Source organism: Arachis ipaensis, chromosome B9 (assembly GCF_059453495.1).
Source record: "Arachis ipaensis isolate K30076 ecotype BB chromosome B9, ASM5945349v1, whole genome shotgun sequence".
Taxonomy (NCBI): domain Eukaryota; kingdom Viridiplantae; phylum Streptophyta; class Magnoliopsida; order Fabales; family Fabaceae; genus Arachis; species Arachis ipaensis.
This window is the reverse complement of record NC_142444.1, coordinates 141,632,576-141,704,664: the sequence shown is the minus strand read 5'-3', so window position 1 is coordinate 141,704,664 and position 72,089 is coordinate 141,632,576. Positions and strand designations below refer to the sequence as shown.

At 36.3% G+C, this 72,089-nt stretch overlaps 1 protein-coding gene, 1 non-coding gene and 2 pseudogenes across 2 annotated transcripts; all 4 read right to left on the bottom strand.

The window, feature by feature from the left end:
* Nucleotides 1–2,622: 2,622 nt before the first annotated feature.
* Nucleotides 2,623–6,120, bottom strand: LOC107615983 (putative bark agglutinin LECRPA3; annotated as a pseudogene).
* Nucleotides 5,936–7,242, bottom strand: LOC107615984 (mannose/glucose-specific lectin). The gene has a single exon (XM_021110389.2). The coding sequence runs from the start codon at nucleotides 7,160–7,162 to the stop codon at nucleotides 6,305–6,307; it is 858 nt and encodes a 285-aa protein (XP_020966048.2). The 5' UTR covers nucleotides 7,163–7,242; the 3' UTR covers nucleotides 5,936–6,304.
* A 14,224-nt stretch (nucleotides 7,243–21,466) lies between these two features.
* On the bottom strand, nucleotides 21,467–32,287 carry LOC107615985 (cellulose synthase A catalytic subunit 8 [UDP-forming]-like; annotated as a pseudogene).
* Nucleotides 32,288–50,795: 18,508 nt separating this feature from the next.
* Nucleotides 50,796–50,903, bottom strand: LOC148546600 (small nucleolar RNA R71). Its single transcript, XR_015900316.1, has one exon. It is a non-coding gene; the product is annotated as a small nucleolar RNA R71 (small nucleolar RNA).
* Between the last annotated feature and the right edge of the window lie 21,186 nt (nucleotides 50,904–72,089).

Sequence of the window (72,089 nt, the reverse complement as noted above, 5' to 3'; positions counted from 1 at the left end):
TTTCGAGTTACATGATGAAACATTTAAAAAAGCTCAACCATCTTCATTCGTTCAAATAATTATATTATAGGGTCCACAAAATTTGACAAAACATACAACTATGAATAATGTAAGCTATGCAACAGACACAGTGAAAATTCTAAAATAAAATTAGAGCAGAGGTATATAATAAAATTTTGGCAACATTACCATACTTAAATCTAACACCGTATCACTAATATAGAGAAACAAAACTTTTGGCAGCCTCGAGTAATGCCGAGAAACTTCTCTAACAACCAGCATAAAACAATTTCCCCTGCTAAGAAAAAATGAAGAACCAACTTATAGGATCAGAATAAATGTATGTGCAAGGGAAAACTAACTAGTGATGAAATTTTGGCTTGTCAGCATTCAACAGCTACAAGAGCTTGCATGTAATGAAATCTAATGTATGTATAAAATAAAATTAACTACAGAAGTAACTTTGGCATGACAACAGTCAACAGCTACAGAAGCATGCAATGAAATCTAAGGTTTGTGGAGACTTAGTAGACTTAGTAAAGCAAGATGCATAAAGAATAAGACGTAAAGGCAAAAAACATTACCTTTTTCAGCGCCTATCGGTTTTTCCAGTGGAGCGCTTTCCAGAAAACAAGTGCTTTGGCTTAAGAGTTGGTATGACTCTATCAACTTCTCCTCATCGAGCTTGCTTGTTTCTCTTCTTGACAGATTTCGTTGCAAGTTTAATCGCCTTGATCTTTTGTGCAGAGTCCTTTAAGCCCTCTCCAGGCACAACTTCATGTGGTGGGCGAGGTACAGACCTGGATCGTGAACGTGACCTACTCAGATGCTGCTTCTTGCCGGGTGTATCACCATCAACATCTATACTCTCTCTACCATCAGGTGATCTGTCCCTCTTCCAACCTCTCCTAGAGACAGACCTACTTCGCATTCTCTGGATTGCCAGACTGGGATCAAGCCCCAGAGAAGACAACTGCCTTCCCATTCTCTCAAATGTGAATTTCTTGTCTTTGTCAAATTTCCTAGGAACAGTTGGCCGGCTCTCTGCATTGCTCTTCTTAATCCTATGCTGTTGGATGAGCAAGCTTTTCTTTTTTCTAATCTCAGCTAAAGCTGCTTGCTGTTCTGGAGTCAACTCAGCTCCATCAGTCTCAAACTTGCCTTTTCCTCTTCTGCCTGTCTTATGCCCTTTCTCTTTCTAACTCTTCAACCCTTTGGAGAATATCAGGATCAATGAAGTCATACACATTGTGACCATCCAAAATTTCTGGCAGTATATCTTCTTTCCATTCATCATTAGCCAAAATGTAATGCTTCCTCAAGTTCATTGAGTATACACCTGCTCCACCATTCGCATTCCCCAGATCCTTCTCGGTTTTTCTCTTTTCCTTTTCAGCTGCTTCTTTCGCTTTAGCTTCCAAAACAGCCTGAGGAATGCATGGTGGCCTTTACCTCCTGGTAAAGCACCCCCAATTGCAAGATACTCAGAACCCACACTTTTCTTGTTCCGGCATCGTATAGTTGCTTCATCATATAATCATCAATTAACCAACAATAACATTATATAACGGTAAAGATGCATGTTAGAATTGATGACAAATTAATTACCTTAGCTACGGAGCTTCCCAGCGGAAGAGAGTTCCGTGATGACAACGAAGTGGGGCTGCGGGAGCTGCGGTGACTGCGGGGGCTCCGGTAGTTGCGGTGGCTGCGGGGGGCTGGGGTGCTAGATTTCTTTGTTCTCTTTTCACTTTTTAGTTTTCGAGAGGAGAGGAGTCAGGAGTGGGATTGGACTGCATTGGGGATTTAGGATTTTAGGGTTCATGATAAACAAAGTAATTTTTTAGTGTATATGAATAATGAAATGTATTTTGGTTTTAATTTTTAAATTGATTTAGATTTAAAATTATAAAAGTAAAATTAATTGAATTTTAATTAAATTAAAGAATTAGGGTTATTTTTGTTCAATACAAAAAAAGATATTTAAGTTTTTTTGTAAAAATTAAATAAAATTTATTTTTATTAAGGTATAAGGGTGATTTAGTAAAATAATTGATATGATATGTATTTAATAAAAAAAATAGTTATTGACGCGGAAAACATATCCATATGTCATGTTTTAATTTGTTTATATTTTTATTGTATTAGTACGTATAAATTTATCGTCGTACCGAAGCAAACACTAAACATAAATATATTATTTTATTATCATATTCAATCTAACCCTTGTTAAAATCCTATTAAACCTATAAATTTTTGAAGATCTAATTATACGAGTTCGGTGAACCTTATTACTATATATAGTGCTATATGAAAAATGTTAGAACCAAATTTTTAGTGAAAAAATGAAAAATTGACTAGTCAGAACACAAATATAAAATAAATGTAAAAAAAAATAATTACCTAAAAAAAATAATTACCTAATATTTTCTCGTCTATATCAACATAAGCTCATTTTATTTAAATTTTCAACCATCATAGCCATCTATATAAGTTGTTCATAGTGATAAAAATACTTATATATGACATTTATATCCATCAAGATCCACACGCCATAATATGACATGATCTTTAATTATTTGAAAACATATACTAGCTAGGACTAGGATTAATTGGACCAAATCATGCATATCTTGCAATATTCATTGTGCTGCTTGTAGTTGTCTCCAAATTGGAAGTGAAAGACCATAAGTAAATATCATGCGCCTCTACACCACCGCCTGTTGTGGTGGCGGATAACCCAACCCTAACCTTCTCCGGCAGCACAGCTTTCAAATCAACCACTTGGGAAACAGTAGTAATCCTACCGTTTTTGTTAGTAACGAAAATACTCAAGGTCTTAAACAAAGAATCATATATTATACTCACTCTAACTAACGATCCACTAACGCGATTCCATTTGACAGTCTTCAACGAAATCAAAGAGTTGACATCATCAATTCCAACATGTGCTGAATCTGGATCCCATTCGTTGGTGTAAGTGTCAAACTCTACACCAACGAATTGGTTAAAAGCGTTGCTGCCATTAACAACACCGAGGAATCTACCACTCGAGTCTCGAGTTGTTGGGAAGTTCGGTGTCTCGTGGCGCAAGAAAGAACGTTGGAATATATTAGGACCAATTGATATTTATTAGACTTATTTAGCATATCTGGATATTTATTATAGGATATTACATTTTTATTTTTTCGATTCCTTTAACATCTATAAATACTCTTTTATATTGTATCAATTTACACAACTTGAATATACACAATCATTTTCTCTACTGCTCTTTTACCCTTTCTAAGATAGTATCAGAGCCATGATATTCTTCTTGAAAAGGATATGTTGTTTTTCTTTTGGTGAAATCACCGTATTTTTTTCACTTTTTCTCTATTCCATTTTCCTTGTATTTTGTCATTTCTTTGATACTTTTTCACTTTACCAACTAGCTTATTCTCTTCGTCTTGTGTCTTTCCGAGTCGAATGATCAAATATTATTGTCATCCGCTACTTATCTATTCTCGTGGAGAAATCATATAGTTTTTGCTCTCTTTCGGCAATTCCGTCTGTGTTTCTTCGTGGCAGTTCCATCTGCGTTCCATCGTGGCAGTTTCGTTTGCGTTTCGTCTACGTTTTTTGTGGCAGTTCTGTTTACATTTCCTTGTGGCAGTTCTGTCTGTATTTTTTTGTGGCAGTTCTGTCTACGCTTCCTTCCAGTAGTTCTGTTTGTGCTTCTTTTCGACAGTTCCGTTTGCACCTGTTCCGTCAGTTTATGCAGTTTTCTTTCTCTCTTTATTTCGTTGTTTTAAATAAGTTTCAAACTTAAATTATCACTTGAGTTTGAGAAAGATGTTAGAATATATTAAGATCAATTAACATTCATTAGAATTATTTAGCATATCTGAATATTTATTATTATAAGATAATATATTATGTCTTTATTATTTCGATTCTTTTATTCCCTATAAATACCATTTTATATTATATTATTTTACACAACTTAAATATACATAATCTTTTTCTCTACCGCTCTCTTACCCTTTCTAACAAAGAAGATGATCTCATCAGCCGGGTTGTAATCACCTTCGGCATCTTCAACAACAAAGGAAAAAGAAGTGACAAAACTAGCATTGTTGCCAATGGCTTTCTCCCAAATAGTCACCGGCGTAGCATACAAAACACGACCGGTGTTTGAAACAGGGTTTTCACTACTTGTTAAAGCCAAAACCCCGTCTCCTAGAATCTTGGAATTGCCTTGGAGAGTTATGCTAGGGCTGTTTTTGGAGAACTTGGTGAAGTTGAAGGAAATTACTTTTGCTGCGTTCACCTTGTTATTACTTGCAAAGGAAGAGAAAGCAAATTACTAGAACAACACAAAATGGTTTTGGGTTTGGATGATTTGAGCAAGAGATAGCCATGGCCTAGGAGATTTTTTTTTTCCTTATTAAATACTTTCAATGAATGATGATAATAACACTAGCTATCACATTGTTATACAGTAACTGGGGAGTGGCATTGTGGGGTTCTGAATTTTGTTTTGAGTTGATGTTTTGGTGCAAAAATAATTGAATGGTGCAATGAAAGAAAGCATGTGTTAATAAGAAATAAATAAAGTTGAAAGAAAGGACGAACAGCTGGCTATATTAATATTCGTAGTACATTACTACATTTTATTTTAGGGCAGTACCTATGCTTATTTTTTTTTAGCACGTGCTGAAGAGACGTGGCTACATGATTAAGTATCCGCACCTTAGCACTGCCCTTTTCTTTATGCTACAGACATTCTGATCATAAAACTATACAATTAGTGTTCATTGTATGTCTAAATTATTATTATTATTATTATTATTATTATTATTTGCAAACTAATTAATGATAAATCAACGAGTTATAATTCAAATGACATAATCTTTCTATATCCACTTAAGAAATCACAAATTTAAATCTTCTTTTTTTTTTTACTTGTTATCTTTTCTCTTTTTTTTCTTTGTGCTCACTGGATGTTCAGCCTGAGATTTCCGTCTAACATGAGTTTGCCATTTATTATCTTGTACACTGTCTCCTTAGGTTATTTTAGCAAATTCGAATCTTCTTTTTTCTCTCGTTATCTTTTCTCTTTTTTTCCTTTGTGTTCACTGAATGTTCAGTCTGGGATTTTCGTCCAACATGAGCTCGTTGTTTATTATCTTGTATGTTGCCTCTTTAGGTTATTTTAGTAGGTATGTAAATAATTATTTTAATTCCTATGAGTCAGGTGATCATTTTAGTAGGTACGTGAATGATTATTTTAATTCTTATGTGGATGATTATTTGATTGGAATGTATTTAGTTAGATGTAATTAAAATATATTGGATGTTCAATTTATTATGTATGCGGATGATTATTTTTATCCTTAAGTAATAATGAGGGTCCTTGTTGACGAACCAGCGGTAGTGAAGAGGATCCGATGGCGACGATGGGACTGGTTGGCGACCAAGCGACAATGTGAAGAAGCAAGAAGGCGACGATGATGTCCGGTGAAAGAGAGAGAGAGTGATGCTGACGAAAGGAGCGTGAAGAAGTTAGGAGACGACAATGATGTCCGGTGAGGGAGAGAGTGATACTAACAAAAAGGAGTTGCTGGTTGATGAAGTTACAGAAGATTTGGAAAAAATCTGATGCTTTAATAAATTAGGATATAATGAATAATTAAATTTTTTGAATTATTAAATAAAATTTTTTGGTTAAGTAATTTGAGTGAAGTATTTTTTTTTTATTTTATTGAACCAAAATTTCAACCCGTTTACTTGTTTCTACTTAGCGGAGCAGGTAAAAATATTATATTCACTAGTGACTCACTCCTCTCGCAGTGCGGGGTTTGTTATTTCGTTTCTTCAATTCACGACCTCATCACCGGGAGATTTATTAGCATTTTAGTATGTAAAATAAATAAATAAAAAAGTGCTAAAATTTCCAGAAACGATATTGATTAAAGTTCAGATTCACATATCATAATAAGGGTAATGCTAGGTAGACAAAAAAATACAGCCAGAATTTGTCTTATTTAGCATTCATTAATTGTCGCAACAATTAATAAATGCTAAATAAGGTAAGTTATCGCTGTTTTTGGCTAATTTTCTTTGGTTACCAAACATTTCCGTCGTAATAATATAAGGCAAGTCCGGAGACAACATAAACGCACAATAGTAAAAATTCACGTGAAGATATAGCCAGAGTTATTTTAAGGCGAATGCAATTCTGGCCATCTTCATGGAAAGTTTCACCGTACGTATATCGATCTATGCATGCGTACGTGGCAAACACGGATCAAGGTCAAAACTACACGACGCTTGCAATATACCCTTCCCTGGCACTCACACCACTGTCAACGGTTACCAATTTCGCGTGCAAGAACCAAGACTGGATGCTGTTTGTTTGCGTATAGTCTCCGGTGGCGCCTGAGAAGCCAACCTTAACCCATTCCGGAAGAACAGTGGTCAAGTCAATTGAATGAGACAATTTAATGATCTCTCCAGAAGTATAGTAAGCAGAAACCGTCAGTTTCTTGGTGTAAGGATTATACTCAACCCTCACCTTCTCCGTCACTCCGTTTCTCCAGTATTTCCACTCCGTCGTTGCCTCCGAAACAATGGAGTTAACGTCGATTCCGATGTGTTTGTAATCTGGATCCTGGTAGCCGTGGTTGGTGAAGGTGTCGAATTCAACGGCAACGATGTTGTTAGTGCGGATCTCGCCGGGGGGGCCGGGGAAGAGGCCGAGGAGGGAGCCGTGGGAGTCGGGAGGGAGGGTAGCGTCATGAGGAGCAATGAAGAAGGCGAGGCCGTCGGCCGGAGGTGTGTTGTAGGGGGCTTTGATTAGGAACTTGAAAACGGTGGTGAGGTTGGCAACCTCGCCGGTGGTTTTGTCCCAGAGGCGGATGGGGGTGGCGTAGGAGAGGCGGCCGACGCTTTGAGGAAGGGGGTTGCCGTTAGCGGGGTTGATCTTGGTGAGTTGGACCTCTTTGTTGCTTGAGAGGCTGGCATCACCTTCGAGCTCGATCTCGTAATCATTCTCGAAATTCTCGAAGGTGACGGCGATCTCGTTTGTTGAGTTAACGGTTTGGATCATGATGATGATGATGATGAGTGGTATGGTTAAGATAGCAAGAAGTGGAATGGGTTTGTTTGGGATACCCATGGCGATGGTGTTGATAAGTGACCGAGTGATATTATTGTTATCAACTTATGATGCTATGGTGTATATCTACTACCATCTTAGGGGTTTATATAGGCGGAACCTAATACTAAAAACGCCAGTTCTCTGGTGGCTTGCTCTTTCGGTGACTAAGGGTCACTTGACCAACCAGTATCTTCTTGATTAGGCAAGAGAACCGACACTAATCAAAGTTGTTGTTAGTTCAAAAAAAAAATATAGGCAGACAATAAAAATACTAAATAATGTGAACAATGGATATATCGGATGTTCATTTTACTAGGTGTGCAGATAGTTATTCTAATATTAAGATTTAGGTGTATAATTTGGAGATGTAGTGTGTTTTGATTTGATTCGTGGTTGTTTATATTGTTCAAGAAAGTTATTGGTTACCTAATATTTTCAAAAAAAAAAAATGATTTTGCTAGACACAATGAATTTTGTAAGGGGAGTGCTAGGGGAACAATGAAATTTTTGAACAACATGAATAACCACCAATCAAATGAAAATATATTACACCTTAATTTAATGCTAATAATCAAATTTACTCTTTTAACCTTATTAATTCACATTGTTTACACATTGTTCAAAAATCTTGTTAGTTACCTATACTTTTCCATTTTGTAAACAATAGATTCTAGAATTATCTCAATAAAATAAAAAAATACTTCATTCTCAAATTACTTTCTAAATCCTAACATTAGGATAATTATCCGCACACATAATGAATTGAACATATAACTATAATTAACTATGCATAAGTAAATCAAATAAAAAAGAATAATCATCCAATTAAGAATAATCAATATAATTGTTACGGATCCGACCCACGGATCTTACGCCTGGAATGGTCTCCGAACCCGGTTACCCAGGTCCGACCCGCTTCGTCCTTCTAGAAGGCCCGGAATAGGCCCTCTAGAGCTCCTAATCAACTTTCGAATTCAAACGTCTCACTTATCTTAGCCAAACAAGATAAGATAAGATAGCTACCATCACCTATAAATAGAGGACCCAGGTCCCTCCAAGTATTCATTCATTCCTCACACCTTATACCTCTTAGATCCATTCTGACTTGAGCGTCGGAGTGTCTTTGCAGGTACCCACCCCATTGCTCCAGTCAGATAATCTGGCATCCGCCTCGACCCGCAAGTTCCCGATCTATCTCTCAACCCCTACCGGAGACATCCAGTAAATTGGCGCCGTCTGTGGGGACTTTGTAACGTTGTGGTGGCATGGCGGATAACCCAAAAGAGCAATCCTCAAACTTACTCACTTGATTTCTTGTTGTAACTGAGAGCAAAAAGGAATAATGTTTTCTTAACTTGCATCACCTTTGCAGTGATAACACACCTTCGCCCTACTCCAACGGCGAAATCCCAAAGGAACAATGTTTCTTCGACTTGCAATCACCTTCTTAGTGATAACACTCTTTATGCACCTTTGCCCTACTCCAACGGTGAAATTTCAAATCTTCCGAGCCCAAAGTCTCGCCTCCCTTTAGTGGGACACCTCCACCTCATGGACCCTATCATTCACCACTCCCTCATCCGTCTCTCCATGGCCCCATCTTCTCCCTCTACTTCGGCTCCATGCCCACCGAGGTTGCTTCTTCTTTTGAACTCTTCAAGCTCTTCCTCCAAACCTACGAGGTCACCTCCTTCAACACTAGGTTCCAAACCTCTGCCATCCGCCGCCTCACCTATGACAACTCTGTCGCCATGATCCCCCTTCGAACCTTACTGAAAATTCATAAGGAAGCTCATCATGAACGACCTCTTTAAATGCTACCACCGTGGCCAAGCTCAGACATCTCAGGAGCCAAAAGATTAAGAAAGTTCTCAAGATTCTTGCACAGATGCGGAGGACAGCCAAATCGTGGCGGCATGACGGAGAACCTCGAGGAGCAATCCTCCACCCAACACCCCAACTCAAACCCACAAAGCCCAACTCCCAAACTCCAAGATAACACTCTTCCCACCCACGGGAGGATAATAAGCGCGGCACATCGCCAACCATCCCCAACCCAGCAACAACCAAGAGAGGACAACCGTCCTCCCACTGAAGCCCGGCCATCCGACGGCCTGGGAGAGAAGGCGGTCCAGATAATCCAAGAGCTGTGCCTCAAGGTGCAAAACCTCAAAGGCCGAGTTACACCCAAAGAACGGTACCACCCGGAGCATACAAGCCAAGCGACCTCCAGGACCTGATCTCATCGCGATACCAGGAACACCAGGCCCCCTGAGCAACGACACTGCAAATAGAACGATCGCAGCGTTTCCCTAGACCCGAAACACCGACGCGGAGAAGACGACCGACGACACCATCGGGAGGCCAAACGAGCAGAAAACTTTCACGTGATAATGAAAGCCATCCCGTTCACAGAAAAATCCTTGAAAGCCAAACTCCTGAAGGACTTCAACAAGCCTACTGACATGAAATACGACGGGACTAACGATCCCCGGGAACACCTAACGGCCTTCAAGGCCAGGATGAACCTGGAAGGAGCCGCCGACATGATCCGGTGTAAGGCCTTCTCGATAACTTTAGCCGGCCCTGCGATCAAATGGTTCAACGCCCTCCCAAACGGGTCCATAGTCAGCTTCCACGATATCACCAGAAAGTTCATAGCCCAGAATCACCCAAAGGCAAGATGAATCTACGAAAAAATACCTAGACAGATTCAACGACGAATGAATGACAGTCGACGGACTTAAGGACTCAGTCGCGAGCCTCTGCCTGACCAATGGGCTTATGAATGAGGACTTCTGAAAGTATCTCACCGCGAAGCCAGTCTGGACTATGCACGAGATTCAGAGTGTCGCTAAGAATTACATAAACGACGAAGAAGTGAGCCAAGTCGTGGCGGCCAATAAACGGCAGAAAGGCAGTACGGCACCTCGCCAAAACCCCCCACCAAGAGAAAACCAAAAGGAACATTCCAAACCGACAAATTCTCAAATTACACCCTCTTGTTAGCTCCCATCACCGAGATCTACCACCAAATAGCTGACCGAGGCGTCCTTCCGAAGGCCCGGCCACTTAAAGAAAGAACGGGCGGCAACAAGAGTTTATATTGCGACTACCACCGAGGATACGGGCACAGAACACAGCACTGCATCGACTTAAAAGACGCTCTGGAGCAAGCCATACGAGACGGCAAGCTCTCCGAGTTCGCCAAGATCATTAGGGAGTCGAAGCACACAAAAAGAGACAGATCACCAAAGAGGGAAGGACGCAACCCAAGGACACAAAGACAAGCCCCCTGGGAAAGTCCGGAAACAGACCCGACCATAGTCGTCAACGTCATAACAAGCAAGGATAAGCCGGAAAAGTCGAAATCGGCATTAAAAAGGGACCTCAAGGTCCTGGCAGTCAGAAACCAAACCCCGACAATCATCACCAATAATGCGATAACATTCTCCCCCGAGGACTGCCAATACGGCACCTCGACGAAAGATGCCCCCTTCGTTATCTCTGCAAAGATAGGAATCGGGCTGGTCAGAAGAATACTGCTCGACACAGGAGCAGATTCCAACATCCTCTTCAAAGGAGCTTTCGACAAACTCGGGCTCCAAAACGAAAACCTACAAACCCACCATAATGGGGTAACCGGGCTCGGGGATAACTTCCTTCACCCGGACAGCACCATCACTCTTCCCCTCACCATCGGAGCCGGGAACCAAAGAAAGACCATCCTCTCCGAATTTGTCATCCTCAAGAACTCCACCACCTACAAACATCATCCTCGGGAAAAAGACCATTAACAACCTCTCGGCGGTCATCTTCACCAAATTCTTACTCATGAAGTTCGAAGTCGATGACGGCACTATCGGCACAATACACGGAGACTGGGAAGTCGCGGTAGAGTGTGAGAACACCAGCTCGACCCTCCGCAAGAGATCCCGAGATGCGGCAGGCATCTTCCTCGCCGACCTTGATGCACGCCAAGACCAAAGTCTGCGCAGAACCGTGCGAGGAAACGACAAAGAAGCAGAGTGGGACCTTGCAGACAAGGTCAGGAGCATAGCACACCTACGGGAGCTAGCCCTAAAACAAAGAATAAGTCTTAGGTACAATGGTAGTACGGTACGATGAGACTTTGGACCAGGAGACCTCGTCTTACGAAAAAATGATATCGGTCCACACACTCCCGGAGAAGGGATGCTCACGCCCAACTGGGAGGGTCCCTACCAAATCAAGACGGTAATCGAAAAAAGAGCCTACAGGCTCGAAAGACTAGACGGTACCAAGCTTCCAAGATCCTGAAATTCCACCAACTTACGGTGCTACTATATGTAGAAACATCCTTCCAAAGCAACAAGATCGAGGTCGTTTAAGACTATCTCTTTACCCTTTATATTTTGCCTTTTTTACTTGCATTTATTGCTTAAGTCATTTAATCGTATATTTTCTTACTGGGCACTCTTTCCTACCCACATTGAGAGGTTTTAACGAGGCCCAAACCATAAATGGAATTCGTTTTTTCAAAAGCATTGCCCCGTTCGACGGCTTGAACCAAACACGACTACCCGGGAATCGATCACCTCGAAGTCAATAAAACGGATATCCAAATAACAAAATGGATATCCAAATAAGTAAACGGCTACACTGGAATCGATCACCCTGAGGCCAATAAAACGGATATTCAAATAACAAAACGGATATCCAAATAAGTAAATGGATACATGGGAATCAATTATCCCGAGGCCAACAAAACGGATATCCAAATAATAAAACGGATATCCAAATAAGTGAAAAGGCTACCTGGGAATCGATCACCCAAAAGCCAACAGAACGGATATCCGAATAACAAAACGGATATCCAAATAAGTAAACGGCTACACGGGAATCGATTACCCCAAGGCCAACAAAACGGATATCCAAATAATAAAACGGATATCCAAATAAGTAAACGGCTACACGGGAATCGATTACCCCGAGGCCAACAAAACGAATACCCAAATAATAAAACGGATATCCAAATAAGTGAATGGCTACCTGGGAATCGATCACCCAGAAGCCAACAGAACGAATATCCGAATAATAAAACGGATATCCAAATAAGTAAACGGCTACACGGGAATCGATTACCCCGAGGCCAACAAAATGGATATCCAAATAATAAAACGGATATCCAAATAAGTAAGCGACTACACGGGAATCGATTACCCCGAGGCCAACAAAACGGATATCCAAATAAGTAAACGGCTACACGGGAATCAATTATCCCGAGGCCAACAAAACGGATATCCAAATAATAAAACGGAAACGGCTACACGGGAATCGATTACCCCGAGGCCAATAAAACGGATATCCAAATAATAAAACGGATATCCAAATAAGTGAAAAGGCTACCCGGGAATCGATCACCCAGAAGCCAACAGAACGGATATCCAAATAAGCAAACGGCTACACGGGAATCGATTACCCCGAGGCCAACAAAATGGATACCCAAATAATAAAACGGATATCCAAATAAGTGAACGGCTACCCGGGAATCGATCACCCAGAAGCCAACAGAACGGATATCCGAATAACAAAACGGATATCCAAATAAGTAAATGGCTACACGGGAATCGATTACCCCGAGGCCAACAAAACGGATACCCAAATAATAAAACGGATATCCAAATAAGTGAACAGCTACTCGGGAATCGATCACCCAGAAGCCAACAGAACGGATATCCGAATAACAAAATGGATATCCAAATAAGTAAACGGCTACACGAGAATCGATTACCCCGAGGCCAACGAAACGGATATCCAAATAAGTGAACGGCTACTCGGGAATCGATCACCCCGAAGCCAATAAAACGGATATCCGAATAACAAAACGGATATCCATATAACAAAAATAGTGACTCGTGAATCGATCACCCGCAAAGCCAACAAAACGGAAATCCAAATAAGCTAAATAAACAAAGTCTTGAAATCGGCCCACCAAGAGGCCTAAAATAAGTTCACAATAACGGCCCAAAAAAGGCCACACAAAATAAGCATGAGCTGACGGTCTTCCAACTTGCGGAAAGCCAAACTGACTAACATCCTACCAATAAATGCAGGATGATGTCACGCCCTTTCCAGGCCCCTCACAGTCTCCCAAACTACAGAGAATCAGACTCTCCAATGACTTAGCATTGAGACCAAGAAAGCATACTCTCATGCTCCAGGGGCAACTGTTCCAGACCTGATCTACGACCCTTCTTCGGAATGGTCATCAAACCCGGCATGTGATGAGACGCCCAAACAACGTGCTCCTCGCTTGACCATGAAACGGCGAGGAAAAGGTTCCTCTAGCGATGAGATCGAGCACACTCACTCTCTCGCTCCGGGGACAACTGTTACGGATCCGACCCACGGATATTACGCCCAGAATGGTCCCCGAACCCGGTTACCCGGGTCCGACCCGCTTCGCCCTTCTAGAAGGCCCGGAACCGGCCCTTTAGAGCTCCTAATCAACTTTTGAATTCAAACGTCTCCCTTATCTTAGCCAAACAAGATAAGATAAGATATCTACTATCACCTATAAATAGAGGACCCAAGTCCCTCCAGGTATTCATTCATTCCTCACACCTTATACCTCTTAAATCCATTCTGACTTGAGCGTCGGAGTGTCTTTGCAAGTACCCACCCCTATTGCTCCAGTCAGATAATCCGGCATCCGCCTCGATCCGCAAGTTCCTGATCCATCTCTCAACCCGTACCGGAGACATCCAGTACAATAATCATCTGCATACCTATTGAATTGAATATTCGACATATCTATTATTCACATTATTATTTAATATTTTTATTATCTTTCTATATTTTTCTTAAAAAAAATAAAAATAAAAGGGGCGCTGCTGACCACTTTTTTATTTTTAATATTGGATTAACAATGGTATTTTTTTAAATTGTGATCTACTGTGATATTTTTTTAAAATGTGAGATGATTTAATGTACGGAGTACAAATCGGACCGTCCGATTTCTGTACTCGAACAGTGCGATTTGTGTTGAAAAAATCGGACTGTCCGATTTGTGTACTCCAAATTTTTTTAATTTTTTCAACACAAATCGGTGGGTCCGATTTGTGTACTTCAAACTTTTAAAATTTTTTAAACACAAATCGGACCCGATCCGATTTGTGTACCTCCCATAATTTTAAAAATACCAAAAATTACTACGTTAAGGTATAACACACATTCTACTTTCATATACAAATTTTTTAGCCGCCGCTGACATACGAACGCCAAAAAATATTTTGTGATAAAGATAATATTTTTTCAATAATTATCAAATGTGTGTTCTAAATTTTAATTTAGCAAGTATCACTGTATTGAATTAATAGGTTTAAACCTCATTAATTTATAAAAATATTAGTTTAACAATTTATTATCTCATTAATTTTATATTGTTATTCAGTTTTTTATTTTATTTTTGTAAATTGAATAAAAAATAATTTTTTATAAAATCAAAATATTATAAAATTTTAAAATATATTCATTATTTTTTGAAATTATATTTTGTATTAAAATTAATATAAAAAATATTCTTTTATTAAAATAAAATGATAAATTCTTAAAACATACTCACTATTTTTTCAAAATTATATTTTGTACTAAATTTTACAGCACAAAAATGATAAATTTCTAAAACATTCTTTTCACTCCTCTAAAATTATATTGTGGTAAATTCTATCAAAAAAATTTTAAAGTAAAATATTATAAATTTTAAAAATATATTAATTATACTCCTGAAATTATATTTTGTATTAAATAAATTTCTAAAAATACACATAAGATTATATTTTGTCCTAAGTCTACAAAAAATATTTTTTTTTGTCAAAGTAAAAAGTTACGGATTTTTAAAATACATTCATCACTTTTCTAAAATTATATTTTACACTACAATCAATACTAAAAATATTTTTTTTATTAAAATAAAGTTATATATTTCTAAAAATACTATTATTCTATTAAAATTATATTTTGTATCAGTCTACAAAATAATTGTAAAAGTAAAAATTTATAAATTTCTAAAATATAACCATCACTTTTTCTAAAAATATATTTTAGGTCAAAATTAATTAATATAAATGGCATTTTTTTTATTTTACATCTAATTTTAAAAAGAAAAAAAGAAGAAGACCAACGAACATTGTGAACCGTTTTATTCCTATTCCATGTAATGAAAACAATAATTAATGAATTATTCTTCACATACAAGCATTTTTTCATATAAGTTATATAAGTCATTTATATTCACGCATTTTTCATGTTTTTCTCTGTGCCTTTTTTTCTTCTTCTTCTTTCTCCGTGCTTCCTCCTTTTCTTCTCCTTCTTCTTCTTTTTCGTAATTTTTCTCTCTTGTTATCGTCGTCATCAACACCACCTCTTCCTCCTCTTTTTCTTTCTCCTTCTTTTTTCATTGAAATTTCTTTTTCTCTTTTCGTTTTCTCTTTTTCCTTCATCATCAGTTATCTCGTTTGTTGAAAATAACAAATAATTCAGGTTCAGATTGTCAATTGAACCAGAACGAAATTGATTATCATTTTGAATCTAAGGATAAGGTGTAGTTCAATTTAGAAGAAAAAATATAGCATTAGAGGAAAGATTTTTCTGCAGCAAATTTGGGTGTAGTACGAAGATATTTGGGTATAACACGAAGATATTTGGGTGTATTTTAAAAATTTTTTGGTGTATTTTTATTCTGATAGGTTTTGTATAGTTCAAAACTCTTCCTCTTTCTCCTTCTCATCTTCTACTGTTTCTTCTTTTTTTTTTTTATCATCATTATCACCATCTTCTTCTTCTTCTTTTTTCTTATTCATTTTTTTATATTACCTTCTCAAGTTTCTTCTTATTTTACTCTCTTAACAAGAATAAAAACAAAAAATCAAACAAAGAAGAAGAAGAAACACAATGCTGCAAAGTTACTTGAAAGTGGTGAACTTACATTTTCATTTAACTAAAAAAAAAGAAAGAAATAAGGAAAAAAGAAAAAAAATTGCAGCATTAGAGAAAATATTTTTCTGTATTTGCAACAACTTTGGGTGTAGCACGAAGATATTTGGGTGTAATACGAAGATATTTGGGTATATTTTAAGAATTTTTTGGTGTATTTTTATTCTGATAAATTCTGCATAATTCAAAACTCTTCCTCTTCCTCCTTCTCATCTTCTACTGTTTCTTCTTTTTTTTTATCATCATCACAATCTTTTTCTTCTTTTTTTTTCTTATTTATCTTTTCTTTTTTATTTTACCTTCTCAAGTTTCTTCTTGTTTTACTCTCTTAATAAGAATAAAAACAAAAAAATCAAACAAAGAAGAAGAAGAAACACATAATGCTGCAAAATTACTTGAAAGAGGATGAACTTACATTCATTTAACTAAAAGAAAGAAATAAATAAGGAAAAAAAGAAGAAGAAAAAAACGCAGCATTAGAGAAAATATTTTTCTGTATTTGCAGCAAATTTGAGTGTAACACGAAGATATTTAGGTGTAATACAAAGATATTTGGGTGTATTTTAAGAATTTTTGGGTGTATTTTTATTCTGATAAGTTTTACATAATTCAAAACTCTTCCTCATCCTCCTCTTTATCTTCTATTGCCTCTTCATCTTCTACTGCTTCTTCTTCCTCATCTTCTTATTTTGTTTTCTTATAATTTTTCTTGGGAGAAAAAATAAACAAAAAAAAATAATATTACAAAATCAATAGAAAGAGGAGGAGGAAAAAAATGCAGCAACAACAACGGTAATAAAAAAACAACAATGAAGATGAAACACGCAAAAAAAAAAAGGAGGAGAAACGTAAAGAAAAAAGAGAAGAAGAAGGAGGAGGAAGAGGAAGAGGAGAAAGAGGAACAAGAAGAAATGTCTTCCATAATGGTGAGTGAGAGCGTGCTTTGGAAATAGTTGAGTGATGCGCGTGTTATCACGCTCCAGTGGATGAATGTAGTTTTTGTTAGATTTAACCCAATTTGTAAAACTTTTAAGTCAAAAAGACTTGTATATATAGCAAAACTCATAATTAATATTATATACTTAACTCTTTTAGTTAGTCTCTTCTTGTTAGAATCAAATAAAATTTTAAAACTAAATACTTATTTTGAACGAAAGATAGTATTTTTCATCCTTTTAAATTTTATAACAGATTGAATGTGATCACATACACATTATTTTTAGTATAATTTATGCAAAATTTAATTTTAAAAAAGTGATGAGTATACTTTAAAAATTTACAACGTTTTACTTTGACAAAAAAATATTTTTTGTAAAATTTAGACAAAATATAATCTTAAGAGAATAATGAATATTTAAAAAATTTATTTGGTACAAAATATAATTTCAGAAGAATAATTAGTAAATTTTTTTAATTTATAAAATTCTACTTTGACAATTTTTTTTTATAATTTGTGTGCTTTGACAATTTTTTTTTTTGTAAAATTTAATAAAAAATATAATTTCAAAAGAGTGGTGAGCATGTTTTAAAATTTTATAATTTTATTTCAATAAAAAATATTTTTTATATTAATTTTAATACAAAATATAATTTCAAAAAATATATTTTAAAATTTTATAATATTTTGGTTATATAAAAAATATTTTTTATTGAACTTTAAAAAATAAAATAAAAAATTGAATAACAATATAAAATTAATGAGCATAATGAATCGCTAAACTAATCATTTTATAAATTAATGAGGCTTGAACCAATTAGTTTAATACAATGATACTTGCTTAATTGGAATTTAAGACACGCGTTTGATAATTATTGAAAGAATATCATTATCTTTACTACAAGATGTTTTTGGCGTCCACACCAAAATAAAAATCTCTTTTAAAAATATCTGTTAACAAAAACAAGTAGCCAAAAATAAATTCTGTAATTAATAAATATTAAATAAAATAAATTTAAATTATTTATTTTATCTTCTAACATTATCAATAAATTATTTACGGGGACGAATGGATCATTAAGAGAACTGTATCATAATTATCACGTACGCATAGCAACTAGCATTGAGGAAGACATTAGCAACATGAAGACTGTCCCAAAGAGACCGGACAGGCCCAAGAGGTGAGACTGAGCTGGTAATGAGCCCTCGTAAGACGGTGACTCTCTGTCCGAGACAACAAATAAATTACCTAGGAGTTCTTTCATAGGAAGGAATATAATAAGACAGTCTCAGGTAGACAGTTTCTATGGGGCGTAGGCCTCAAATCAAATACTGGGAAACAAGATCGAAGAGTCTTGAAAACTGGCTCACATGGAAGCCCGAAAAAGGTAAGGGTCAGGGGCTAGCTCATCTCCCGGTGTTCGAGTGCTTGAATTTACTTCCTAAACCTCTTCCTGCTCATTGACTATTGGCCCTGGCTCCCGTGCCCATATTGAGATAGGTTGCGTTTATTTTTAGAGACAGGACAGAACATGACACTGAAATGGAGACAATAGGATGGAAATATTAAAAATTATCTTTTGTGTATTGTGTTTGGATACGATGGACAAGACACAAATGTAATGTCTATATTATGTTTGGATACACATGGACAAGACTAAAATATTATATGAAATGACTAAAATAGCCCTGTGATTCCAAATTTTCTACATCAATACAAATTAATTTAATAAAAAATGAGAGTACGTAGGAGTACAGATGGAACTTGAAAAAAATATTTGAAGAGGCAAAAAATTTTAATAAAAAAATATATTAGTATTTATATTAAAATAAAATTTACAAATATAATTATTTTATTTTAAAATTTATTATTAATATGTAGGAATACATATGGTTAAGATTAACAAAAAAAAATAAATTTGAGTTTGATTAATAAAAAAATTTGTTTAAGTTAATAAGCCAAATTAATTTTAAATAAAAATTAATTTTAAAAAAATCCATTTTTACATGAAAAAACAATTAGTTTTTGCATATAAAAATATTTTTTATTTAAAAAAAACTAATTTTTTTTTATTTAAAAACTGATTTTTCTTTATAAAAAACTGTTTTTTCTTTAAATTATATAAAATCAATTACAATTTATAAATTATTTTTTAGCATTTTAAAAGATTAATTTTACTTTTGCTAATATTTATCTTTCAAAAATTTTAAGATTAATTATTTTTGTTATTATTTTTATTACAAATCAAATAATATAATATAAGGTTAAAATGGTATTGAAGTAAAACGATAAAAAGAAAAGAATTATCTACCCCCAATAAAAAATTCTACAAAAAGGAGAGAGTACCTGGAAAAGAAAGAGATAGAGGAAGAACAGGAAGAAAAAAAGTATCTCTGAACAAAGCAATAGGAAAAATAAGAAGGGGTAATAGTGAAAAAAAAAGGAAAACAAAATTTATAAAATTGTCCGTGTCCACTCTTCTAAATCCCGTGTCCATCATTGTCCTTCGTGAAAGAGTGGACACAAAAGTATAAAAAAGTATCTCGGAGACAATATGTCCACTATCCATGTCTCTGCTTCCAAACAAGTGTTGTCCATGTTTTCGTGTCCTGCCCCCGAAGCTACCGAAGCTACCGAAGTTCCAATTTATAAACAGGGATCACAAATGCACTAAACAACAAATATACAAAAACGGAGCTTACTCAGAAATGGAACTCGTTCGAGACAGACGTCTCAGGATCGCACCATCCGACACCGTTGGAGACCTTCGACGTCACTGACTGGAACATTTCCGGTGGCGACGACAACCTTGCTCCTAACCAGAGCGAATTCGGGAAAATCTTGAGTCAAATCTTGCTTCTTCTTACTTCAAAACATGTTACACGTCAATTTTCTATTTGTCGCTGTAACATGGTCACCTAATCACCTTATTAGCGATTGACCGAAGACAGCCACAGAAAATGTATTTACTTAAAAATTGTTAAATAATTTTTTTAAATATATTTTTTCTTAATTTAAATTTAAAAAATAATTTTATAACATAATATTAAATTTTTTATTATTAAAAATTTAGTATTGGATTTTTGTTTAATTCTAAAAAATTAGAAAAAACATAAGATAAAAAATTTATACAAAATTCATAAAAAATACTCTTATGTTAAAGAATATATATTAGAGATGTAATTATTTGTATATTTTGTTTATTAATTTAAGTATTTAAAAAATATTTTTTAATAAATTAATAGAATAAATAGTCATTTTTTATCATCAAAGATTTAAATGCTGATAAAATTAACTATAATAAATTAAAAATCATTTAATACCCACAAAAGATATCATCTGTTCGACAAAACTAACAAAATGTTAACTACATGTCAATTTTATTTTAAAATACTATTATTACCCTCTCTTTTTTACCAACAAATCACGACAAATACGGAGCAAAAAGGGGAAGGAAAAAAGCAAATATCAACAATAGTAATGACATCCTCTCTTTATTTTATCTCTCTATCCCTATCTGTCGTTGCTTGCCGTAGAAACAGCGACAACATTCTCTTTTATCGTCTCCATCTTCACACTTTTTTCTTCTTCTTCTTCCTTCCTCTCCCTCTCTCCCTCTCTCTCTCTCTCTCTCTCTCTCTCTCTCTCTATATATATATATATATATATGCCTTTCCACCTCTCTCTCGCCTGCCACTACAAGAAAACACCTTTATTGCCACGCTTTTAAAACGTGACGAAAAGCGAAAAAAAGTGTGGTGATAGATTTTGCCATGCTTTTTGAGCTACCGCCACACTTTTAAAAGGGTCACATTTGCAAGCGTGACGGTTGCTCTATCGCCACGCTTTTAGTGACCTATCGCCATGCTTTTTTTTGCCACATTTTTTACAGATTACCACGCTTTATAGCGTAGTATGTGAGATATGGCCACCCTTTCAAAATGTGGCAATAAAGAGAGAAATGACCACGCTTTTAAAGTGTGGCAATAGCGAGAGATACGGCCACGCTTTTAAACAGTGGCAATAGCGAGATACGACCACGCTTTTAAACCGTGGCAATAGCCTTATCAAATTTAAAAAAGAAAAACTTTTTCTGACTTTAACTTTATTGCTGCATAATATAAATTTTTAGTCCTTTTTTCATTACCAAACCTATAAATATAGTACGCAATTGTTATTATAAGACAAATCAAACAATAATTAGTGACATATATAATTTTTGCTATAATTGTTTTATACATTAAAAAACTAATACTCAAATACAAAATAAATCTCTCTCTCTCTCTCTCCCTCTCTCAATTCAATTCAATTCTATGCTTTCAGGTTTCAGTAAAACAAGGTATTTAATGAGTCAGAGTAACAGAGCCACTACACTATATTAAATAATTAAAGTCAATTAATTAATTTTTTAAGGAAATGGCAACATCAAGTTCTTCACTCTTCCCCCAATCTCCCTCATATAAAAAATAGCAACATTAAGTTCTTCCCTCTTTGCATCTTTATAAATCTCAGAGACATCTTTTTTGGCCTTCTTTGAGGAGAAGCAACAGCAGCATGATGAAGGAGATGTTGGTAAGTTGGGTATGGAAGGCAAACTACAACCATAAAGAGCTTGTCTATTGAAAACACATCCAGTTCTCATATACATAGGTCATTAAATTCCATCAAGTCCTTTCATGTTAACCTGAAATGGATCAAGGTTAAAAAGTGCTGTGAATACTTATTTCATTGTTATATAATTCTACCACACACAATACAAAATTTCTGTTGAAACAGTTTGTTTTGATTTAAACTCACATCGAAGAAAATTGTGTTGCGATTTGCATATCGATCACTGCGATCAATACCGTTGAATCTCTGGGGGAACTGCACATAACAGACATCTCTACCAACTTTTGAATCCATAAGAAAACATATTGCTTTCCGGACAGCCTTGCTATTGTTAACATAATAATCACAATCAAGATTGAGAATGAAGGGAGCATTTGTGAGAACTACTGAGACCCTCACCCATATAAATCCAAACAAGAATTAACAGGCCTAATAAAATTTCAATGATCTTAATAAGGATATGAAACACTAATCCAGATAAAGTTTTAAGCATTCTTACCAATGCATTTTTAGCACCAGCCTTTTTGTGATGATGGTAACCTGGCCTTTTCTTTCTGGAAACATACACTAGCCTAGGAAGTTCATTCCCTTCTATGTCATGTGCACCAATGTGTCCAAGGAAAACCTACAAATAGCAAATAAGAGAAAAAATCATTTGAATATAGGACACTTTAAATTGGCAAAAATAATTTAGTCCTTGAAGTTAGGCATTTAACTCTGCCAATAGATTTGATTCAACAAATGGTGAATGGATATACCTGAATCATGCCAGGGTGATCGTGCGAGTTATTCCCGAGCCAAGGGGTTCCATCTTGCATAGTCCGATCCATCCTTCTTCTGGTGTTTTCTGTGCCTTGGCTACCAAAGCATTGATTCTTACTTTATACTCATCATAGTCTCTCTGGAAGATAATCATGATTCATGAGATACTCCATTTGGATTTGGAAAAAGAACAATGTAATGTAATGTAATGAATACCTTCATAGCTCTACGTTCCTTCACAAAAAAGGTTGAATTTTGTCTTTGAGGTTGCCAATCTTCTGAGAGAAGTAGAACTCAGGCGCTCGCGGCTAAATCGAGTACTGCTTGCAAAATGGAACCCACTTTCTTGCAAAATCAGTTGTCTCCACATGGGATTCAAATGTAAGCATTGCAGCACCATCATCAAATACATAACATGATACTTTATCCACAAGGTAGTCCACAACAAGAATAGAAAGCACTGTGTTAACTGTGATAAGCGGATGTTCCTTCAATGGATCCACTGTACTGACAAAGAAATCCACAGCAACAAGCTGAGATGGTTCACCCTCTCTTTCAAACCTGACATTCCAACATAGATCACATATGAGTTTTCACAATTAACACATCTCAATCAATTCATCAAACAACAAAATTTATATTTCAATTCCAATTGAGACTTTTATGAAGCTATAGAAATTAGGAACACCATTGCAATTATATACTTAAAAGAAAAAGAAATTAGTGAGATGCAGTCATACAACATGATTTTTAAGACACAAGTTATGATACTCATTGAATTTTTGTTTTATTCTCTAATTAAGTAAAAGGGTGTAACAATTATTATGAGATGTGCTAAAATTAGTAATTAGATGGTATGTTTTTATATGCAGAATATCAAGCTAGCCTTTTAAAGATTTTGGACAAAAAATGATTATTTATTTTAAGAAATAAGAATTAAATTGATATCAACAAAGAACATTAGATAAATAACTAAACTATGTCAATTTTGAAAGCATCAACTTTGAAAGATATGTATATATCTTTGAAAGACTAACTTAGATGTTCTTCTTTCTTTCTTATGCAAAAATGCTAAAATTAGTACTTTAAGGATTGTTGACATAAATTTAGTCCTTTTTATACTAAATTATGTCAATTTTTAGACTGATCAAATTATTCAACAAAATTTTGATAGAACTAACTTGAAGTGAATTACATAGGAAGTAGAGGAGAGGGAGAAAGTGGTGCGACGGATGTGGGAGGTTTACACCCACAGCACCACTGCAAAGGTTCTGCAATTTTGGTCAAATGCATTCATGCTTCCTACGAACATTTGGTGAGTGATGTACCTTCAATCAGAGATGCTGCCATCTTAGAAATTGCTAAGATGTCTATCCAATTTCTCAGTTTGCAACAATAGCTTCCAATTCAACTTCAATCTGAATCTGTAAGCTAACTTATTATGCAGAGTTGCTATGAAAATCTTTTTAGCATGCTAGATTCATATGCAATCAAAATCTATAATATGATTAAAGTTGAAAATTTGCACAATGAAAATCTGTAAGCTGAATACCATACACAATGAAGAAATACCATTCCAAATCCCTAGTATTCAGCTTCGACAATACTAAAAAATCACATACAACATGATTTTTAAGATTCTAACAAAATTACAAAAGACAAAACAAAATAGTAAATGACTAATCAAGACACATACACAAACACAATTTTACCCATTCTGAAGAGTAATGTAAACTTTGAAGAAGTTTTGTCATCCATCAACAATTGTTATACTAAAAACAGTATATGTAACAACAACCATGGAAAAAAAAGTCCTAAAAAAAAAGGAACAAGCCATTTCAATGGATAGATTATTACCTTACCACAACCTTCATGAGGACATACAAAATCCCTCTCCCCTATGTGAATGAGAAAATGCCTTTTCAACTTTGAGCTATCAAGAAATTTCTAAAACACAAACAACTTATCAATAGAACAATATATAGATACAAGAGATGCATGTGTGTGTTCCAAGTAACAAAATCATTACCCTTTCGCACCCCTCATAGTTACAAACAAATTGTCTCTCTCCATGACTGTGAGAATGTTTCCTCAATGCACCAACATCAATGAACGTCTTTCCACATCCTTCATAGCTGCAAAGAAAAAACACTTCAGTAGTTGGCTCTGGTTTTGGTTCAGGTACAACCGGTTCTTTTTCCTTTTCCTGCAATGCCTTCAAGGCATCCTCTAAGCAAAGTAAAACAAGAGAAATGTTAGGCAATAGTAACATCTATACAAAGGTTGAATACTAGTTCTAGAAGCTACTACACAAAAAATGGAAAAGCAACATAAGTTACAATACTAACCTCTAACCCATCTTAAGAGCATGCATTTCCCTCCAGTGGCTACAACATCTTAGGGAACCCTGGCAGGAACATTGCGCCAACAAATTCTACTTCCAGCAACAAAAAAATTTACTCTGTGATATGTTCAGCATCAAATTCTATATATAGCAGCAAATTTTACTTCTAGCAACAAATTCAGCTCATTGATAATTTTTAACAACAAATTCAAGTATAATAACTTTCAGAAACAAAAACTTAAACTCCAATTCTCCAAATATGATTTCTAGCAAAACAAAATTAGCTAAATAAATATTTCAGCAACAACCTCAACTTTCTGCAACAAATTCAAGATATAATGATGATTTATAGCAATGAAATTAAAAAAGAAATAATATGGCCGAAGGAAGATGAAAGTCACCTATCCAGGGACCAACTCACGGCGACGGAATCGTTGATAGCCGAAGTAAGAAGATGAGCTTGCGACGGTGACAGAGCGCGACAGAGCTTACGACGGTGACAGAGCGCGACGAGCTTGAGTCTAAAATGGCCGCGAGAAAAGCGATATACCAGAGAGAGAGGTCGACGGCGAGATTAAGTGAGCTTGTGGGAGAGTGGTGAGAGAAGTGAGAAGAAACTCAAAGGAGGGTTAGGGGTGCCAGAAGAGGGATTGCCAACGAAGGCATTGCGAGCGCCAGCGACGTTCTTCCCGGAGTGCTTTTAGGGGTTCTTCGTCGCGGTTAGGGGTTTTTCGTGAGGGACAGTGAAGAGAGGATGTCTGGTAGGTAGTTCTTTCATGGCGAATCCCTGTATAATGAAGACAGAGTTAGGGTTAGGGTTAATCGTCGCTTCATGGAGCGCTTAGGGTTATCTGAACTAGTTAGGGTAATTGTAAGAAAGAGAAAGATAAAGTTTGGAAGAGTAGATAGATGGTGTTGTGCAAATTGTAACTTAGAATTTTGAAGGGACTTCATTGAATTTTTTTTCCGGAACCTTTTGGCCACGCTTTTGAAGCGTGCCAAAAGAGTAGTAGGAAATGACCACGCTTTTAAAACGTCCTTATAACAAAACCCTATCGCCACGCTTTGAAAGCGTGCCTATTTTTCTCTATGGTTACGTTTTTTTAAGCGTGACAAAAAAAGCGTGGCCAAATATCGGATCAGTTGCTACCCTCAAAAAAGCGTGGCCGTTGACTCCTTTCACCACGCTTTTAAAGAATAGCAAAAAAAACGTGGCCAAATCTCTATTCAATCGCCACCCTCACAAAAGTATAGTCATTGACCACTTTTAACCATGCTTTTAAAGTATGGCAAAAAAAAAATATGACCATAAACCTTTGTTCTTGTAGTGCACATGCCCTCAATTTCTCTCTTTTACACCTCAGCGACAACCACAACAGTAACTCCACTGTCATTGTCCTCGTCCACCACACAACTCAAATCCATAGTCATCCTTAATTAGCATTTATGGGTGATTTGACTTCTTTTTATATTTTTTAATGTGAGTAAAATTTGATTAAAATGCTAATAAATTGAAGATGATTATTTAATAGGGGTGGTAAAATGGGTCGAATCTGTCGGGCCGATCCGCTAAAAAGACGGGTCGAGCTAGATTTTGGAACCCGCCAAATTAAAAAAATTCGCCAAATTTGCACCGCTAAATTTGCGGGCCTCGCCCCGTCAGGCAAAGGATTTTTATTTTGTCTTTTTTTTATTAAATAAAAGAGTGATTACTACTACAAAATTAATAATTATATAATTTTCAAACACTTTTTTTTTCATTTTTAGTTTTATTCTTCTTTTAATTATTAACTTTATTTATTTTATTTTACAATTTCGTATATATGCTTAAATTATGTGACTTATTTTTTAAAATAAAAATGGTTCTATTGATAAATATTATTTTGAACAATTTTATTGAAGTTAAAAGTTAAAAAAAAGATAGCAAAAAAATTTATATTATAATTTGACTACTTTTTATTTGTATTAATTTTTTAATTATTATTTTTTTATTAATTTTAATGAATTTTATTTTTTTAAAAAAAGAGTCAAGTAGGCTAGCCTGTCGGCCCGTCAATCTGCCATAAAGCAGGGCGGACTAGCATTTTGAACCCATTTTAGTTAGCGGGGCGGACTGGTCCACCCTGTTTATAGTACGGGTCTATGCGGGACAGGTTGGGGCGGACCGACCCGCTTTGCCACTCCTATTATTTAAGTAGAAATTTTTTTTCTAAAGGAGATTACGAAGAAGGTGAAAAGAGATGGTGGTGATAGTAGTAATTACAATAATAGTAAAATTAAAAAAAAAAAATAACAAAAAATAGAAATTAAAATAGACATTAATAAAATTTATTAATCGTGTTAACTCAAAGTTAATATACTGTTAGTTTTGTCAAATATATAATATTTTTTTGTGAATATTAAATTAATTTTAATTTGTTACGATTCATTTTGTCAATATTTAAATTTTTTATGATAAAAATTAATTATTTATTCTAAATTAATATATTTAGTAATTTGTAATCATTAAAATTTACATAACTTCTATGTACGTAGACTGAGGAGTGGGCTCTCCTCATTAACATGCATCTTGCTGCGTGGAAAACGTGGCACCGACACCGATTATTGTACGAATGATTTGTCACGGGCCGTATAATTTGATTAATAAAAATATTATTTTTATATTAAAAATATTATTAAATTTATTTTTAATATATATTTTATATTATATATATTTTATATTAATAATTAATTTTATTAACTAATGTCAGAAATTAATTTAATAATAGAATAAAAAATAGTATAATTTAAATATATTAGTACATAGTGTATTATGCAAAAATGTAAACCTGTAAATTAGCAGTTTTGCAAAATACAAGTCACGTTTGACAAAAAAAAAAAAAGTAAACTAATTGATTGCTGCAAAAATGCAATCTGTATTTTGCAGGAAGGTGTAACCACATTGTAAAATGTGTCTCGTGTATACATACAAGACTTATAATTTTGACCGCTTTTTTGCCTTAACAGGCGTGAAACGCGACTTGGGTTTTGCATGTTCTTAGAGCATAGTGCAAGGTGCGTTTTGCAGGAAGCAAGTTTGCATGTTCGACACATGTATATGAGGAGATCTTTATATCTGTGTTTTGGGTTTTGCGTGAAGGAAGGAGAGAAAGTGTTTGTTTCTGCGTTTTGTGTGAGCGAAGGAAGGAAGTAGTAAAATCGTTCTTCCGGAAGAGGAAAAAGCTTGAATCAGGAGTAAAATTAGAGAGAAGAAACGGTTCTTAATTTTACATTATTTCAAGAACACATTATTATTAAATATTTGAATCATTCTTAAATGAATAAATAATTTTTATTTATTAGTGTTATTATTAGAGTTATTAGTAGATTTTTTACTATTATAGAATAAACTACTAAAATAATATTCAAAAGTTTACAAAACTGACAAAACAAATCTCAAAAGATGCTAAGGACAAATAACCTCCTGAAATATTTAAAAACACGACAAAAAGAACTAAATATTAAATATATATATTTTAAATAATAATTTTAGAGATCAAATTTTGATGTAATTTTTTGCAATCTTATTAAAAAAATAAGATATTTTCATCTTTAAAATTTGGTAATATTTTGTTAAGTGAATTTAAAAAAATTTTTTTTTATTGTGAATGACTATATTTAAAAAAAAAATTATATTTTGCATCGAATTTTTTTGTGCATTTTCTAAATATTTATTCAATGTTGCCACAAAAATTTAGACCTAATAGATAAATTGATTGCTAAAGATAAAAGTTCGTTTGTTATGTACAAAAAATATAATATTTATTAATTATTTTTGTCATATTTTTAAATCATTCAAAAATAATTTTATTGATAACATCTTTTAAAAATCTTTTTATTAACACTAAATTTTTCGAACACCAAATTAATAGTTAATCCTTTACTATATAATGTTCGTATTATTATTATTATTATTATTATTATTATTATTATTATTATTATTATTATTATTATTATTATTATTAATAATAATACTAATTATTATTATATATTAATAGTTTAATATTTGTACGATTGTTATTATTTTTATAATAATTATTATTAATATGGTCACTATTATTATTAATTATTATTTTATTATTATTATTATTATTACTACTGTTACTGTTATTATTATGATTATAAATTATTATTATTATTAATATATTATTATTATGAATAATATATTATTATTATTAATTATTATTATATATGATTAATTGTAATTATTATTATACTGTTTCTGTTGTTATTATTATTTTTATTGTTATTATTATTAATTATTATTATCACTGTAACTGTTATTATTATTATGGTAATTATAATTAATTATTATTAATATATTATTAATTATGATAATATTATTAGTATATTATTATTATTATTATTATTGTTAATAGTAGTTTAATAGTTCTAATATAATAGTATTAGTATTAATATAATATTAGTATTATTATTTTTATTTTTGTAGGCTATTAGAAATTTGTTGTCCAAAAAAGTTGATCTGTCGTTAGAACTTATAATGAGATAGTTGAAGCAGCCCTAGTATCAACTGGTTTTCGTCACATTTTGCGAATAGGCGAAACGAGAGGATATCTTTCACTGTTTAATGTTTTGGTGGAGCGATGAAGGTCTGAAACACACACATTTCACCTTTCAGTTGGTGAGGTGACTATCACACTAAAAGACGTCACATATATACTTGGTCTATCGGTTAATGGGGAGCTCGTGATAGACAGAACGGACAACAATCACGAGCTGTTGGTGGAGAACTACTTAGCAATTTTGTTAGGTCGTCGCCGGTCCAGACGATTACACATTGGGGAAGGTAAACCTGGCATGGGTTGGACGATGCAGAGACACCAAACCGTTAGACACACAGGAGTCGGTCGAGTGATATGTCCGGGCGCACATATTATGCGTGCTTAGAACGGTTGTGTTTCCAAATAAATTAACAAATTCTGTAAACTCGAAGTTTTTACCTCTTTTTCGAGATTTTCACCGCATTCGACTTTACAGTTGGGGGCAGCTTGTTTGGCACATCTGTACTAGTCGTTGTATTGTGCATCGCTTGCAATACAACTGTAAAGAGATAGACGACTCCCTTTTTCTGCTTTTTGTTTGGGCATGGGAGCGTATGCCGTTTATAGCACCTGTTCCTCGCAATGAGCTTTCAGTAGTTGGTGTTCCAATTGAGCAATGATAATATTATTTTTATGGCCCTTATTATTTTTACTATTATTAATATTATCATTATTATTATTATTGTTATTATGTTGATTATAACCATTCTAAACTAATTTAGGTAGAGTCATTAGCACTAACTACCGAGATATCCGCGAAGGTCTATGGCACACTTTAGGAAACAACTAGATGATATGGGAGTCAATGACGTACATTTTAATAATTTATGTTAAGAAGTTTATTATGTTTAATAATTTAACTAATTGTCGTCATATTTATTGATTTCCAGTTTATATGGCGGTTGATGCGGGTTTTACACTACAAACTACTGGCAAGTACATTGGGTCGTACCAAGTAATAAATTTACGGTGAGTGAATGTCAATCCCACGAGGATTAATTGACTAAGCAAACAATGGTTGATTGGTTATTCTAGTTAGACAAGTGAAATTGAGAGTTTTGAATATCAAATAACATAAAACAGTGAATTAAGGAAAGCAACAGTAAATGTGTGAAGAAATAAGTATGAGAAAAGAGTTAGGGTTTTGAAGATGTTTAGATTTTTGGATTAACAAGTATTTTCTTCTACCTTGATCATGCAAAGAGCTTATTCATAGAAAATCCTAGGTGATTGAATTCCAATTCCTTGGCAATTCAATCTCTTCTAGCCTAATCAATCGTCAATTCCTTGATTAATTAATTGTGTTAAAAGGGTTAAGTTCAAACTCTTGTTTAAAGGCCACACAATTCTTAAGAACCCAAAAATAATCCGATTATATGTAACGTATTACATTAAATCCATATAATTGAAGAATTATGAGAAAAGGGTTTCAAGCTTTAATTCCAATTTTTTCAAGATTCAAAGGAATTCAATTTAGAGTAGGTTATTTTCAAATATACCCTAATCCGTAGGATGAAGAACGAAGCCAATTCTTGAATATAAATCAATTCATTAATCAAAGAGTATAAGAACAAACAGTATTAATCTATCAAAATAAACAAAGCTCCTAACCTTAACAATGGGGTGAGGTATCATTAAGAAAAATATTAAACTAAAAAATAACTAAAAACTAAAGAAAATAGAAAAATAGAAATCATGCAAATGAAAAGAAATAAACAAAAAACCAAAACATAAACAAGAAAGAAGAGAACTCAACCACCTAAATGATCATGGTGGTCATTCCCCTCATCCGGTTGTGCTCCTTGTGGTCCTCGTAGCCTCCCTATCTCTTGTCTCACTTGGGTGAGCTCGAGGCACTGACTTTCTTAGTCAGTCCCAATCTGATGGAGAAGGATGCTATGACTATCTTGATTCACCCTCATTTGCTCAAGAGATACAGTGAGTTGTTGCCAATACTCTTGTGGCAGAAAATAGTGTCCTTGAGGCATGAGGGGTTGCTCTTGTTATGGTGGAGCTTCTTGTGCTTCTTCGGCTTGATCTCTCTTTTGAACTCTTGCATATTCCCTTGCATACTCCATTGTTTTCTTGGAAATTGGCCTCTCAATGGGGATGAGAAAGTTTTCTGCACACTCACTCTAGAGGTTTCACATAGGCGGTGAATGAGATGCGAAAAAGCTAACTTGGCATGTGAGGAAGGGTTGGAGGCAATGTTGTATATTTGTAGTGAAAAATTGTATCCTCCACCTCTACCTCATACCCTATCATGATACAATGGATCATGATGCTCTGTTCACAATGCACTCAAAGCGGTTTCTTGTTGGAATAATGGATCTTTGGATAAACTCCAACCACCCTCTTGCTACTAGTTTGAGGTCAGTTTATCCTAATTTTTTCGGCTACCCGTTTGCACCCAGTCTCCACTGGGCACCCGGGAGACAAATGTCAGCAAGTACTAGATCATATCTTCAATCTCGTCTCATCCTTTCACTGTAAGTGTTCAAAGTGTGACTTGGGGGTAGTAGTTGGAGGATCTCCCTGACGCTCCTTAGACTAAAATCAAGGACTTTTTCTCTCATAAAATTAAAGTGCGGTTGTCCTTTTTATTCACCTCGCGGACATCCCGGTATGTAATCCAAGCATTCCCATCGAATTCTTGGACCTTCAATTGACCCACCTCGATGTGCAGCTTGAAAATCACGCCCCAGTCTCTTCTCTCAATTTGTTGCGGGATTTCCGGATACTTATCCGAGTTGAGATCAAACTTAACTTCCGGAATAACTTTCTTCTTGCTCGTGAGCTCAAAGAAGTGCTCCTCATATAGCTTGGAGCGGAACCTTCTTGAATCATAGGAGCCAGTCACCGGTTCCTTGCCCTTTCTCTTCCGAGATGCTTCTTGACTCTTTGGTGCCATTGATGAAGGGAAAATAAGAGCTTGTTCGACAATACCAAACTTAGAAGTTTTCTTGTCCTCAATCAAAAAGAAAATAGAACAAAGAGAAAAGAACAGAAAGTTTAGAGGGAGCAAGAAAGGAGAAGGAACATTGAAAGGGGAGGAGTGTAGTGGATAAGGAAGGGGATAATGAGTGGAGAGAATGGTGGGATGCACTGGGATATATGGGGAGGGGGTAAAATTAAAGGAAGAAAGGGGGGGGGGGATACGAATAAGGGGGGAGTTATAGGGGTAAGTTGGGGTTTATAGGGAAGAGGGATTTGGGGAAGAGGGTTTGACGGGATTAGAGGGGGGAGTAGGGAATGTCAGGATATGGAAAAAGGGAGAGGATTTGGGGATTTGAGGAGAGAATCAAGAGATTGGATTTAAAAATTTTGAATTCAAAAAGAAAGGGGGCTTTTCAACATGCTTGGCATTAAACGCTGATGAGGTGGCGTTTAGCGCCACCCTACTCGAACACCAAACTTGGCTATTTCCATCTCGGCACTAAATGCCAGCTTATGGTTTTTTTTTTTGACCACCTTGGCGCTAAACACTAACAGCCAGCGCTAAATGCCAAGGTGGCAGTGGCTCCTCCCTTGGTTTGCGTGCACCTGGCACTAAACACCGGGGCACCAGAATGCAGCTCCAACTTTAAAACATTCTCCTGTCGTTTCCAAGTGTACCTGTTATCTATTTCAATCAATCTGCATGACTCCAATAGAACCAAAAGTAAAGAAAACTAATAAATAAAAACATAATAAAATTAGGAAATTAATTCAAGGATACAAAGCGTTGGGTTGCCTCCCAAAAGTGCTTCTTTAACGTCACTAGCTTGACAGTTCATCTCTGCTGCGTAAGCAGATGAGTAGTCTTCTGGCGATCCACGTCGCCACCAAGATAGTGCTTCAACCTCTGGCCATTAACAGTGAACCTCCTGTCAGAGTTTTCTTCCATGATTTCAATATGACCATAAGGAGAAACTTTAGTTACCAGAAAAGGTCCTGAACACCGGGATTTCAGCTTTCCGAAAAATATCTTGAGTCTTGAGTTAAAGAAGAGGAATTTTTGTCATGAATCAAATATTCTGGTGGCTATCTTCTTATCATGCCACGCCTTTATTTTTCCTTGTAGAGCTTGGCATTTTCATATGCTGTGCTGCGGAATTCATCAAGCTCATTGAGTTGGAGAAGCCGCTTTTCTCTTGCTGCCTTGGAATCAAGGTTCAGGAACTTAGTAGCCCAGTAAGCTCTATGCTCCAACTCTACTGGCAAGTGACAAGCCTTGCCATAGACAAACTAATAAGGGAACATGCCGATAAGAGTCTTGAAAGCTATCCGATAAGCCCAGAGAGTATCATCAATCTTCCTAGTCTAGTCATTCCTTGAAGCCTTGACGATCTTCTCTAGAATCTGTTTGAGATCTTTGTTAGAGACCTCTATCTTTGAAGAAAAGAATCCAGCTGTTTATTGTAGAAGTGACTTTTTCCATCACTGATTAAGGTCTTTGGGATACCAAACCTGCTGAAGATATACCTCTGAAGAAAGCTCATCACAACTTTTGCATCATTGATGGGTCAAATAACAACCTCCACCCACTTGGCCACATAATTTACGGCCACCAAGATGTAGTTGTTGGAGTAAGAGGGAGGAAATGGTCCCATGAAATCAATTCTCTATACATCAAACAACTCTATTTCCAAAATATCTTGCTGTGGCATTTTTTTCATTGTGCTTGGGCAAATTTCCAACTCTCTGGCACTAGTTACAGTTCCTCACAAACTTTATAGCATCACTAAAGAGAGTAGGCTAATAGATACCACACTGGAGGACCTTTGTTGCAGTCCTCTCTTGACCAAAATGGCCACCATATTCGAAGCCATGACAATGTCACGCCTTTTGTTTCTTCATCCGGGATGCACCGTCAGATGAATCCATCTGAGCATCTCTTGAATAAGTAAGGTTCTTTCCACAAGAAATACTTGGCATCATGGAGCAACTTCTTAACTTGTTTCTTAGTGAAGTCTTAGGGAATGATCATGTTGGCCTTGTAGTTTTCTATATCTGCAAACTAGGGGGCTCCATGTATCACAAAGAGCTGTTCATCAGGAAAGGCTTCATTCATGGGAGTGGGATAGTTCACTGCTTCTTCAGGCTTAATTCTGGAGAAATGATCAGTGACTTGATTCTCTGTACCTTTCTTGTCTCTGACCTCAATATCAAATTCCTGAAAAAGGAGGACCCACCTAATTAACATGGGCTTAGCATCCTGTTTGGTCAAAAGATAGTTCAAAGAAGCATGATCAGTGTAAATAATGACTTTTGAACCAATAAGATAGGACTTAAACTTATCAAAGGCATACACCACAACTAATAATTCTTTTTCTGTAGTGGTGCAATTCTTTTGTGCATCATTTAAGACATGACTTGCATAGCATATGACATGCACTAGCTTGATTTGTCTTTGTCCCAAAACAGTTCCTATGGCATAATCATTGGCATCACACATAAACTCAAATGGCAAATCCCAGTTAGGAGGAGCTATGATGGATGCAGAGATAAGCTTAGCTTTCAGAGTCTTAAAGGCATGCAGGCACTCATCAGAAAAATAGAAAGGAACATCAGCAACCAAGAGGTTACTTAAAAGTTTAGAAAATTTCTTAATAAAACTTCTATAAAATCCTACATGGCCTAGAAAATTTTGGATTTCTTTCACATTAGTAGGTGGCGGTAATTTCTCAATTACCTCCACCTTGGCTTTATTAACCTCTATTCATTTGCTTGAAATTCGGTGCCTAAGAACAATACCTTCAGTCACCATAAAATGACATTTTTCCTAGTTTAAAACAAGGTTTGTTTCTTGGAACCTTTTCAAAACTAAGGATAAATGGTGCAAGAAAGTATCAAAAAAATTACTAAACACAAAAAATTCGTCCATAAATACCTCAATAAACTTTTCAACCATGTCAAAGAATATGAAAAGCATGCACCTTTGAAAAGTTGTTGGGGCATTGCACAATCCGAATAGCATCCGGCGGTAAACAAACACTCTAAACCGACAAGTAAATGTTGTCTTCTCCTGATCTTGTGGATCCACTGTAATCTAATTATATCTTGAATAGCCATCCAAAAAATAATAAAAGGCATATCCAGCGAACCTCTCAAGCATCTAATCAATGAAGGGTAGGGGAAAGTGGTCCTTCCTAGTCGTAGTGTTGAGCCTCCTATAGTCAATGCACATTCTTCAGCCGGTGACGGTTCTTGTAGGAATAAGCTCATTCTTTTCATTTGTGACCACTGTAATGCCTCCTTTATTGGGAATAACTTGCATAGTGCTTACCCAAGGGCTATCAGAAATTGGGTAAATGATCCCTGCTTTTCATAACTTTATAACCTCTTTCTGGACCACCTCTTTCATAGTTGGATTAAGCTGCCTCTGTGGTTGCACTACGGGTTTAGAATCTTCTTCAAGTAGGATCTTGTGCATACACATAGCTGGGCTTATCCCCTTTTAAATCACTAGTGTTCCATCCAAGAGCTGTTTTATGGTTTCTCAGTACATAGATCAATGCTTCCTCTTCACAACTGCTAAGAGAGGAGCTTATAATCACCGGATAAGAATCCTTTTCTCCAAGGAAAGCATATTTCCAAAAAGGGGACAGGGGATTTAAATCAAGCTTTGGTGGCCCTTCTTCCTCCTTACTAAGCATGTGTAGCTCTTCCCTAAGTAGTAGAGAGTCATCAATCTCAGTCAAACTTTCCTCTACAAGGGGTTACAAGAAACTGTCAAGTTTTTCTGCTTCCAAGACCTATTGAATCAATGGCTCAATCAAATCAATCTTCATGCATCCCTCAGAATCATTGGGATGCTGCAAGGCCTCAAGCACATGAACTATTTGCTCATCATGAACTCTCAAGGTAAGCTCTCCCAGTTGCTAGAAAGGGTCTCTCTAGAATAATGGAAGCATTAACATCTTTCTCCATTTCCAAGATCACAAAATCAGCAGAAAATATAAAAGTTTCCACCTTTGCAAGCAAATTCTCAATAACTCCAAGTGAAAATTTAATGGAATGGTCAGCAATTTGAAGAGAAATTCTAGTGAATTTTACCTCATCAATATGGAGCTTTCTCATCAAAGAAAGTGGCATGAGGTTGATACTTGCTCTAAGATCATGCAATGCTCTCTGAATAGTAACTTCACCAATGGTGCAAGAAATCAAGAAGCTCCCCGGATCCTTCATCTTTTCAGGGAGATTTTGTTGGATAATTGCACTGTATTCCTTAGTAAGCACCACGGTCTCACTTTTCTTCCAATTCCTCTTCTTTGTTAAAAGCTCCTTCATGAAAAATTCCAATTCCTCTTCTTTGTTAAAAGTATAGAGAGGCATTTGCTCCAGAGCCTCAGCAAAATGAATATTAACCTGTAATTTCTTGAAAACTTCCAGGAACTTTAAAAACTACTTGTCTTTGGTTTTCTTTTGAAACCTTTGAAGATATGGAACCCTAGGCTTATATTCAGGCACTAGAATCTTCACTTTGGCTTACTCTGCCTCAACTTGAACGGGGGTAGAAGGGGCGTGATCAGAGTCATGTTCCCCAGAGGTTCTGGCTTCTTTCATAGCTTCTTTAGCGCCTTCCTCATCACCCTTGGCTTTTGTGCCTACCATTTTTTTACTTCTCAGACTGATGGCCTTACATTCTTTCTTTGGGTTTGGAATTGTATCACTGGAAAAAGTAGGCTTTTTCATCTGCTGAGATTTTGAACAAGAATGGCATCTAAAGTATCCAACTCCATAACTCCCTTCCTCATGGTTCTCTCTGAAGAGTATAAATATTGATTATTGGCCACCATCTCTATTAAGTCCAAGGCTTCATCAGTGGTCTTCATGTGCAAGGATCCTCCAACAAAAATATCCAGTGCAAGTCTCAAATCCGGAGTATTCCATCATAAAAAAATCTGCAATTGTACCCAATTTGCGAACATGTCTGGACGGCACTTTCTCACCATAGCCTTGTACTTCATCCAAGCTTCATAGAGAGACTCGCTATCAAGTTGTCTGAAAGTCTAAATATCTGTCCTCAACTTAGTCAACCTCTGAGGCGGAAAGAATTTGGTTAATAACTTACTAACCAAATCATCCCAGGTTGCTATACTCTCCTTGGGTTGTGTCTCGAGCCACTAACTAGCTCGGTCTAGCACAGCAAAGGAGAATAACAGTAACCGGTAAATATCAGGATGAACCCCATTAGTCTTGACTGTGTCACAAATCCTCAGAAAATTAGAGATGAATAAGTTGGAGTCTTCTTGAGGACTTCCATTAAACTGACAATTTTGCTGAACCAAGGTAATCAGTTAAGGTTTCAGCTCAAAATTGTTGGCATTCACAATGTAACGACTCTCATTTTTTAAAATATATATATAAATAAGTTATAATTTATTTTATAAATTGAAGTTCCTTATTTTTAGAAATTATTTTATCATAAGTAATTAAATTAATTTTATAACTATTTGAATTCAATTAAATTCATATTCTTATATATATTTTTTATGATGAAATATTTTACATAATTAAAACTATAATTCTAGTAATTTATAAATACTAAAAAATTATATGTATATTTTAATTTGAATAATTGATATTTTTAATTTAAAAATAGAGTTTAGTTAACATTATTATTATTATCGAATTCCAAATCTGCCGATATGAGTAAATACCGGTACTCTTCGGTGAGCTTAGCTTTGCTAATGTTTCATTGTATATCTTGTATCATTATGTTACAAATGTCATTTATATTAGTAACTCACACATATTTATCCCTATATATATATATATATATATATATATATATATATATATATATATACTTGTGTTTTAATATATCCATCTTTCATAGTTATCCGATTAAGATATTTATAACTTGAATCACTGACTCAGCAGCTTATTAACGTGACACATGTCCCACTAAAGACACCACATTACCATTTGATTATATTCTCTTCTTCATTCAGCCAAAGCTTAGGAGGGAGGGAGGGAGAGAGAGAGAGAGAGAGAGAGAGAGAGAGAGAGAGAGAGAGAGAGAGAGAGAGAGAGAGAGAGAGAGAGTAAGCTTCCATGAAAACCATGAGAGAAAAAGAAAAAGAATTCCATGGCACCGTAAACTTCGGAACTTGATTTCTTGAGATCTGTAACTCTAATAAAAAATCTAATCCGATAAAAATGATCGTATCCTCCTCCTCTACACGTTGGCGTTACTTTTGTTCGGTAGAAGTTGACAGTGGCGTAGCTCCCCTTCCCTTTGAGTTCGGCCAATTGGAGTTCCAGGAGGCACAGATGATTTCTGACATTTTCTTTTTCAGCAGCTCGATCAAAAAGCTTCTCTGTAGTTTTTGTTGTTTTTATTTCATACAGAGGTAGGTTTTGGTAACTTTATAATAATTAAATGTGAATTTAATAAGTGAATATTGATTTGGTTGATTATTATTTGAATTTGAATGAGTTTATGTTGAATTATTATTGTTACTTGTGATTTGTTAGTTTGGCTATGAGGAACAGCTCAGCTGTGATTATTTTAATGATTTTGCGACTATTGTGACATGGTATTTTGAGAAAATTGATGAGATTTGGTAGTTGAAAGATTAAATTAAAAGTTGAGAAAAATCGGTAACCGAAAAACTCGAAAACGAATTAAAATACAAGTAATATTTTGAAAGAAAAGGGCTATGGATTTCGGTTTTGGTATAAGACGAAGATTAGTATTTAGACTTTATTTTTGAAGGTTAATATTGTATTTGTATAGAAAAATCGAGGTACAAATTTGCAAATTATATACGTTTTCGGGTATTTTGGGTAATAAATAAAGTACGGGAGTAAAATGAATATTTTATAAAAATTCAAGGATGCTTTTATAAATATTGGGTTAAAAATGAAGTATTTAAAAGTTTGAAGTTTAAAACATAGATAATAAGAGTTTAGGAATAAAAACTTTACAAACCTAGGTTTTTAAGAAAAGATATAAATATTATTTATTTACCATTTAAATTATTCTATTTATATTATTAATATTTTATTATGCATATTAATTAATAGAGATATTATTAATAATATTATAAGTCAGAAAAAAGGAAATAGAGTGATCTTAAAAGCTTTAGAGAATGCAGACTTAATTAAAGTACTATATAATTATTTTTCATAAGACACTTAGGGAAAGGCAAGGGAATAATGCGAAGATAAATTATATTATGGGATGATAGGAAAGAAAAGAAGAAGAAAGAAAAGAAAAGGAAAGAAAAATATTAAAGAACCTTTGCCACAGGAGAGCAGAGAGCAGGAATAAAAGAATGTATTAACTAAAGGGATCTTTGCCACAGGAGAGCAGAGGGCAAAGATAAAGAGAAAGTTTTAAAAGACTGTCTACCACAGGAGAGCATATACGACCTTGTTTGGGCCTTAGTGCCAAATGTATAGTGGGATGCCCACACACTGAGAACTGTTTTCCAGATGTAAGCATGTTGAAATACATTTAAAAGTCACACTGTATGCGGCTTGGCCGTAAGACTTATATGCACACTGTATGCATCTGAAAAGCTATATATGGGAGTTGTGCCCGGGTAATGTCGGGAGCGGCTAGGCAACCGACATATGAGCTCATGGCCTGCGATAGGAATAGACACGCATCATACTTGTTTTGCGCATATTTGTTTGTGATTGTGTTTTCTATGATTGTGTGTACTTGTGATTGGATTCTATGTTCTGTAATTGTTGAGTTGGATTATACTTTGTTGACTATTGTTATTTACTGAGAACATAATAAAATGAACTTAACTTCTAACCCCGAACCTACTAAGAACTCCCCAGTTCTTACCCCCTATTTTCACCCCTTTCAGCTATAGGTGCGAAGGTTTAGTACGGAGATATAGGAGCATAACAGATTATATTCACGAGTCGAGTTGTTAGAATTTATTTTTCCCTCATCGTTTATTGTTTTTAGTTTTTAGAGGGGTAGGATTTGTACTTGAGGTTCTTTGACTAAGTCTATGTATACAAAGCTATGTGAATATATATACTTTTGTGAGTAAGCGATTTAGAATAAAGTCTCCTTTCGTTTTCTTAATTAAAGGTTTTGGTTTGTATTAGTGAAGGCTCAATATTAAATAAAGATAGTATATAATAAAAAGGTTTAGAGGTAATTAACACCTGAGCTTTTGGTATGATCATAAGGTGCTAAAAGATAGGGTGTTACACACAACTGGTGCCACAATGCTTCCCACACAATTTCCAGGATTGGGGTTAGTATACGACCCTAGAGTTCTTCTAATTGGCAGGACATTGTTGGGGTTGTTGACAACAAGATTTTCAGTATTGTCTGCCATACTGACTTCAATCTCCTCTTAAGATTTGTCCCTGAGATGTTCTTTAGATCTCTGAGCTCTGACTTGTGCTCTGTGTCTCTTACAAGTTCTTTCAATTTCAGGATCGTATAGAAGAGGTTCTTTATCGTTGTTTTCCTACATAAACAATAAGAAAACAAAGAATTTGGGGGGTTCTCAATGACACAGTGAAGAGAATCCCCAATAAAGCCCTCGAAAATAAGGAAGAAAATAAACTAAAAATAAATTTCAAAAAATGGAATAAAATAAAAGAAAATAAAATAAAAATAATAAAAGGTCTAATCTAGGTAATCAATAAACTGGTAGTTGTTAATCACAGTTAATCCCCAGGAACGGCACCAAAAACTTGATACGGGTTTTATACCACAAACTACAAGCAAGTGCACCGGGTCGTACCAAGTAATAAATTCACAGTGAGTGAGTGTCGATCCCATGAGGATTATTGGACTAAGCAAGCAATGGTTGATTGGTTATTCTAGTTATGCAAGTGAAATTGAGAGTTTTGAATATCAAATAACATAAAATAGTAAATTAAGGAAAGCAACAGTAAATGTGTGAAGAAAATAGTATGAGAAGAGAGTTAAGGCTTTGGAGATGTTTAGATTTTTAGATTAATAAGTATTGTCTTCCACCTTGGTCATGCAAAGAGCTAATTCATAGCAAATCCTATGTAATTGAATTCCAATTCCTTGGCAATTCAATCTCTTCTAACCTAATCAACCATCAATTTCTTGATCAATTAATTGTGTTAAAAGGGTTAAGTTCAAACTCTGGTTTAAAGGCCACACAATTCTAAAGAACCCAAAAAAATCCAATTATATATCACGTATCACATTAAATCTAGATAATTGAAGAATTATGAGAAAAGGGTTTCAAGCTTTAATTCCAATGATGTAACCTTTCCAAGATTCAAAGGAATTCAATTTAGAGTAGGGTTATTTTCCAATATACCTTAATCCGTAGGATGAAGAACGAAACTAATTCTTGAATATAAATCAATGCATTAATCAAAGAGTAGAAGAACAAGTAATAAACTCACAGTGAGAGAGTGTCGATCTCACGAGGATTAATGGATTAAGCAAGCAATGGTCAATTGATTATTCTAGTCAGACAATCAAAATCAAGGGTTTTCAATAACAAATAACATAAAAACAGAAAATTAAACAAGAGCAAACTAAAATTAGTTTAGAAAGAAATATGATAAAGATAGTTAAGGTGTCAGAGATATTTAAATTTCAGGATTAACAATTATTACTATCTACCTTGATCATGCAAAGATATAATTCATGGCAAACCCTAAGTAATTGAATTCTAATTCCTTCGCAATCTAATTTCTCCTAACCTAATCAACCGTCAAGTCCTTGATCAATTACTTATATTAAGAGGGTAAGTACAAATTCTGGTTTACAGGCCGCACAATTCTTAAAAAACCCAGAAATAATCTGATTATATGTCACGTATCACATTAAATCCAGATAATTTAAGAATTATGAGAAAAGGGTTTCAAGATTCAAAGGAATTCAATCTAGAAAAGAGTTATTTTCCAATACACTCTAATCCTTAGGATGAAGAATGAAACTCAATTCTTGAATAAAAATCAATGCATTAATCAAAATAGAAGAACAATAATATTAATCTATCAAAATAAATAGATTTCCTAACCTTAACAATGGAGGTTTAATTACCCATAATATAGAAAATCGAAATCCTCACAGTGTAAAAATTGAAATCCTAATCTAATGTGTAAAACCTAAAACTAATGAATGAGAGACGGAAGACCCCCAAAGAGTCTAAACCTCAGAAACAACGCTTAAAATTAGGTTTTTATGGGCTTGGGTCATGCCGGTGTTTGGCGCCACTTTGTTGGCGTGAAACGCCACTTCTGATGCAGATTTATCACCCTTTACTGTGCGTCTGGCGTTTAGCGCCGCTTTCTGGGTGTTTAGCACCGAGACTCCTGCATGTAATGGTGAGTGCGACACGGGCCCGGTGTTTAGCGCCACTTTCACGACGTTTAGCGCCGTGATGCCATAGAGCAAGCATAGACTATTATATATTATTGGAAAGCTCTGAAAGTTGGATTTCTAATAAGTTAAGTTGGCTCTCACCCCTTGTTCATCTTCGATCTCATCCACCCTCCTGACTGGGTGCACTGTCGGTCTTCTTTGCACATGTCCAAACCACCTGAGACGCGATTCTACCATATTTTTCATAATAGGTGCTACTCCAACTCTCTCTCTTATATCTTTTTTCCTTATTCTTTTCAGTCGCATATAACCACTCATCCATCTTAACATCTTTATCTCTGCCACACTTAACTTATATTCGTGCTCCCATTTGGATGCCCAACACTCTGTACCATAAAGTATAGCCGTTCTGATAGCAATGCAATAGAATTTACCTTCAAGTTTTAAAGACACTTTTTTTGTCACATATAAAACCAGACGCACTCCGCCATTTTGACCAACCTACTTGGATCCTATGATTTACATCCTGTTCGTCGGATATTTTCTCTAATCTTCATCTCTGTATTAGGGTCTTTCCTTCACGGCCAAACTTACATTCAATATATTTTGTCTTGCTACGGCTTATGTACAGACTATACACTTCTAGAGCTTCTCTCCATAAATTCAACTTCTTATTTAGGTCTTCCCTTGACTCTCCCATAAGGATGATATTATTGGCAAAAAGCATGGACTATGGCATAGGCTCTTGGATATGCTCTATGAGTACTTCCAAGACTAATGTGAAAAGGTATGGACTTAAGGATGATCCCTGGTATAATCCTATACCAATAAAAAAATTTTCTGTCATACCACCTTGAGTCTTCACACTAGTTGTATCCCCATCATACATGTCTTTATTGCGCGAATATATGTGATCCTTACTCTCTTCCTTTCCAAAACCTTCCATAAGCCCTCCCTTGGCACCGTATCATATGTTGTTTTCAAATCAATAAACACCATATATAAATCTCTTTTATTACTACGATACTTTTTCATCAACCTTCGTAACAGGTATGTAGCTTCGATGGTGGATCTGCCTGGCATAAAACCAAATTGGTTCTCTGTTACTTGTGTCTCTTGTCTCAGCCTCTGTTCTATCACCATTTCCCATAACTTTATGGTGTGGCTCATGAGCTTGATCTCTCTATACTTTTCGCAACTCTTATATCCCCCTTATTCTTGTAGATAGGTACCTAGGTGCTCTTTCTCCACTCATCTGGCATCTTCTTTGACCTTAAAATCTCATTAAAAGGCTTGGTTAATCAACTGATACATTTCTCTCCAAGGCCTTTCCAAACTTCAATCGGAATATTATAGGTCCTATTCCCCTGCCATTTTTCATCCACTTTAGGGTCTCTTTTGCCTCAAAGTCTCAAATTCTTCGATAGTAGTCAAAGTTTTATAAAAAAGTTAAAACTAAATGAGAATTGAAAAAAAGGATTTGTATTCTATTGTCATTCCAATATGGGAAAACATGTACAAAAGCATAATTTAGGTCAAGATTTAAGAAGTCTATAAATTGGAAGTGCTGAGAAATCCATCATAAGAACTTGGGCTCAAAGATAAGGTCTCAACAATGTATCAAATGTACAAAAAAAATAAAGACTTGATCTTACTTAGACTTCACAAATGTGGTAGCAAGCCAACCAATACAAATAATTACACAAAGAAGGTTGTGGATCTGACATCTTAAGACATTGACAAACATGCTTAAACACCGTGATAAAGAATATACCAATGGGATTTAAATTATCGAAGAAAATATTAGCCTAGTACAATATTTGAAGCACACATGAACGACTTATTAACAGGCAATAAAACCATCTATGGGAACTAAAGACTTACGCTATGTCACCAGTAGTTGACGGAGCTCCATACTCATCAAAGAGCCACATAAGATCCCCAAATTGCCCATGTAAATCACCAAATATTTTAATTGGTGTCCTAAGTTGTAAGACAATTGGTTCACTTGAAAATATACGCTCCGCTCTATCACAAAGATCTGCAAGTTCATTGTAATTTAAGCAAAACTGTCGGTGAACTAGTAGTTTCCTGTCACGGGGCTTTAACATATGTGCTATGACCTACAAAAGATGTCAAAAAACTCCATCCAGAAAAAAATCTAAACATAATATGAAAGCTACATGCTTGGTGATGCAACAAATTAGGTATGGTAAAGGCAACCTGAGTAGTTAAAATCAACGAAACACATTCAAAATTTTTTCATGAACAGAATGCATGTGATAGAGACAGAGGGCAGACAATGACAACAAAAAGAAGGCCAAATGAATGGGAAATAACAACATTCAAAGTAGGGTTTTAGGAGTGTGGTCTCAGCTCTAGACCAAAACATGTAATATTGATAAAAACATCATACCTTCTTTGAGGCACTGTTGATAAACATCTGTCAATCTAATAATTTTCTAGCAGTAATTGCAATTTCTGGAGTCCTATAACTAACCCGTCTGTCTTCATTTTCAAACTGATCAATGAAAAGTTATCTAACCATGCCACCTAATGCTCCACCAGTCTCAGCAGCAACCACCACCTAGAAAGTTTTCAGAGAACAGGAGATGAACTTAAATACTTTAGGTAAGATTTGACATACGTACTCTTTCTATATACTTGTTCTCAAAACTTGGTGAATCCATCCATTCTTTTAATGGAATATGATTAAACCTAAGAATGTAAATATATGAACTTACTAAACATGATCTAATATTTCAATTATAGTTAAAATATAGCTAGCATATATCCACTTAATATCTAAATAAATAGAAGAAAAAATTATTTCGTTCACAAGTATGATATTAATTTACTGCTTAGTTCCTTGATTATGAGATGACATGAAGTTGTTATGAACATACCACACCAACTAATCAACTCCTTTTGTCTTTACCATAATAAAAAAATCTCCTGTATACAAAACAAAACAAAACAAAATTGCTACAACTGCATCTACTAGCTAAAAATAAAAAATTGCTAAGAATTAAAAAATGTGATACTCTACTAGCTATATGACATAAATGGTATTGCTACAACTGCATCTATAGTTCTAAAACTTTTAATAAACTCAAAAATAGAGTGTGCCAAAACAAATATTCTTCTGATGATAGCAAAATGATGTGAAGATATAAGAGAAAAAATGTATCTTCTACAATAATGTACATATATTCTACTCTCTAATTATACATGTCTCAGCTAGTCCAGCTTGTGAGTGTAAACAAAGTTGCTGCACCTTACCGTGTCATCTATCTTAAACAAAATTGCTCCATCACTGCATAACAATTAACAATTAACTTTATCATGTTATATGATGTTATATATGTATCAACTGGAAATAAATTGAAGAATCAGAAATCAATCACCTATTCCAAACACTACCAGAAGAAGAGCTTTAAGTCCATGAACAAATCTTCAACTTAAGAAAAGTGGCATAAAATACAGCAGTATTCCCATAAAAATTTAAGACAATTACCAAAGAACTCAAGCCAAACAAATAACACTTAGAACAAGATTCCTTGAATCCAAGAGCTGCAGAGCTGGATTCTTTGGTTTTCTTGCTACGCTCACGGACCGTAGAACATTGTTGTTGTTGTGACTAAGGTGGTGTGTTATTTGTTGTGTTGTTTATAATCAATAGAACAAAATTTCTCAAAAAATATTATTTCTAAACTAAAATAGTGAAAAAAATAAACGAAGAAGCTTCGATGAGCACGACAGATGAGCAACCAATACCTTTGAGGAACGAGCACCACGAATGATGATGATGACGAGGAAGCTGGTGATTGGCGAATAAGTAGAAGGGGGACGACAAACATACGAAGCTCTGGAGAGGTGCAATGGACGGCGACAATGAGAAGAACGATGCTAGTGATGGAAGAGGCTAGGGTTTTTTTGGGGGAAGAATGACGAAGCTTTGTTTTTAATTTTTGAAGGTGTGATGAGCGGATAATTTATACGCTTTTTGGCATTGTTTTTAGTATGTTTTTAGTAGGATCTAGTTACTTTTAGGGATGTTTTCATTAGTTTTTATGTTAAATTCACATTTCTGAACTTTACTATGAGTTTGTGTGTTTTTCTGTGATTTCAGGTATTTTCTGGCTGAAATTGAGGGACTTGAGCAAAAATCAGATTCAGAGGTTGAAGAAGGACTGCTGATGCTGTTGGATTCTGACCTCCCTGCACTCAAAATAGATTTTCTGGAGCTACAGAACTCAAACTAGCGCGCTTCCAATTGCGTTGGAAATTAGACATCCAGGGCTTTCCAGCAATATATAATAGTCCATACTTTGGCTAAGAATAGACGACGTAAACTGGCGTTCAACGCCAGCTCTCTGCCCAAATCTGGCGTCCGGCGCCAGAAAAGGATCCAAAACCAGAGTTGAACGCCAGAAATGGATCAAAACTTGGCGTTCAACTTCACAAATGGCCTCTGTACGTGTAACACTCAAAGCTCAGCCCAAGCATACACCAAGTGAGCCCCGAAAGTGGATTTATGCATTAATTACTTACTCCTGTAAACCCTAGTAGCTAGTTTATTATAAATAGGACCTCTTTACTATTGTATTAGACATCCTGGATTGTATTTTGATCCTGTGATCACGTTTTGGGGGCTGGCCATTCGGCCATGCCTGGACCTTCACTTATGTATTTTCATACGGTAGAGTTTCTACACTCCATAGATTAAGGTGTGGAGCTCTGCTGTTCCTCAAAGATTAATGCTAAGTACTATTATTTTCTATTCAATTCATCTTATTTCGCTTCTAAGATATCCATTCGCACCCAAGAACGTGATGAAGGTGATGATTATGTGACGCTCATCACCATTCTCCCCTATGAACACGTGTCTGACAAACACTTCCGTTCTACATGCAACAAGCTAGAATGAATATCTCTTAGATCTCTTAATCAGAATCTTCGTGGTGTAAGCTAGAAAGATGGCGGCATTCAAGAGAATCCGGAAAGTCTAAACCTTGTCTGTGGTATTCCGAGTAGGATTCAATGATTGAATGACTGTGACGAGCTTCAAACTCGTGATTGTTGGGCGTAGTGACAGAACGCAAAAGAATCAATGGATTCTATTCCGACATGATCGAGAACCGACAGATGAATAGCCGTGCTGTGACAGAGCATGTTAGCATATTGTTCACTGAGAGGATAGGATGCAACCATTGACAAGGGTGATGCCTCCAGACGATTAGCCGTGCCGTGACAGGGCATTGGATCATTTTCCCGAGAGATGACCGAAAGTAGCCATTGACAATGGAATGCATTACATAAAGCCAGCCATGGAAAGGAGTAAGACTGATTGGATGAAGACAGCAGGAAAGCAGAGGTTCAGAGGGACAAAAGCATCTCTGTACACTTATCTGAAACTCTCACCAACGATTTACATAAGTGTTTCTTATCCCTATTTTATTATTAATTTCGAAAACTCCATTATCACTTTATATCTGCCTGACTGAGATTTACAAGGTGACCATAGCTTGCTTCATACCAACAATCTCCGTGGGATTCGACCCTTACTCACGTAAGGTATTACTTGGACGACCCAGTGCACTTGCTGGTCAGTTACACGGAGTTGTGAACCATGGTACTGGCACCACGTTTTTGGAGCCATTGCCAGGGAAAGAAAGAGCGATGAATTTTATATAATTAAAGTGTAATCACGATTCCGCGTACCAAGTTTTTGGCGCCGTTGCCGGGGATTGTTCGAGTTTGGACAACTGACGGTTCATCTTGTTGCTCAGATTAGGTACTTTTCTTTTTAAAAATATTTTTCAAAAAATTTTTCAAAAATCTTTCAAAAAAAATTTCTCCTTTGTTTTCGAAAAAAAATCTTAAAATAAAAATGTTTTCAAAAATCTATTTTTCTTCAGAATTTTTAAGAATGAATTCTAGTGTTTCATGAAGCATGTTAAAGCCTGGCTGGCTGTAAAGCCATATCCAAACTCCTTTGGGATTGGTCTTCAACTAATCACCTCAGTGGAGCCATGCCCAATCCTTCTGGATAGGATATGTCAGGCGTGTCATGTCCGAGTTACATACTAAAGCTTGGCTGGCTACTAAGCCATGCCTGACCCTTTGATTGGAGCTTTAGAGCATAAGATTCCTGGAATTCATATTAAAAATTTTGGAATCCTTATTTTTTTTTTCATAATAATTTTTGAAAAAAAATAAATACAAAAAAATTATAAAATCATAAAAATCAAAAATATTTTTGTGTTTCTTGTTTGAGTCATGTGTCATGTTATAAGTTTGGTGTCTTTTGCATATGCATCTTGCATTTTTCGAAAATTTCATGCATTCATAGTGTTCTTCATGATCTTCAAGTTGTTCTTGGTAAGTCTTCTTGTTTGATCTTTGCATTTGCATGTTTTGTATCTTTTCTTGTTTTTCATATGCATTCTTGAATTCTTAGTGTCTAAGCATTAAAGAATTCTAAGTTTGGTGTCTTGCATGTTTTCTTTGCATTAAATATTTTTCAAAATTGTGTCTTTGATGTTCATCTTGACATTCATAATGTTCTTGGTGTTCATCTTGACATTCATAGCATTCTTGCATGCATTCATGTTTTGATCTAAAAATTTCATGCATTGCATTATTTTACTTGTTTTTCTCTCTCATCATAAAAAAATTCAAAAATAAAAAAAAATATCTTTCCCTTTTTCTCTCATCAAATTCGAAAATTTGAGTTGACTTTTTCAAAAATTTTTAAAAATCAAGTTGTTTTATCAAATTTTCAATTTGAAAATCTTATCTTTTTCAAAATCTTTTTCAAAAATCAAATCTTTTTCAAAATTCTTAGTTATTTTCGAAAATTCCAAAAATATTTTTCAAAAATCTTTTCCTTATTTTTATATCAAATTTTCGAAAATAACATAATCAATTAATGTTTTGATTCAAAAATTTCAAGTTTGTTACTTGCTTGTTAAGAAAGATTCAAACTTTAAGTTCTAGAATCATATCTTGTGATTTCTTGTGAATCAAGTCATTAATTGAGTTTTAAAAAAATCAAATCTTTTTCAAAACTAATTTCTAAAATATCTTCTTATCTTACTTTTTTTTTAAATTTGATTTCAAAATATCTTTTCTAACCTCCTAACTTCTTATCTTTTCAAAATTTGTTTTAACTAACTAACTAACTTTTTGTTTGTTTCTTAACTTTTTCAAAACTACCTAACTAACTCTCTCTCTCTAATTTTCGAAAATATCTTCCCTCTTTTTCAAAAATTTCTTTTTTTATTAACTAATTATTTTTACTTTTGATTTTAAAATTTTTTCGAAAAATACTAACCTTTTTCAAAAACTATTTTCAAAAATCACTAACCCTTTTTCAAAAAATTATTTTCGAAAATTCTCCCTCTCCCATCTTATTCTATTTATTTATTCATCTACTAACATCTCATCTCACATCTCTACCCTCGTCACAGTTGTGTTTCTTCCATTACATTACATTCTTTATCTACCTCTTTTCTTTCACTCACAAAGGAATCCCTATACTGTGGTATAAAGAATTTCTATTATTATTATTTTTCTGTGCCCTCTTCTTTGTCATATGAGCAGGAGCAAGGACAAGAACATTCTTGTGGAAGCAGATCCAGAACCTGAAAGGACTCTGAAAAGGAAACTAAGAGAAGCTAAAATACAACAATCCAGAGATAACCTTTCAGAAATTTTCGAACAGAAAGAGGAGATGGCAGCCGAAAATAATAATAATGTAAGGAAGATGCTTGGTGACTTTACTGCACCAAATTCTAATTTACATGGAAGAAGCATTTCCATTCCTGCCATTAGAGCAAACAACTTTGAGCTGAAACCTCAATTAGTTTCTCTGATGCAGCAGAACTGCAAGTTTCATGGACTTCCATCTGAAGATCCTTTTCAGTTCTTAACTGAATTCTTGCAGATATGTGATACTGTTAAGACTAATGGAGTAGATCCTGAAGTCTACAGGCTCATGCTTTTCCCTTTTGCTGTAAGAGACAGAGCTAGATTATGGTTGGACTCTCAACCTAAAGACAGCCTGAACTCTTGGGATAAGCTGGTCACGGCTTTCTTAGCCAAGTACTTTTCTCCTCAAAAGCTGAGCAAGCTTAGAACTGATGTTCAAACCTTCAGACAGAAAGAAGGTGAATCCCTCTATGAAGCTTGGGAAAGATACAAACAGTTGACCAAAAAGTGTCCTTCTGACATGCTTTCAGAATGGACCATCCTAGATATATTCTATGATGATTTATCTGAGCTATCCAAGATGTCATTGGATACCTCTGCAGGTGGATCCATTCACCTAAAGAAAATGCCTGCAGAAGCTCAAGAACTCATTGACATGGTTGCTAATAACCAGTTCATGTACACTTCTGAAAGGAATCCTGTGAACAATGGGACGCCTATGAAGAAGGGAGTTCTTGAGGTTGATACTCTGAATGCCATATTGGCTCAGAACAAATTATTGACTCAGCAAGTCAATATGATTTCTCAGAGTCTGAATGGAATGCAAGCTGCATCCAACAGTACTCAAGAGGCTTCTTATGCAGAAGAAGCTTATGATCCTGAGAACCCTGCAATAGCAGAGGTAAATTACTTAGGTGAACCTTATGGAAATACCTATAACTCATCATGGAGAAATCACCCCAATTTCTCATGGAAGGATCAAAAGCCTCAACAAGGCTTTAATAATGGTGGAAGAAACAGGTTTAACAATAATAAACCTTTTCCATCATCCACTCAGCAACAGACAGAGAATTCTAAACAAAATGCTTCTAATTTAGCAAATTTAGTCTCTGATCTATCTAAGGCCACTGTGAGTTTCATGAACGAAACCAGGTCTTCCATTAGAAATTTGGAAGCACAAGTGGGCCAACTGAGTAAAAGGATCACTGAAATCCCTCCTAGTACTCTCCCAAGCAATACAGAAGAGAATCCAAAAGGAGAGTGCAAGGCCATTGACATAAGCACCATGGCCGAACCCAAAGAGGGAGAGGAAGACGCGAATCCCAAGGAGGAAGACCTCCTGGGACGTCCAGTGATCAATAAGGAGCTTCCCTCTGAGGAACCAAAGGACTCTGAGGCTCATCTAGAGACCATAGAGATTCCATTGAACCTCCTTATGCCATTCATGAGCTCTGATGAGTATTCCTCTTCTGAAGAGAATGAGGATGTTACTGAAGAGCAAACTGCCAAGTTTCTTGGTGCAATCATGAAGCTGAATGCCAAGTTATTTGGCATTGATACTTGGGAAGTTGAACCTCCCTTGTTCATCAATGAACTAAGTGATCTGGATCAATTGACATTGCCTCAGAAGAGACAGGATCCTGGAAAGTTCATAATACCTTGTACCATAGGCACCATGATCTTTAAGGCTCTGTGTGACCTTGGTTCAGGAATAAACCTCATGCCCCTCTCTGTAATAGAGAAACTGGGAATCTATGGGGTACAAGCTGCTAGAATCTCATTAGAGATGGCAGATAATTCAAGAAAATAGGCTTATGGACAAGTAGAGGACGTGTTAGTAAAGGTTGAAGGCCTTTACATCCCTACTAATTTCATAGTCCTGGATACTGGAAAGGAAGAGGATGAATCCATCATCCTAGGAAGACCTTTCCTAGCCACAGCAAGAGCTGTGATTGATGTGGACAGAGGAGAATCAATCATTCAATTAAATAAGGACAACCTTGTGTTTACAACTCAAGGGTCTCTCTCTGCATCCATGGAGAGGAAGCAGAAAAAGCTTCTCTCAAAGCAGAGTCAACCAGAGCTCCCACAGTCAAACTCTAAGTTTGGTGTTGGGAGGCCACAACCAAACTCTAAGTTTGGTGTTGAACTCCCATATCCAAACTCTAAGTTTGGTGTTGGAGAGTCTCAACAATGCTCTGAACATCTGTGAGGCTCCATGAGAGCCCACTGTCAAGCTACTGACATTAAAGAAGCGCTTGTTAGGAGGCAACCCAATTTTTATTTATCTAACTATATTTTTCTTAGTTATATGTCTTTATAGGTTCATGATCATGTGGAGTCACAAAATAAAGAGAAAAATTGAAAACGGAATCAAAAACAGCAGAAGAAAAATCACACCCTGGAGGAAGCATATGCCTGGCGTTCAACGCCAGAACAGAGCATGGTTCTGGCGCTGAACGCCCAAAATGGGCAGCTTCTGGGCGCTGAACGCCAGAACAAGCATGGTTCTGGCATTCAACGCCAGAAATGGCTAGTAAATGGGCGTTGAACGCCCAAAATGGGCACCAACCTGGCGCTGAACGCCCAGAGTTGTATGCAAGGGCATTTTTACATGCCTAATGGGTACAGGGATGTAAATCCTTGAACACCTCAGGATTTGTGGACCCCACAGGATCATCTCAAGATCTGTGGACCCCACAGGATCCCCACCTACCTCCACTCACTCTCTTCTCTCTTCTCAATCATCTTCTCTTCCCAATAAACACTCTTCCCCAAAACCCTTCACCTATCACCTCCATCCCTCTTCCCTATTAAACCTTCACCACTCACATCCACCCACTCTTCCCAATAAACCTACCTCATAAACTCCACCTACCTTCAAAATTCAAAACCAATTTCCCACCCAAACCCACCCATATGGCCGAACCAATACCCCCCCTCCCTTCCTTATATAAAGCCCTCCATTCTTCATCAAATTCACACAACAACACCCCTCTACACCCTTCTTGGCCGAAACACTTCCCTCTCTCCCTCTCCTCCATTTCTTCTTCTTCTTCATCTATTCTTTCTTCTCCTGCTCGAGGGCGAGCAAAATTCTAAGTTTGGTGTGGTAAAAGCATAAGCTTTTTGTTTTTCCATTACCATTGATGGCACCTAAGACCGGAGAATCCTCTAGAAAGGGGAAAGGGAAGATAAAAGCTTCCACCTCCGAGTCATAGGAGATGGAAAAGTTCATCTCCAAAGCCCATCAAGACCACTTCTATGATGTTGTGGCCAAGAAGAAGGTGATCCCCGAGGTCCCTTTCAAACTCAAAAGAAATGAGTATCCGGAGATCCGACATGAAATTCAAAGAAGAGGTTGGGAAGTTCTAATAAATCCCATCCAACAAGTCGGCATCTTAATGGTTTAAGAGTTCTATGCCAATGCATGGATCACCAAGAACCATGATCAAAGTAAGAACCCGGATCCAAAGAACTATGTTACTATGGTTCGGGGGAAATACTTAGATTTTAGTCCGGAAAATGTGAGGTTGGTGTTTAACTTGCCTATGATGCAAGGAGATGAACGCCCCTACACAAGAAGGGTCAACTTTGATCAAAGGTCGGACCAAGTCCTTATGGACATATGTGTGGAAGGAGCTCAATGGAAGATTGACTCCAAAGGCAACCCGGTTCAACTAAGAAGACTGGACCTTAAGCCTGTAGCTAGAGGATGGTTGGAGTTCATTCAATGCTCAATCATTCCCACTAGCAACCGGTCTGAAGTTACTATAGACCGGGCCATCATGATCCATAGCATCATGATTGGAGAAGAGGTGGAAGTTCATGAGATTATACCTCAAGAAATCTACAAGGTGGCTGACAAGTCCTCCACTATGGCAAGGTTAGCCTTTCCTCACCTCATCTGCCACCTATGCAATTCGGCTGGGATTGACATAGAGGCAGATATCCTCATCAAAGAGGACAAGCCCATCACTAAGAAAAAGATGGAGCAAGCAAGAGAGCCCATTCATGGAGCTCAAGAGGCGTATGAAGCTCATTACCATGAGATCCCGGAGATGCCTCAAATGCACTTTCCTCCACAAAACTATTGGGAGCAAATAGACACCTCCCTAGGAGAATTGAGTTCCAATATGGGACAACTAAGGGTGGAACATCAAGAGCACTCCATCATGCTTCATGAAATAAGAGAAGATCAAAAAGCAATGAGGGAGGAGCAACAAAGACAAGGAAGAGACATAGAAGAGCTCAAGGACATCATTGGTTCCTCAAGAAGGAAACGCCACCATCACTAAGGTGGATTCATTCCTTGTTCTTATTTCTTCTGTTTTTCGTTTTCTCTATGCTAAGTGCTTATCTGTGTTTGTGTCTTCATTACATGATCATTAGTAGTTAGTAACTTTGTCTTAAATTTATGAATGTCCTATGAATCCATCACCTCTCTTTGATGTGGTGACAATGCTTCTTGTTTTCTGAATGAATGCTTGAACAGCGCATATGTCTTTTGAAGTTGTTGTTTAAGAATGTTAAATATGTTGGCTCTTGAAAGAATGATGACTAGGAGACATGTTATTTGATAATCTGAAAAATCATAAAAATGATTCTTGAAGCAAGAAAAAGCAGCAAAGAACAAAGCTTGCAGAAAAAAAAATAGGCGAAAAAAAAATTTAGAAAGAAAAAGAAAAAGCAAGCAGAAAAAGCCAAAAGCTCTTAAAACCAAGAGGCAAGAGCAAAAAGCCAATAACCCTTAAAACCAAAAGGCAAGGGTAAATAAAAAGGATCCCAAGGCTTTGAGCATCAGTGGATAGGAGGACCTAAAGGAATAAAATCCTGATCTAAGCGGCTAAACCAAGCTGTCCCTAACCATGTGCTTGTGGCGTGTAGGTGTCAAGTGAAAACTTGAGACTGAGCGGTTAAAGTCAAGGTCCAAAGCCAAAAAAAAAAGAGTGTGCTTAAGAACCCTGGACACCTCTAATTGGGGACTTTAGCAAAGCTGAGTCACAATCTGAAAAGGTTCACCCAATTATGTGTCTGTGGCATTTATGTATCCGGTGGTAATACTGGAAAACAAAGTGCTTAGGGCCACGGCCAAGACTCATAAAGAAGCTGTGTTCAAGAATCATCATACTGAACTAGGAGAGTCAATAACACTATCTGAACTCTGAGTTCCTATAGATGCCAATCATTCTGAACCTCAATGGATGAAGTGAGATGCCAAAACTATTCAAGAGGCAAAAAACTACAAGTCCCGCTCATCTGATTGGAGCTATGTTTCATTGATAGTTTGGAATTTATAGTATATTCTCTTCTTTTTATCCTATTTGATTTTTAGTTGCTTGGGGACAAGCAACAATTTAAGTTTGGTGTTGTGATGAGCGGATAATTTATACGCTTTTTGGCATTGTTTTTAGTATGTTTTTAGTAGGATCTAGTTACTTTTAGGGATGTTTTCATTAGTTTCTATGTTAAATTCACATTTCTGGACTTTACTATGAGTTTGTGTGTTTTTCTATGATTTCAGGTATTTTCTGGCTGAAATTGAGGGACTTGAGCAAAAATCAGATTCAGAGGTTGAAGAAGGACTGCTGATGCTGTTGGATTCTGACCTTCCTGCACTCAAAATAGATTTTCTGGAGCTACAGACCTCAAAATGGCGCGCTTCAAATTGACTTGGAAAGTAGACATCCAGGGCTTTCCAGCAATATATAATAGTTCATACTTTGGCCAAGAATAGATGACGTAAACTGGCGTTCAACGCCAGCTCTCTGCCCAAATCTGGCGTCCGGCGCCAGAAAAGGATCCAAAACCAGAGTTGAACGCCAGAAATGGATCAAAACCTGGCGTTTAACTCCACAAATGGCCTCTGCACGTGTAACACTCAAAGCTCAGCCCAAGCACACACCAAGTGGGCCCCGGAAGTGGATTTATGCATTAATTACTTACTCCTGTAAACCCTAGTAGCTAGTTTATTATAAATAGGACCTCTTTACTATTGTATTAGACATTCTGGATTGTATTTTGATCCTGTGATCACGTTTTGGGGGCTGGCCATTCGGCCATGCCTGGACCTTCACTTATGTATTTTCATACGGTAGAGTTTCTACACTCCATAGATTAAGGTGTGGAGCTCTGCTGTTCCTCAAAGATTAATGCTAAGTACTATTGTTTTCTATTCAATTCATCTTATTTCGCTTCTAAGATATCCATTCGCACCCAAGAACGTGATGAAGGTGATGATTATGTGACGCTCATCACCATTCTCCCCTATGAACACGTGTCTGACAAACACTTTCGTTCTACACGCAACAAGCTAGAATGAATATCTCTTAGATCTCTTAATCAGAATCTTCGTGGTGTAAGCTAGAAAGATGGCGGCATTCAAGAGAATCCGGAAAGTCTAAACCTTGTCTGTGGTATTCCGAGTAGGATTCAATAATTGAATGACTGTGACAAGCTTCAAACTCGCGATTGTTGGGCGTAGTGACAGAACGCAAAAGAATCAATGGATTCTATTCCGACATGATCGAGAACCGACAGATGAATAGCCGTGCTATGACAGAGCATGTTAGCATATTGTTCACTGAGAGGATAGGATGCAACCATTGACAAGGGTGATGCCTCCAGACGATTAGCCGTGCCGTGACAGGGCATTGGATCATTTTCCCGAGAGATGACCGAAAGTAGCCATTGACAATGGAATGCATTACATAAAGCCAGCCATGGAAAGGAGTAAGACTGATTGGATGAAGACAGCAGGAAAGCAGAGGTTCAGAGGGACAAAAGCATCTCTGTACACTTATCTGAAACTCTCACCAACGATTTACATAAGTGTTTCTTATCCCTATTTTATTATTAATTTCGAAAACTCCATTATCACTTTATATCTGCCTGACTGAGATTTACAAGGTGACCATAGCTTGCTTCATACCAACAATCTCCGTGGGATTCGACCCTTACTCACGTAAGGTATTACTTGGACGACCCAGTGCACTTGCTGGTCAGTTACACGGAGTTGTGAACCATGGTACTGGCACCACGTTTTTGGAGCCATTGCCAGGGAAAGAAAGAGCGATGAATTTTATATAATTAAAGTGTAATCATGATTCCGCGTACCAAGGTGTAGTGAGTGTGAAGGAGGAGGGTCTATCTCAGAACTCTGAAGAAGGGAAGGAGAATGAGGGGAAAGACGGAAAGGAGGCTAGGATTTTTTTTGGGGGACGTTAAACGACGTCGTTTGGGGTTCTTTATTTTCAATTTGAATCAGTCCAAGACTTAAAAAATGTGACTATAGACCTTTTAGGTCACTCTACAAAATTGTAACCATAGATACTTTTAGGTCACCCTCTAAAACCGTGACCTTAGACCCCTTTTAAGTCACCTTTTTCTAATATTATAACCATAGACCCTTTTAAGTTACTCTTCAAAATCGTGACCATAGATTCTTTTTAGGTCAACCTTTTGTAAAATCGTGACCATAAACCCTTAGTTTTAGGTCACTCTTCAATACCATGATCATAGATCCTTTTAAGTCACCCACAAAAACCATGACTATAGATCCTTTTAGGTCACTCTTTAAAACCGTGACCATAGACCCCTTTAGGTCACCCTCCAAAATCGTGACCATAGACCCCTTTTAGGTCACCCTTTTGTAAAACCATGACCATAGACCTTTTTAGGTCACTGGACAAATCTGTGACCATAGATACCTTTAGATCACCCCCAAAACCGTGACCATAGACCCCTTTTAGGCCACCCTTTTGTAAAACTATGACTATAGACCCTTTTAGGTCACTCTGTAAAACCGTGACCATAAACTCTTTTAGGTCATTCCTCAAAACCGTGACCATAAACTCTTTTAGGTCACCTCAAAAACTGTGACCATAGACCTTTTTAGGTTACTCTGAAAAACTGTGACCATAGACCCTTTTAGTTTACTCCTCAAAGTCGTGATCATATATCCCTTTAGGTTACCCCAAAAATTGTGACTATAGACCCTTTTAGGTCACTCTTTTTTTGAAAAACTGTTACCATAGACTATTTTAGGTCACTCTTTAAAACTGTGATCATAGATACCTTTAGGCCACCCCCCAAAACCTTGACCATAGACCCTTTTAGGTAATCCTATTTTAAAAAACCGTGACCATAGGTACTATTTTTAAAAAATCGTGACCAAAATTTTTTTTAAGTCATGGACGAAAACCGTGACCAAAGATAGGGTCATGGTTTTTTGCCGTGACCAAAAAACCATGGTCATAGACCAAAAATATTGTAGTGCACTTTGTCCAGCATGCTTGTATCTGAAGTTTTACATCCTCCTCAATTTCTCCATTATCCTGTATGCTACACCTAACATACTTAAAACACTTTACATATGGTAAGATAGTTTTTCCAATTTTCACTTCTATATTACTATTTTCCCCTCATTTACCAAACTTACATTCCAATATACCGTCTTACATATTGCAATTCATGTACAATTTGTACCCCTCTAAAGCTCCTCTCTATAACTCTAACTTCTGATTTAAATCCTCTCTTATTTCTCCCATAAGGATGATGTCATCGCCAAAGAGTATGCATAGTACTTGTTCCTGAATATGCTCAGTGAGCACTTTTAAAACCAATATAAAGAGATACGGGATTAGAGGTAATCCTTGGTGTAATCCTACACCAATAGAAAACTCTTCTATCACACCACATTGAGTCTTCGCACAAGTTATAACCCCATCGTATATATCCTTAATTGCACAAATATATGCACTCCTTACCCTCTTCTTTTCCAAGACTTTCCATAGAACCTCTCTTGATATCGTATCATATGCTTTTTCAAAATCAGTAAACACCATGTGTAGATCCTTTTTATTGCTATGATATTTCTCCATCATTCTCCTTAACAAGTATATAACTTTAGTGGTACATCTATTCTGCATAAAAGCAAACTGGTTCTCTGAGACCCGTGTCTCCTATCTCAACATCTGTTTCATTATCCTCTCCTATAGCTTCATAGTATGATCATGATTTTGATCCTTCTATAGTTTTCACAATTTTGTATATCCCCTTATTCTTGTAAACAAGGACCAAGGTGTTTTTCTTCCACTCATATGGCATCTTCTTGGACACTATGATCACATTAAAAAATTTGGTTAACCAACTAATGCCCTTCCCTCCTAAGCCTTTCCACACTTCAATCGGAATATTATCTGGTTCTACTGCCCTTCCATTCTTCATTTGCTTTAGAGCCTCCTTTACTTCGAAATTTTTAATCCTTCGATAGTAGTTAAAGTTTTGGTCTTCATCCATTGTGTGTAATCGACCCAAGCACGAAAGAGTCTATTCTGCTTCATTAAATAAATCATAGAAGTAACCCTTCCATTTTTCACTAATACCTTTATTTTGAACCAAAACTTTACCATTCTTGGTCTAAACCTCTTGATCTCCTTTCTCGATTCTTTGTGATCTTATATATACATTTTTCCTTCTTTCATACCCAAAGATGATAAAGACCCTCATATGCTCTTGTCTTTACTTCGCTCACTACCACTTTTGTCTCCTTCTTAGCAATCTTATTTTTTTTTTCATTTTTTAGCATTGTGGCTAAAATATCACTCTTTAAAATATTTTCTCTTTACCTTTACCTTCTCTTGTACACTTGTGTTCCACCACCATAAATCTTTGTCACTTACTCTAATCCCTCAAGATTCACCAAAACTATCTTTGTCACTCTTCTGATAACGTTTGCCATCCCATTCCACATCTCATCCGCACTTCCATGCCCTTCCCACATTTCCTCTTCTTTTACCTATCTTTGAAAGTTTCTTTATTTCTCACCTTTCATCTTTCTCTACCTTGTTCTTGGTTCCTTTCTTGATATCATTTTCTCACCTTTCATTCAACGCTAAAATCCATGACGAGCACTCTATGTTGTGTTGTCAAACTCTCTCCCGAAATAATTTTATAATTAGTGCAAATTTTTTGGTCGACTCTCCTTAACAAAAAAATTAATTTGAGAGATTATTACACCACTCTTATAGGTTACAAGGTGTTCATCTTTTTCTTAAAACAAGTATTTGAAATGAGAAGATTAAAAGTTGAGAAAATTTCTAAGATGGTTTTACCCTCCATGTTCACAATCCCAAAACCATGATCTCCATGTATTCTCTCATACCCATTTACATCCTTTCCAACATGACTATTTAAATCTCTTCCTAAAACAAAATCTTGTCACCAAAGGTATGTCTTGGATTACACTTTCTAACTCCTCCCAAAACCTCTTCTTATGTTCTTTCTTCCAAACCTACTTGTGGTGTATAGGCACTAATCACATGAAAAACACATCATTCTACCACAAGTTTTATAGTGATGATCCGATCGCCAATCTTTTAGACTTCTACCATATCCTTTTTTCACTACTTATCCACAATAATGCCTACTTTATTTCTACTTTTCACCTTTTTTGTATACCAAAGTTTAAATCCTGAAGAATCCAACTTCCTTGTCTTCATCATCACCCATTTTATTTCTTGAAAGCACATTATATTAGACTTTCTCCTTGTTATGGTGTCTACCACCTCCATAGATTTTTTTTTCTGTTAATGTTCCTATATTCTATATCCCAAACCGCAATTTTCTGTTGCCTATGTCTTTATCTTTACCCCTTTTTTTACCTCTTCCTTGGTGAGCTAACTTATTTATCATCGTTCGTTCACAAAAGCGTGAGAACTCTTACTCATTTTGCACTACACCTGGGCACCAATGTAGCGGCTCTTGCTTATTTAATACTGTACTTGAACCCTACAGCGTGTTGCTTCCCGGACAATGACCTAATTTTAGCGCAATAATATGTTTGGTCCATGTCATGAAGATTCGACTAAGTTTTTTTGCTGGTTGTCGAAGATCTAATGCAACCCTCCTGTTTTATCCGAGTTTAGGACCGAGTATGTAACATAGGTAGAGTTAGAAAACAGAATAAGTATATGAATAGAAACATAATAAAAACTACTAATTTTATAAATTCAATTAAATTTATCAAAAATTATTATAAGTTGAATTGTTTTCTTAATTTATATGTGTAATTATAACTAGATAATTGATGAGCGGATAATTTATACGCTTTTTGGCATTGTTTTTAGTATGTTTTTAGTAGGATCTAGTTACTTTTAGGGATATTTTTATTGGTTTTTATGTTAAATTTACATTTCTGGACTTTACTATGAGTTTGTGTATTTTTCTGTGATTTCAGATATTTTCTGGCTGAAATTGAGGGACTTGAGCAAAAAATCAGATTCAGAGGTTGAAGAAGGACTGCTAATGCTGTTGGATTCTGACCTCCCTACACTCAAAATGGATTTTCTGGAGCTACAGAACTCAAAATGGCACGCTTCCAATTGCGTTGGAAAGTAGACATCCAGGGCTTTCCAGAAATATATAATAGTCCATACTTTGGCCAAGTTTAGATGACGTAAAAGGGCGTTGAACGCCAGTTCTATGCTGTAGTCTGGAGTTAAACGCCAGAAACACGTTACAAGCCAGAGTTGAACGCCAGAAATACGTTACAAACTGGCGTTCAACTCCAAGAATGACCTCTTCACGTGTAACATTCAAGCTCAGCCCAAGCACACACCAAGTGGGCCCTGGAAGTGGATTTATACATCAATTACTTACTTTTGTAAACTCTAGTAACTAGTTTAGTATAAATAGGACCTTTTACTATTGTATTAGACATCTTTGATCAGTTGTATGCTATCCTAGATCACGTTTGGGGGCTGGCCATTCGGCCATGCCTGAACCTTCATCACTTATGTATTTTCAACGGTAGAGTTTCTACACTCCATAGATTAAGGTGTGGAGCTCTGCTGTTCCTCAAAGATTAATACAAAGTACTACTGTTTTTCTATTCAATTCAACTTATTCCGCTTCTAAGATATTCATTCGTACTTTAATCTGAATGTGATGAATGTGACAATCATCATCATTCCCCACGAACGCGTGCCTGAGAACCACTTCCGCTCCACCTTAGATTGAATGAGTATCTCTTGGATCTCTTAATCAGAATCTTCGTGGTATAAGCTAGATTGATGGCGGCATTCATGAGAGTCCGGAAAGTCTAAACCTTGTCTGTGGTATTCCGAGTAGGACTCAAGGATTGAATGACTGTGACGAGCTTCAAACTCGCGAGTGCTGGGCGTAGTAACAGACGCAAAAGGATAGTAAATCCTATTCCAGTATGATCGAGAACCTCCAGATGATTAGCCATGTAGTGACAGCGCATCGGACCATTTTCACAGAGAGGATAGGACACAGCCATTGATCACAGTGATGCCTCCAGACGATTAGCCATGCAGTGATAGCGCATCGGACCATTTTCCAGAGAGGATAAAAAGTAGCCAGTGACAAAGGTGATGTCTTTACACAAAGCCAGCCATAGAAAGGAGTAAGACTGATTGGATGAAGACAGTAGGAAAGCAGAGATTCAGAGGAACGAATGCATCTCTATACGCTTATCTGAAATTCTAACCAATGAATTACATAAGTATTTCTATCCTTATTTTCTATTTATTATTAATATTCGAAAACTCCATAACTATTTGATATCCGCCTGACTGAGATTTACAAGGTGACCATAGCTTGCTTCATACCGACAATCTCCGTGGGATCGACCCTTACTCACGTAAGGTTTTATTACTTGGACGACCTAGTGCACTTGTTGGTTAGTTATGCGAAGTTGTGAAGTTATGTTTGGACCATGGTTCTGTGCATCCGTTTTTGGTGCCATTGCCAGGGAAAGAACGAACAAATAATTTTACAAACCTACATCTGAGTGATCACGATTTCGCATACCAAATTTTTGGCGCCGTTGCCGGGGATTGTTCGAGTTTGGACAACTGACGGTTCATCTTGTTGCTCAGATTAGGTAATTTTCTTTTTGTTTTATTTTCAAAAAGTTTTCAAAAATCTTTCAAAAATTTCTCCTTTATTTTCGAAAAAAAAATTTTAAATATTTTCAAAATTTTATTTTCCTTCAGAATTTTTAAGAATGAATTCTAGTGTTTCATGAAGCATGTTGAAGCCTGGCTGGCTGTTAAGCCATGTCTAAATTCTCTTGTACTGAGGCTTCCACTTGTTAGAAGAAAACTTATATGCCTGATTTGAATCCTGCTGAAGCTTGGCTGGCCATTGGCCATGTCTAGTGTTTTGGACTGGAGCTTTCATTGAAAGCTTGGCTGGCTAGTGAGCCATGTCTAATTCCTGGACCGAAGCTTTAGACTAACATGGCAAGATTCCTGGAATTCATATTAAAAATTTTGGAATCCTTATTTTTCCTTTTCCAATAATCTTCGAAAAAAAATCCAAAAAAATTAGAAAATAAAAAAAAATCAAAAATCAAAAATATTTTTGTGTTTCTTGTTTGAGTCTTGAGTCAATTTTCAAGTTTAATGTCAATTGCATGTTCATCATGCATTTTTTTCGAAAAATTCATGCATTCATAGTGTTCTTCATGATCTTCAAGTTGTTCTTGGTAAGTCTTCTTGTTTGATCTTGATGTTTTCTTGTTTTGTGTCTTTTCTTGTTTTTCATGTGCATTTTTGCATTCATAGTGTCTGAACATGAAAGATTTCTAAGTTTGGTGTTTTGCATGTTTTCTGTGCATATAAAAATTTTCAAAAATAAGTCGTGATGTTCATCTTGACATTCAAAGTGTTCTTGGTGTTCATCTTGATATTCATAGTGTTCTTGCATGCATTCCTTATTTTGATCCAAAAAGAAAAGAGAAAAACATGAAAATGATGTTTTAATTTTTCTCTCTCATCATAAAAATTCAAAAAATAAAAAAAAATTATCTTTCCCTTTTTCTCTCATAAATTTCGAAAATTTGGATTTTTTTCAAAAATTTTTAAAATCTAGTTGTTTTTATGAGTCAAATCAAATTTTCAATTTAAAAATCTTGTCTTTTTCAAAATCTTTTTCAAAAATCAAATCTTTTTCATTTTTCTTATTTATTTTCGAAAATTATAAAAATATTTTTCAAAAATCTTTTTCTTAATTTTATCTCATAATTTTTGAAAATATCATCATCAATTAATGTTTTTATTCAAAAATTTCAAGTTTGTTACTTGCTTGTTAAGAAAGATTCAAACTTTAAGTTTTAGAATCATATATTGTGATTTCTTGTGAATCAAGTCATTAATTGTGATTTTAAAATATCTTTTCTAACTTCTTATCTTCTTATCTTTTCAAAATTGATTTTCAAATTTGTTTCAACTAACTAATTGACTTTTTGTTTGTTTCTTATCTTTTTCAAAACTACCTAACTAACTCTCTCTCTCTAATTTTCGAAAATATCTTTCCTCTTTTTCAAAAAAAATTTCTTTTTAATTAACTAATTATTTTAATTTTTGATTTTAATTTTCGAAAAAGACTAACCTTTTTCAAAAACTATTTTCGAAAATCACTAACCCTTCTTCAAAAATAATTTTCGAAAATCCTTCTCTCTCATCTCCTTCTATTTATTTTTTCATCTACTAACATCTCTCTCTCACTCACAAAAAATCTGAACCCTCTCTCTCTGAGTTCAGATTTTCTCTTCTTCTTTTCTTCTACTCACATAAGGGAACCTCTATGCTTGGGCAAAAAGGATCTCTATTATTATTATTTCTCTGTTCCTTCTTTTTCATATGAGCCGGAGCAAGGACAAGAACATTCTTGTTGAAGCAGATCCAGAACCTGAAAAGACTCTGAAAAGGAAACTAAGAGAAGCTAAATTACAACAATCCAGCAAGCACCTTTCAGAAATTTTCGAACAAGAAGAGGAGATGGCAGCCGAAAATAATAATAATGCAAGGAAGATGCTTGGTGATTTTACTGCACCTAATTCCAATTTACATGGAAGAAGCATCTCCATTCCCACCATTGGAGCAAACAATTTTGAGCTTAAGCCTCAACTAGTTTCTCTGATGCAACAAAACTGCAAGTTTCATGGACTTCCATCTGAAGATCTTTTTCAGTTCTTAACTGAATTCTTGCAGATATGTGATACTGTTAAGACTAATGGAGTAAATCCTGAAGTCTACAGGCTCATGCTTTTCCCATTTGCTGTAAGAGACAGAGCTAGACTATGGTTGGATTCTCAACCTAAAGATAGCCTGAACTCTTGGGATAAGCTGGTCACGACTTTCTTAGCCAAGTTCTTTCCTCCCCAAAAGCTTAGCAAGCTTAGAGTGGATGTTCAAACCTTCAAACAGAAAGAAGGTGAATCCCTCTATGAAGCTTGGGAGAGATATAAACAACTGACCAAAAAGTGTCATTCTGACATGCTTTCAGAATGGACCATCCTGGATATATTCTATGATGGTCTGTCTGAATTAGCTAAAATGTCATTGGATACTTCTGCAGGTGGATCCATTCACCTAAAGAAAACACCTGCAGAAGCTCAGGAACTCATTGACATGGTTGCTAATAACCAGTTCATGTACACTTCTGAGAGGAATCCTGTGAGTAATGGGACACCTCAAAGGAAGGGAGTTCTTGAAATTGATGCTCTGAATGCCATATTGGCTCAGAACAAAATATTGACTCAACAAGTCAATATGATTTCTCAGAGTCTGAATGGAATGCAAGCTGCATCCAACAGTACTCAAGAGGCGCCTTCTGAAGAAGAAGCCTATGATCCTGAGAACCCTGCAATAGCAGAGGTAAACTACTTAGGTGAACCTTATGGAAACACCTATAACTCATCATGGATAAATCATCCAAATTTCTCATGGAAGGATCAACAAAAGCCTCAACAAGACTTTAATAATGGTGGAAGAAACAGGTTTAACGATAATAAACCTTTTCCATCATCTACTCAGCAACAGACAAAGAACTCTGAACAAAATACCTCTAATTTAGCAAACTTAGTCTCTGATCTATCTAAGACCACTGTGAGTTTCATGAATGAAACAAGGTCCTCCATTAGAAATTTGGAAGCACAAGTGGGCCAGTTGAGTAAAAGGATCACTGAAATCCCTCCTAGTACCCTCCCAAGCAATACAGAAGAAAATCCAAAAGGAGAGTGCAAGGCCATTGAATTGACCATCATGGCCGAACCCACAAGAAGAGAGAAGGACGTGAATCCCAAGGAGGAAGACCTCCTGGGACGTCCAGTGATCAAAAAGGAGTCTCCCTCTGAGGAACCAAAGGAATCTGAGGCTCATCTAGAGACCATAGAGATTCCATTGAACCTCCTTATGCCCTTCATGAGCTCTGATGAGTATTCTTCTTCTGAAGAGAATGAGGATGTTACTGAAGAGCAAGTTGCCAAGTTCCTTGGTGCAATCATGAAGCTAAATGCCAATTTATTTGGTAATGAGACTTGGGGAGATGAACCTCCCCTGTTCACCAATGAACTAAATGCATTGGATCAACTGAGATTGCCTCAGAAGAAACAGGATCCTGGAAAGTTTCTAATACCTTGCACCATAGGCACCATGACCTTTGAGAAGGCTCTATGTGACCTTGGGTCAGGAATAAACCTCATGCCCCTCTCTGTAATGGAGAAACTGGGAATCTTCGAGGTACAAGCTGCTAATATCTCACTAGAGATGGCAGACAATTCCAGAAAACAGGCTTATGGACAAGTAGAGGACGTGTTAGTAAAGGTTGAGGGCCTTTACATCCCTACTGATTTCATAATCTTGGATACTGGAAAGGAAGATGATGAATCCATCATCCTAGGAAGAACCTTCCTAGCCACAGCAAGAGCTGTGATTGATGTGGACAGAGGAGAATTGATCCTTCAATTAAATGAGGACAACCTTGTGTTTACAACTCAAGGATCTCTCTCTGCATCCATGGAGAGGAAGCATAAAAAGCTTCTCTCAAAGCAGAGTCAACCAAAGCCCCCACAGTCAAACTCTAAGTTTGGTGTTGGGAGGCCACAACCAAACTCTAAGTTTGGTGTCAAACCCCCATATTCAAACTCTAAGTTTGGTGTTGGGAGGTCTCAACAAAGCTCTGCACATCTGTGAGGCTCCATGAGAGCCCACTGTCAAGCTATTGACATTAAAGAAGTGCTTGTTGGGAGGCAACCCAATGTTTATTTATCTAATTTTAATGTTATTTTATGTTTTATTAGGTTCATGATCATGTGGAGTCACGAAAAAAATAGAAAAATTAAAAACAGAATCAAAAACAGCAGAAAAAAATCACACCCTGGAGGAAGACCTTACTGGCGTTTAAACGCCAGTAAGAAGCATCTTTTGAGCGTTCAACGCCAGAACAGATCATGGTTCTGGCGCTGAACGCCAGAAATGGGCAGCATCTGGGCGTTTGAACGCCAGAAATGCACCCTGGAGAAGAGCTGGCGCTGAACGCCCAGAACAAGCATGGTTCTGGCGTTCAACGCCAGAAATGGGCCACAAATGGGCGTTCAACGCCCAGAACAAGCACCAATCTGGCGCTGAACGCCCAGAATTGTGTGCAAGGGCATTTTGCATGCCTAATTTGATGCAAGGGTGTAAATCCTTGAACACCTCAGGATCTGTGGACCCCACAGGATCCCCACCTACTACCACTCACTCTCTTCCCTCTTCTCAGTGTTCATCCTCTCTTCCCAATAAACACTCTTCCCCAAAACTCTTCACCAATCACCTCAATCTCTCTTCCCTATCACCACTTCACCACTCATATCCATCCACTATTCCCCATAAACCTACCTCATAAACTCCACCTACCTTCAAAATTCAAAATCAATTTCCCACCCAAAACCCACCCTTATGGCCGAACCTTACCCCCCTCCCTTCCCTATATAAAGCCCTCCATTCTTCCTCATTTTCACACAACACACCCCTCTATATCCCTCTTGGCCGAATACACCTCTCCCTCCTCTCTTCCATATTTTCTTCTTTTTCTTCATCTACTCTTTCTTCTCTTGTTCGAGGGCGAGCAATATTCTAAGTTTGGTGTGGTAAAAGCATAAACTTTTTGTTTTTCCATTACCATTGATGGCACCCAAGACCGGATAATCCTCTAGAAAAGGGAAAGGAAAGATAAAAGCTTCCACCTCCGAGTCATGGGAGATGGAAAGGTTCATCTCCAAAGCCCATCAAGACCACTTCTATGATGTTGTGGCCAAGAAGAAGGTGATCCCCGAGGTCCCTTTCAAGCTCAAGAGAAATGAGTATCCGGAGATCCGACATGAAATCCAAAGAAGAGGTTGGGAAGTTCTAACAAACCCCATCCAACAAGTCGGCATCCTAATGGTTCAAGAGTTCTATGCCAATTCATGGATCACTAAGAACCATGATCAAAGTAAGAACCCGAATCCAAAGAATCATGTTACAATGGTTCGGGGGAAATACTTAGATTTTAGTCCGGAAAATGTGAGGTTGGCGTTTAACTTGCCTATGATGCAAGGAGATGCACGCCCCTACACAAGAAGGGTCAACTTTAATCAAAGGTTGGACCAAGTCCTCATGGACATATGTGTGGAAGGAGCTCAATGGAAGATTAACTCAAAAGGCAAGCTGGTTCAATTAAGAAGACTGGACCTCAAGCCTGTGGCTAGAGGATGGTTGGAGTTCATCCAACGCTCCATCATCCCCACTAGCAACCAATCTGAAGTCACTGTGGATCGGGCCATCATGATTTATAGCATTATGACTGGAGAGGAAGTAGAAGTTCATGAAGTCATCTCCCTTGAACTCTACAAAATAGCCGAAAAGCCCTCTCCTGGGGCAAGGCTAGCTTTTCCTCATCTTATTTGCCATCTATGTTACTCAGCTGGAGCTTTCATAGAAGGAGACATTTCCATTGAGGAAGAGAAGCCCATCACTAAGAAAAGGATGGAGCAAGCAAGAGAGCCCATTCATGGATCTCAAGAGACGCATGAAGCTCATCACCATGAGATCCCGGAGATGCCTCAAATGCATTTTCCTCCACAAAACTATTGGGAGCAAATCAACACCTCCCTAGGAGAATTAAATTCCAACATGGGACGACTAAGGGTGGAACATCAAGAGCACTCCATCATCCTTCATGAAATAAGAGAAGATCAAAAAGCAATGAGGGAGGAGCAACAAAAACAAGGAAGAGACATAGAAGAGCTCAAGGACATCATTGGTTCCTCAAGAAGGAAACACCACCATCACTAAGGTGGACTCATTCCTTGTTCTTACATTCTCTGTTTTCGTTTTCTCTATGTTAAGTGCTTATCTATGTTTGTGTCTTATTACATGATCATTAGTATTTAGTAACTATGTCTTAAAGTTATGAATGTCCTATGAATCCATCACCTCTCTTAAATGAAAAATGTTTTAATTCAAAAGAACAAGAAGTACATGAGTTTCGAATTTATCCTTGAACTTAGTTTAATTATATTGATGTTGTGACAATACTTTTTTTTTCTGAATGAATGCTTGAACAGTGCATATGTCTTTTGAAGTTGTTGTTTAAGAATGTTAAATATGTTGGCTCTTGAAAGAATGATGACAAGGAGACATGTTATTTGATAATCTGAAAAATCATAAAAATGATTCTTGAAGCAAGAAAAAGCAGCAAAGAACAAAGCTTGCAGAAAAAAAGAAAAAAAATAGCGAAAAAAATAGAAAAAAAAAAGAAAAAGCAAGCAGAAAAAGCCAAAGCTCTTAAAACCAAGAGGTAAGAGTAAAAAGCCAATAGCCCTTAAAACCAAAAGGCAAGGGTAATAAAAAGGATCTCAAGGCTTTGAGCATCAGTGGATAGGAGGGCCTAAAGGAATAAAATCATGGCCTAAGCGGCTAAACCAAGCTGTCCCTAACCATGTGCTTGTGGCGTGTAGGTGTCAAGTGAAAACTTGAGACTGAGCGGTTAAAGTCAAGGTCCAAAGCAAAAAAAGAGTGTGCTTAAGAACCCTGGACACCTCTAATTGGGGACTTTAGCAAAGCTGAGTCACAATCTGAAAAGGTTCACCCAATTATGTGTCTGTGGCATTTATGTATCCGGTGGTAATACTGGAAAACAAAGTGCTTAGGGCCACGGCCAAGACTCATAAAATAGCTGTGTTCAAGAATCATCATACTGAACTAGGAGAATCAATAACACTATCTGAACTCTGAGTTCCTATAGATGCCAATCATTCTGAACTTCAATGAATAAAGCAAGATGCCAAAACTATTCAAGAGGCAAAAAGCTACAAGTCCCGCTCATCTGATTGGAGCTATGTTTCATTGATAGTTTGAAATTTATAGTATATTCTCTTCTTTTTATCCTATTTGATTTTCAGTTGCTTGGGGACAAGCAACAATTTAAGTTTGGTGTTGTGATGAGCGGATAATTTATACGTTTTTTGGCATTGTTTTTAGTAGGATCTAGTTACTTTTAGGGATGTTTTTATTGGTTTTTATGTTAAATTCACATTTCTAGACTTTACTATGAGTTTGTGTGTTTTTCTGTGATTTCAGGTATTTTCTGGCTGAAATTGAGGGACTTGAGCAAAAAATCAGATTCAGAGGTTGAAGAAGGACTGCTAATGCTGTTGGATTCTGACCTCCCTACACTCAAAGTGGATTTTCTGGAGCTACAGAACTCAAACTGGCGCGCTTCCAATTGCGTTGGAAAGTAGACATCCAGGGATTTCCAGCAATATATAATAGTCCATACTTTGACCAAGTTTAGACGACGTAAAAGGGCGTTAAACGCCAGAAACATGTTACAAGCCAGAGTTGAACGCCAGAAATACGTTACAAACTGGCGTTCAACTCCAAGAATAACCTCTGCACGTGTAACATTCAAGCTCAGCCTAAGCACACACCAAGTGGGCCCCGGAAGTAGATTTATACATCAATTACTTACTTCTGTAAACCCTAGTAACTAGTTTAGTATAAATAGGACCTTTTACTATTGTATTAGACATCTTTGATCAGTTGTATGCTATCCTAGATCACGTTTGGGGGCTGGCCATTCGGCCATGCCTGAACCTTCATCACTTATGTATTTTCAACGGTAGAGTTTCTACACTCCATAGATTAAGGTGTGGAGCTCTGCTGTTCCTCAAAGATTAATACAAATTACTACTATTTTTCTATTCAATTCAACTTATTCCGCTTCTAAGATATTCATTCGTACTTCAATCTGAATGTGATGAACGTGACAATCATCATCATTCCCCACGAACGCGTGCCTGACAACCACTTCCGTTCCACCTTAGATTGAATGAGTATCTCTTGGATCTCTTAATCAGAATCTTCGTGGTATAAGCTAGATTGATGGCGGCATTCATGAGAATCCAGAAAGTCTAAACCTTGTCTGTGGTATTCCGAGTAGGACTCAAGGATTGAATGACTGTGACGAGCTTCAAACTCGCGAGTGCTGGGCGTAGTGACAGACGCAAAAGGATAGTAAATCCTATTCCAGTATGATCGAGAACCTCCAGATGATTAGCCATGTAGTGACAGCGCATCGGACCATTTTCACAGAGAGGATAGGACGCAACCATTGATCACGGTGATGCCTCCAGACGATTAGCCATGCAGTGACAGCGCATCGGACCATTTTCCAGAGAGGATAAAAAGTAGCCAGTGACAAAGGTGATGTCTTTACACAAAGCCAGCTATAGAAAGGAGTAAGACTGATTGGATGAAGACAGCAGGAAAGCAGAGATTCAGAGGAACGAATGCATCTCTATACGCTTATCTGAAATTCTAACCAATGAATTATATAAGTATTTCTATCCTTATTTTCTATTTATTATTAATAT

Coding starts and splice junctions, on each gene's coding strand:
- LOC107615984 (XM_021110389.2), bottom strand. CDS start 7,162: ATGGGTATCCCAAACAAACCCATTCCACTTCTTGCTATCTTAACCATA.